Consider the following 65,189-nt stretch of genomic DNA (forward strand, 5'->3'; position numbering starts at 1 on the left):
TTCTTCTTGCAGTTTCTGCCAGAACTTTGAAGTGAATTGACTTCCTCGATCAGATACAATCTTCTTAGGTACCCCATGCAAACACATGATTCTTGAAAGATAAAGCTCTGCCAACCTTTTCCCAGTATAGGTAGTGTGTACTGGAATAAAATGAGCAACTTTCGTGAGTCGATCCACGACCACCCAGATTGAATCGTGCCCCGACGATGTCCTGGGCAAACCTGTTATGAAATCCATTCCGATTTCTTCCCATTTCCATTCCGGGATCTGAAGGGGTTGTAGCAATCCTGCGGGCCTCTGATGTTCTGCTTTGACTCGCTGACAAACATCGCAGAGTGCGACGAATTCGGCTATCTCTCTTCTCATGCTGACCCACCAGAATTTCTCTTTGAGGTCCTGGTACATTTTAGTACTGCCGGGATGAATTGAATACTGAGTTTGATGAGCTTCTGTGAGTATGAGATCCTTCAGTTCTTTGTCGTCAGGCACACACAATCTTTCTCCCAACCAGATTGTGCCATGCTCATCCTCATGGAAATCTCGGGCTTTTCCGACCCTCATATTCTTTTTCAGCTCAGCTATTTCAGGATCATTTACCTGAGCAGCTCTGACTTGATCCACGAGCGTAGGCCATGCCTCTAGGGCAGCTACGTGCCCGTGTTCTACGATGCCCAAATTTAGGTGCTCAAGATCTTGCTGCAATTTGTCACACATGCCTTCGGTACACACTGCATTGCAATAGCTCTTTCTGCTCAGAGCATCTGCTACCACATTTGCTTTGCCTGGATGATAGTGTATCCCCATGTCATAATCTTTAATTAACTCCAGCCATCTTCGCTGTCGGAGATTTAAGTCGGGCTGGGTGAAGATGTACTTCAGGCTCTTATGATCAGTGTAAACTTCACAGCGGTTGCCAATAAGATAGTGCCGCCAGATTTTCAGAGCATGAACCACTGCTGCCAACTCAAGGTCATGAGTGGGATAATTGGTCTCATGTGGACGCAACTGTCGCGAAGCATATGCGACCACTCTGCCTTCTTGCATCAACACACATCCCAATCCTTGGCGAGATGCATCACAGTAGACTTGGAAGTCTTTTGTCTGATCTGGCAAAATTAGAACTGGTGCAGAGACTAACCTCTTCTTGAGTTCTTCAAAACTTTGGTTGCACTCAGCTGACCACTTGAATTTTTCATCTTTCTTTAGCAACTGTGTCATGGGCCTGGCAATCTTGGAGAAATTTTCGATGAACCGACGGTAATAGCCCGCAAGTCCAAGAAAACTCCGGATCTGAGAAACTGTCTTTGGTGGGGTCCACTTTGTAACTGATTCCACATTTGATGGATCCACTGCCACGTCTTGAGCAGAAATGACGTGACCCAGAAATTTGACCTCCGATAACCAGAAGTCACACTTGCTAAACTTGGCATATAACTGGTGCTCCTTCAATTTCTCGAGTACCAGACGAAGATGTTGCTCATGTTGTTTTTCAGACTTTGAATAGATAAGTATGTCGTCAATGAACACCACGACAAACTTGTCAAGAAACTCCATAAACACTTTGTTCATCAAGTTCATGAAAAAAGCCGGTGCATTGGTGAGTCCAAATGACATAACCGTGCACTCAAACAACCCATACCGAGTGGTGAAGGCTGTCTTGGGAATATCCTCTTCCCGAATTCTCAACTGATGATAGCCTGATCGCAGGTCTATCTTGGAAAACACCTTAGCTCCTTTTAGCTGATCAAACAGGTCATCAATTCTTGGCAACGGATATTTGTTCTTGATTGTGACCTCATTAAGGGCGCGATAATCCACGCACATCCTCTTGGTCTTGTCTTTCTTCTCCACAAAGATAACCGGAGCACCCCAAGGTGAAGTACTCGGTCGGATGTACCCTTTCTGCAGCTGTTCGTCAACCTGCTTCTTGACCTCTGCTAGCTCATTAGCTACCATTCTGTACGGCCTCTTGTAAATTGGAGCAGTCCCGGGTGCCACATCGATCCGGAACTCGATTTCTCTCTTCGGTGGCATTGTAGTGAGGTCTTCTGGGAACACCTCAGGATACTCTTGTACTATAGGAATATCCTCCAACTTCCTGGGACTTTACTCCACTGTTTCTGTCTGACCCTCAATAGCAGCCTGATTCAGACTCGCTACGGACTTCTGCGACGCTGGGGAACGGAAGGTGATCTTCTCCCCTTTGTCGTTGTTTAGGGTGATGGTGCGGCTTGCGCAGTCAATCACTCCCTTGTTTCTGGTCAACCAATCCATTCCGAGAATGACATCTAGGTCTTTAGATTCGAGAAGGATGAGGTTGGATAGAAACGGTGATCTTTTGATCTCTATAGTCACCGAGGGGCAATAGTGTGATGTCCTCATGTCATTTCCAGGGGTATGAACCTGCATCGGTATTTTAAGTTCCACTACCGATAATCCATGTGTCCCAGCAAATCTTTTGGAAATGAAAGAATGCGAGGCACCTGAATCAAAGAGAACTGTTGCTGGATATGAGTTCACTGGAAACGTGCCCAACACGACCTCTGGTGCTGCCTGTGCTTCCTCTGCAGACACATGATTGGCGCGGGCCTGGATGAACCTGGGTCCAATGCGATTCAGCTTCGGACACTTGCCAGCAAAGTGGCCGTGCTTGCCACAGTTGAAGCAGTGTCCTGGCTTTCCTACAGCCCCCTTCTTGGGTTGTTCTGACTGAGCTGACACAGCTGGCGGATCTGACTGAGCTGGTGCCATTAGTGGGGGTGGAGTCGAGTTGTGGTTGTGCTGCTTACTGTTGTTGTGACTGCCACCGTTGTAATCGTTGTTGAAGTTACTAGGGTGATAGGGACGGTGCTGACAGACGATCAGGGTGGAAGGCCCACCTAGCTGTCCCGTCATGAAGCGAGGCTTCTGATTGTTCCCCTGAGGAAAGCTGATCTGAGCTGCCTTTCTTTTTCGGTCCATTTTGTTGCGTTGCTCTTCCTGACGAATAGCCTTGTCCACAAGCTTCTCAAAGTCCTCATAAACCCCGGAGATTAGCTGGTTGGTCAATTCATCGTCGAGCCCAAACAAAAACTTCTCCTGCTTCTCAGCATCGGTGCGCACGTCATCAGGAGCGTAGCGCGCAAGGCGGTTGAACTCGTGCAGGTACTCTGTAACCGTTCTGGTTCCTTGTTGCAATGCACGGAACTCTCTCTTCTGTTGTGCCATAATCCCTTCAGGAATCTGTGCCTTCCTAAAGCTTTGACAAAACTCTGCCCAAGTAACCTCCGTTGCATCTGGACGGGTCACCACGTAGTTATCCCACCAGGCAGAAGCAGGACCTTGCAATTGATGTGTAGCAAAAGCAACCTTCTCTCGGTCGTTGCATTGCAGAAGGTTCAACTTCTTCTCAATAGCACGGAGCCAGTCATTGGCCTCCATTGGGTTGGTGGTGCTTGAGAAAGTAGGTTGCTGGATGCGGAGAAAGTCTAACAGTTTGGACAGGTGTGATGGTGGAGGAGCAAACCGCTGGTTCTGTTGCGCCTGCTGCAACATCTGATGGTAATGTTGCTGCATCTATTGCATCATCATTGTCATCATCTGAGTGACTGTTGGGTTCTCGGGCGGCGGAGATGAACTGCTGCCAGGTGCACCACTGGTATGAGCTTCATCTGTCTGCTCTTCGCTGCCACTGGCGCCGTTGGAGTCACGGGGATCATTCCTTGTCTTCACCATCTGGAGGGGATAGGTAGAAATAAGAGAAAGGAAGAAAACAGACGGCTCGGAAACTAATCTTTCTTATAAAATTAAGTGCCATTATCTTAATCTTGATTAAAACACTGAAAAAGAGGCACACAATTCCTAATTAAGGCTGTCATACCACTCACACCTGATATCGACCGCCGACTAACCCACAAGCAACAAACCTAAACACAAAAACTAGCACGCAAACAGACTAAGAAGACGATAAAGCTAAGGGCGGCGACTCTGAAGCTCGGAGCGGCGCTTGCGATCGAAGAACATGTCTGACTTCTAAGGTAGACAAGGGATAGGAATCAATGCATGCTCAAATCCAAATTTAAACCAAGCAACAAATGGCCCAAACAACTAGCCAAGCATGATGATTTTTATGCATAGAACATTTTTCATGAACCCGGATAAAGACACTAATGCGACTGACTAAACTATAGCTTAATGCATAAACTAGATGCATGAAAAATGATGCGCGTAACATTGCCCCATCGAACATAGACACGACCTAATGCATATCACCCGATAAATTCCCAACTGACTGTCAAATAAACTCCAAATAAACTTTTACCAAACCCTAGACTGTCCCTAGTCGAGAAATCCAATTAAATAAGCGACCAAGATTTTTCCCACAAACTCAAAAGAACAAAACCCCAAAATTTTTCCCGAAACAAATCCAAGTGCAAAAAGCATATGCAGATGAAAAGGTTTCAGAGGGCTCTTAGGGTTTCCATTTGGCTTGTCCTACGGTCAAGGTCGGCTCTGATACCAACTTGTCACGCCCAGAAATTCACGAACCAGAATTTCTAAGCTGAATGTGTATTAAACCCCTGTCCAGGACCACCAAGGGTACACAAACGACAATTGTTGACATACAGATCCACGTCTTACAAAAATATAAAAGATTACAAATGCAGCGGAAAAAGAGAAAAGCGAGCTAAGCCTGAAGACTTGACTGCTGCAGCGGGCGACTCCATTCCACAGGCATCCTTGACGGCAGCGACGAAACCAACCTCTTCGAGACATCTTCAACTGAGAAGGACTTCAACTCTGGTGTGGGGGAAAAGAGAGCAAGACTGAGTACTACCCACTGTACTCAGCAAGTCATACCGGAAGAGGAGGTATGATGCAAGATATATCCAAGGGAGGCTAAAGGTTCTTTTGCATAAAGCCGGCATTTCAAAGCAGTAGTTGAAAGCAGTAAAACAGTTGTAGTAATTAATCCATATTAACCAATCACTGTCCAACGTTACACCCCGTTGCAACAGGCCCAAACCACCACCTGAACTAATCAGTTCATTAAGCTAAACTAGGGTGAAACTAATCACGGTGAATCTGGTCGACCGCCCATAACCGTGGGCACGGCTATTCGAATAGTTTTACTCTGATCAGAGGTGTACAACTGTACCCACAAGACACAGCCCCACGACACGTTCCCGTGCGCCGACATGCCACCACGACATACCGGAAAGAGGCCGTGACAGGACCCTTCGCATAACCCCCTCTAACCGATCGCACCACACCTTAGGGTTCGCCCCCGTCCCCAGCAGGCAACGGGCAGCCCCCCTTTCGTGCCGCGGTGAATCCGGAAGCCGATCAACCGGACACCCCGGCCGACCCAACTCCATCACGCCCACCCTCGCCTGGGTACGTCGGCTAGAGAAAAGCTACACTACAAGCCCAGCCGTTGCCCACGCTGGCTTGTGGTAAGTACGATAAATTCTTCCAGGGCATCCCGCGAACCGGTCCTTAATCGCCATGGGCACGTCTAGCAAAACCATGCACCCACAGCCCACCATGTAGTGTATTTTAATTAGCCAACACCATTGCGGTGGCACTAATCCAAAGCTATTGCCAATAATCAAGTCTATGCTTTAATGTGGTCCCCTTTTGTGCACTAGTTGAACTAAGCATGGCTAAGCATCTCCTAAACCAACATCTAGTCATTTTAATACCCAAGTTATCAATGGCATAAGGGAAACAACATATAGCTGAGTAATAGGACCCATCCCACATGATATTGTAAAACAATGCAATATTTAATAGAAATGCGGGACATTTGTAAATTAGGTACAATATGATCAATTGCAATGTATGACTTGCCTTGCTCTCGCACTGATGAGACCACAGCAACGTCTTCGAGCAACCACGAATCGACGAAACGGCCGAAATCTACGCGACAAACAAAGCACACAAGCAAAACATGCTATAAGACTACTGAAACAGGAAACAAAACCATTTTTAATGGATTCTACACATTTTTCTTGATTTACTGAGACTTGAATGGACTTAAACGGAGCTCGGATGAATTAGTTATGATTTTTAGAAGATTATCTGTGTTTTTACTAATAAAGAAAAACCCTTAATCAATTTATTGCGCAATAATTCATCCCAGGGCTGACGTCAGCAAGGGGTGGGGCGGCGCCGACATGCGGGCCCCACTGGTCAGCGGCACAAGGGGAGAGGGAGGGGTACTGGCAGGCGGGGCCCACCGGGCAGTGGCACAAGGCGGGAGGGGCGCGGCTGGTGGCTCGGCTCGGCTTCAAGCCGGCCGGCCGGTTATGGCGAGGGCGGCGGCGCGCGCGCACGGTTGCCAGCGACGGCAACCGGCGACGGGAGGCGGCGGCGGACGGCGCAAAGACGGCGGCGGCGGCCGAAGCGGCGGCGCGAGCGACCCTAGCGGCGGCGCTACACGGCGGGCGGCGCGGCAAAGGGAGAGAGAGGAAGAGAGGGAGACCGATTCTCACCGAGGGGCTCGGCCGGCGCGAGGGAGGAGCGACGGCGAACGGCAACGACGAGAGACGGGAGGATGACGGCGACGGGCTCCGGGAGGACCTAGAGAAAAGGTTGGGAGGGGTTAGAGAGAGGGAGGCGGTCCATGGCGCACGACATAACCGATCGAAGGCGGCGGCAATGGTGGAAGCTCACCGGAGTGCGAGGAGATGCGAGCTCCGGCGATGGAATTGGACGGGAGAACAGCGGACGAGGTGGACCTCGGGATGGCGGACGCGGCGGTGCCGATGGCGGGGTGCGGCGGCGACCCTAGCGACTGCTAGAGGCGGCCGGAGCGGTGGAGATGGTGGCGGCGGGTGGGTGCACGGTGCTAGGGCGATAGGGAGCTCGGGAGCGGACGGCGAAAGAGGGAAAAAGGTGGAGAGAGGCGCGGTGGTCGGTTATATAGAGGTGGGGAGGCCGGACGTGGCCGGGAGCGGCGGTTCCGCGGCGACGACGTGGAGAGGTGGAGGAGGAGAGAGAGGGGGAGAGGATTCAAATCGAATCCCGCCCTCTCGAGCGCGCGCACGGGCCGGGAGATGCGGGGAGAGGGCGGCGACGTGGGCGTGCGGTACGGGCGGAGTGGGCGCGGGAAACGGGGAAACCGGCGGCGTCGGTGGCGGTTTCGGCGGCGGCCGGCTTGGGGAGCGGCGGCGGGAGTTGGAAGAAGGGGCCGACAGGTGGGCCCCACCTGTCGGTGACCCGGAGGGGTTTGGGAGGAGGGAGGAACCAGCTTGGGCCGGCCCAGCTGAGGGAAGGCCGGCGCGGGAGGTGAATGGACTGGGCCGACGGCCCAAGAAAAAGGAAAAAGGAGGGAAAAGAAAAGATAAAAAGGAAAAAGGATTTTCCCAGGGATTTAATATTGCACTTTGCTTATTTTAATTGGTTAAAATTATTTCCAAGGCTCTGAAAATTCCACTAAAAATCCTGTTAGCATATTTTGACATGTAGAACTCAAGAAAAATTCCACATGCCAATTCCGATTATTATTTGCATTTATTAATTAGGGATTCAACTCTAGGTTAAATTAAACAATTTCTTCGGACGATTTATTTTATGAATTTAGAGCAAGGGAGGGGAACTTCAGGGCGTGACAACGAGCCAATGGGGAATGGATAACGAGAGGAGACGAGAGGATAAGATGTGGCCAGAGGTTGGTTCGGCTCGGCTCGTTTGGTAGGGTGTCGAATTTTTTTAAAAAACCGGCACAAAATATAATAGGTGCCGGTTTTTATTTAGAACCGACAACTATAGTTACTTAAAGGTGCCATTTTTTACGATTTCAACCCACGGAGGTGGGAAAATGTCTATTGGTGCCGGTTTTAGGACTACCGGCACCTGCAGTGACGACATCTTATTTGATGTTTTGTAGTAGTGGTAAATAATACTCGGCATAGCACTGAAGTATTGCACACGCGAAATGAGCGTAGTTCAACTGGTTAAATTTCTTGTGGTGTATCCACCCCACCCACCGGATTCAAATCAAAGAATTGACGTAGGTGCTTGTACTTACAGTTAATTATATTTTCAGTGGTAGGCGACGTACCCATTGATAGTGAGACGCCTGTAGTCACTCCGTCAATCTCAAGATATACCGACCTAGCATATGCCAGTCCAGTCTTCCGGATGTGCTTATATGGGTAGGGTGTACGTGCGTGCGTTTACAGGGAGTATACGCGTGTTATGACCGTCTACCTTAGTACTATGTTTCTAAAGAAAAAAAGTATTGCACAGAGTAATCCCATTTATCAAAGGGAACGACAACCCGAGGTGATATTTATAAAGAGAAAAGAAAACACAAGATCACTTTTTACTTTGTAAGCCTTCTTAAAATTTTTGCTTTGTACTGTACCAACAGATGCGCCTCAATCTCAATGAAGCACACCCAGTTGACCGCGTCAGAACACATTAAATTATTCCATGGCCCTATAAATATATTGTATCATAATATAAGGGGTTTTAACCTTTTGCTCGTACTATTTCACCACTCGTCTTATTCAAAAAAATTTTTGCAAATATAAAAAAAATGAAAAATTGTGCTTAAAGTACTTTAGATAATAAATTAAGTCACAAATAAAATAAATAATAATTCTAAAATTTTTTGAATAAGACAAATGATCAAACAGTATAAGCAAAAAGTCAAAATCCCTTGTATTATGGGACGGAGGAAGTATATGTTTCGGATCTGCTAAATGGTTCACAAGAGAAACGAGGGGGGGTGAAATCTTACACATTCTCAGCTGGTGGTGGTTTCAGATTCCAATCGATGACTCAACGCGGGAGTGGTTTGTTGATAGAATTTTATGAAACCATGGAACATTTAATATTTGGGATTGGGTCCCACCCATCTTGACTATGTTTGCCGTCTCGTGGTCTTAGGCTGTGTTTAGTTCAGCGCAAAGTTTGGATTTTGGTTGAAATTAAAGATGATGTGACTGAAAAATTGGGTGTGTATGACAGGCTGATGTGATGGAAAAAAACTGAAGTTTGGATCCAAACTTTGGATCTAAACACAGCCTTAGTACACACAGGAAAAGAAGACGCCGGGAGGAAGAAGCAGCAGCGTTGAAGCCAGCACAAAAACCACAGATCCAGAGCCCGGAGAGCAGGACAGCCTCAGCCTTCTCAGCTTCGGATCGCTATTTGCTAATCCATCGTTAACCATCTCGTAGGACGTAAGTTAATTATCCTGTGACCCTGTCCTTACCGCTCTCTCTGTGGTTGCTTCTTCGTATTGTAATTAACCTGCATCTCCGAAAAGAAACGTACATCTGCATGTGCACGACTGCATATATCTATCTGCTCTGTGTTGAGTGTTCACCGTATAAGTTTTGCTTGTCCTGTCCTGTATATATTTCATACTGATTCATACGAAATCATGTGCATTTCCTGCTTCCCCCAAATGTGGCTTTATGATTGGTAGCAAAAATATGTGTTTCCCTGTCTCATTAAGAACCAACATTTTGTTGCAATGAAAGAGACAGAGATGTCCGAGGAGGAGCACTACAACCGTCAACCGACGAGGAGTACAATAGGTCGTCGCAAGCGGTCGGATGTTTGGGATCATTTTGAGCAAAAGGCAGAGTGCAAGTGTTGCAAGGCGCTGCTCTGCGCCGACAAGAAGCACTACGAGGTTACCTGCCCCGTGAGGCATCCTAAGAGAAGGGTAATAATACAGCTAGCTGCTTACTTATAGTCTATCTATCAGCTCACTCATATAATGGTTAGCTCTTCACTATAAATATATGGTCCACATGTCTGTCTCACAGATTTTCTTGGTTCCTGTGCCTAAGCAGGCTGTAAACTTACAGCCCGCTTCTCATCTCTCTCCTCTTTTCTCTCATCCACCTCAGCATTCAGCCTTCTTATAGCCCACTATTATACTTGCTCTAACAAGGCTAGTAGGCGTGGACGAGGTAGAGAGCATCGTGGCTCGCCTGCAGCTCGATTGTCCATGGACATATGACACGGAATGGTATGCGTACTATTATGCGCTGGAAATCATTCATGATGAGTGCTCTTCTGCACCAGCAAAAATTGCAGCCTTAGCAGGAAATGTCATATTTCATGAGACACCGATTACTGACCTGCTACGCACTGCATTAGGAACATCATACAATGCCATGAGAACAATGTCAGCATGCATCAAGCTCTCCGACTTCAAACCTGTGGCTCATAGAAATGCTGAATCTGAGAAAACTGTTAGCTTCTGTATACGACTATGATTTAGGAAGGAATGAGCATACGGTTCTAAAGATGAATATGACCTAGGTGCTCTTCATTCTGCATCGAGGGAAGTGTACGAAATGTTGGAAAGTTCTTATTTGCATTGAGAGCTTTCTCATGTATGCTCCTCTCGGTGCAGATGCCATTTCTAAGGTAGGGGAAGTGTTTCGCCAGCTCTTCACGGAGTATACCAATCAGGTCATCACTGAGACAGAGAACACTAATCAAAGCAACGGTATGGAGCGAGCTAATCATGTCAACGAAATGGATGTGTCACAACAACTCGTGGAGCAGGATAATATGAACTCACAGAAAAGCTCGACAGAACTCAACGATTACCTGCAAGATGAGACGGTCCCGATGGATCAAAAGGATTTTGATATTCTTAAGTGGTGGAAGGACAACTGTCACCGGTATCCGACAGTAGCAAGAATGGCAAGGGTTTCCTGGCCATTCCAGCTTGCACTATTCCATCTCCTCAGTTGATGATCGAGATCACAAACCACCTTCGCCGTTATGTATGACACTTCTACGGTACGTATGGCTATGCATTTGCTATAGCTCAATTACCAGCTCTTATGTCACCTGAGTTTGGTTGTATCAACTCATATCATATTTTGTTTTATTTCTGAAAAGTCTACCTTTTTATGTGCTCTTTTAATTTCGTCGCATCTCATATTCTTGCATGGCTGATAATATGGATGTTAATCCCCTTATTATGTATGTTACATTCGCCTCATAAACTGCTATAGCACACGTATACTCTTCTCTCTTTATGTTGGAGACATTGCAAATATCAAAATTCACCAGTAATTTCCGAAGTAATTTATGCATACAATTCTCGTCCATGAATCAACCGAGCTACACAAATTAACAATTTAATATACGAGTATAAATCGGTGGTGAGCTTTTGGCGGAGGAGGTCCTCGGGTGGACGGTGGTGACGATGTTCGAGCGGCTTGGGACAGCAACGAAGCTTTCTCTTCTTGCAAACCCAATGGTGGCGACGACGACCTTCGGCTGCAATTGGAACGGCGGCGCGGCTCGATTGGAAGCGTAGTAGATTGGGTTCATGGTAACCGTGATAATCCGGTGGCTGCCAGGTTTTGTTTATTCGGTGCAGTCCCAATGGAGAAGATGGCGCTAAACGGCAATCCAGATTTGATGGAGGAAGGCTGTGGCTTTGGGCGGCATTGAGTGGAGCTGGGACTCCCGTCCGAGCTTGAAGTTGACACTAACATATGGGGTCCGGGCCGATATGTCAGCGGGAGGATAGAGGTGGCGCAAACAGCCTGGTGGGCTGATGGCTCGTGTCGGCTTGGGCTAGCGTGGAGGAGGGAAGCAAATTAGACTTTGTGAGAGAGGGAGAAGAGGCGGACTTACGAGCGGGACTGGGCAAGCTGGCCCAAGAGGGAGAGGAGGCAGACAAGAAAGAGAGGGAAAGGGAGATGGAAAAGGAGGAATGTGCCAAAATTGGCCGGAGCTTATGGAGGGCTTTTAATTACTTTTTCATTTAAATAATTGCTGAAATGATGATTGTATTTTTAAAATTAGCAATTGAGCTATGAAAATTCTGAACAAATTTCATGGAGTGTAATTAACCATGGAGAATTTAATAAGAATTAAATCTAGCCATGTTATACTTAGGAAATTTTATTTCCCACATTTAATTTTCTTGTAGATTAATTGAACATTAATATAAATTCTAGAAATAATTTATTAAATAATTTATAAATCCTTGAAACGAAATCAGCGTATGACAACTAGTCTATGAGTATACTGGGTAATATGATTGAAAAGCAAAGAAACTAGTGGAACCTATGTGTTTTCTTCTAGTCTAAATTAAAAATGTACATGTATCATATAGATACCTGTATGCAAACACAAAATAGTAACGAGAACTTTATCTTTTAACCTTTCCTTCAATCATAACTCCAAGATCATCAAGAAGTGTTCTTACCACATATAATCGTGGCAGCAACATTTATCAGGATGATAGAAGATATGTACTGTGCTAGATCTTGAAACTCTAGAATGATTTCTAACACTCCAAGAGATTTAGTTCGATCAGGACCGGCCCTGGGGCAGTGCGAAGTGCGACCGCACTGGGCCTCCAAAATATGTATACTATGGTACAAAGTCTGATAGACTACTTTGTGCATTGAGAAGAATACTGCTAGATGAGATTGTTATTGACACTATCATCACTGATTTTGCATCTAGAACTGTTAGAAGAAATTGTTTTAAATAATCTAGAGATATTTCTTTTTGGTATTTTAAACTTATTAGCGTGAAATTCGTCAACGACAATGAGTTTTTAAATATTATCTTGTATTTTTATGGTGAATGGGGGCCTTCATTTTTGTTTCGTACTGGGCCACCAAAAAGTCAGGGCCGGCCCTAAGTTCGATTGCAAAACCACCTATAGATCTTCCATCATCCTGACAACCTACTCAATCTGCATCAGTATAAAAGCACTTAATACTTTGTTATGGCCGGAACTTATGGTATATTATATCAGTCACCACTCACTGGAATAAGGTGAACTCAAGCAAGAAACGATCCCAACAATGGCGTGCAACCAATTCTGCCTCTTTTTTTTTTCATTGATTAATGCTTGGGAATTGCTAGTTTACTGCTTTGCACAGTGTTGGTGACCGTGGATTTCATTCACTTGGATTAAAAGAGTAACAAAAACTATGGTTAGAGTTATACTTTCATTATCTAAAAAGCTCATTCTGTGTACATATTGTAAATCGATCAGTGAAATTTGTACTCCATCTTTTGCTAGCGTCAAACCGTACTGTAATGCTTTTACCGTATAAAAAAGAGAAGGAAAAGAAAAACTTCAACAATGCAGGAAACATTACGTGTCGTGTTAAAATTCTAGGGATTCTAAAAACCATAGGTGGTTAACCTGTGCCATGAGCCAACTTGGTGTATTAGATAGTGTAATCCAAGTTTAAGCTATTGATATGTACCGGATTAAGGTGTCCTACTGCTATCTATAAAGCCCAAATAGTTTGATCAGTAATGAGAAATATAAATTGGAACCTCGTGACGGCCAGATAAAGAATATTCTGTGTTAACCAGGAAATTCTGTGTTAATAAATCTCTTTTTTTTTTGGACTCTGTTGATGCGGACATTAGTCGTGGCAACTGATAATGACACCTAAAATCCCCGGGGAAAAAAAAAGAAGATAATAACACCTAAAAGCATATTCTTGAGAATCCAAAGAGCATATTCCTGATGATCAAAAGAGCACATTAGATTATCCAAAGGGGTAATCTGCAATTAGCAAATTTCTCGATTGTCCTAATTTGCAAATCTGACCAGACGGATGCCACTTCGAGGCGTTAGGTGTGTTTCGGAACGCGCTCCTTATGCTAATTCACAAGCCAAGCATTTTGAATCCCCGCAAATTTCAGACAAGAAACAGATCAAACAACACAGCGGCCAAAACTGCTAGCCAAGCAAAACATCTTCAAAACACTTAATTTATGATTCAGACTGATACAGATCAACTTGTAAATACAGGTCTTCTATATACAAATGCTTGCTGAGGTTACAAACAGAAATACAAACTTCACGATTTGTGAATAGACTTTTCGAGCTCAGACAATACAAGTTAGAGGTGTCAGATGAAAATCGACATACGATTTTCGTCATCTTCTTCGCTCGGACTGCTCCCTCAAGAATGGATGCCTAAGCGCCTCTTGTGCTGTTAGGCGGCTAGCTGGATCATACCTTAACAGACCTTGCAAAAGGTCAATGAACTCGCCCCCAGAATGATCTACATTTTGCATCACCAGATTCTGCATGAAGAATAAAGCAATCAGATTCATGTATCAAACATAATAGACGATGAATGTATTAACTTGATATGGAAATCATACCTGAAGACGTGGCAGCTTCATAACAGCTTTCATGCTATCCCGTGACGCACAACCTTCAGGCCAGTTTAAACGGCCTTTTCTGACATATTTCTCGGAATGCCGGCTACATACAAGCAACAAATGAGCACACAATACCTACTAATCCCCAATGCTGTGAATGCTTACTGACAATGAGACGGATCAAGGACAGCAACATACTCTGCCCTTTTGAGCATGTGACATGGCAAAGGACCAAATACCCTCTCCATCATAGCAAGATGCTCCAAGTTTTCATGGGTCTGAAACAATGCTTCTCCCTGCGGTAGCTTTCGTAACTCAAAAATCCTGCTGTTGTTGTGATAGAATACAAACCAAATATTGCACCCAACAACATACCGTGCATAGCTCAACCAGTATACAACCAACACTCCATATATCACAGGGGTAACTCCATCCAAGTCCTGAACAGAACAACAGCCATTCCAATCGTAAACATAAACCATAATCACGCTGACAGGGAAGGCTTTGCACTAGGCAAGACAAATACCCAAGATAACTTCTGGAGCTCGATAATGCCTAGTAGACACCACATAGGTCTGATCCTGCTGGTCATATGTTGTGCTGCCAAAATCAATCACCTTAATAGCACTGGACTTGGGCAGCTGCTTGAAATAGGAACCTTCCTTTGGAGAACGGGATGAAACCTAGCAGAGATTGTAGAAGGATTAGAAAGATAACATAAAATTGTTGAATCATAATCAGCTAAACCGGGTAAAAAGAAGACGTTAAAAAGGCTAAAAGGTCAAATAGGTAGAAGAACAAAGTATACTTTGTAATCGGGCACTTTAATGTACTCTGGAGAAACAAGAAGAATGTTCTCAGGCTTTAAATCAGTGTGAATGAGGCGCAATTCATGCATAACTGCAACACACATTACAGAGAAGATAAATATATAAACAAACAAAGCAGGTTAGGTATTAGGTATTCCTAAAAGGATGAAGCAAAGAAAGCATCAGCTATCAACTGATGACAGCATGCAATTTATGGAAGAATAATCTAGATCTGCTAATTAGTGTGGTAATAAGAGTAACAGAAGGAACTGTGCACACACATGCTATACATTCCAACAGTTGTTTGGCAACCTCCCGAACTAGGGCAATTGGGAATGAGCGGTAACTGTTTTTCCGCAGAAAATCATATAAGCTTGGTCCAAGCTTCTCACAGACCTGCCCACCATCCATTCAAATTCACCAATGTTTAAGCTTCATGGGGTTATCTCTTTTGGTTAGTTCATAATTGCCATAATCTAATGATGTACTTACAATACAGATATGGTTACGATAGTCAAACCAGTTCCGAATTTGAACACAACTGCAAAATAGACCAGCTTATATATACAAGCAATATTGCGCAAGTAAAGCACACAGATAGATCAACAGTTACTTAAGGGAAACGGAAAAGTGAACCATAGGACTCACCTGGATCTACTTTTTTCATATTTACCAAGCTGCTCGAGCATGCCAATTTCTATCATTGCAGCATCCCTGTACTTCTTAATGCCTCTGATGATCTTAATGGCCACCATTTCTTTCCTTTCCCTATCCCAACATTCCAATACCTGACCAAAGGTACCTGATGTATATCCAAAAAGTTTCAGTTTCAATATACTCCGCTCTGTCAACAAATTCAGCATGCAAGAAACATCTCAAGTTAAGATGTTCAATTCTAACGGAGGCAGCTCTCCCAACTGACCTTCACCCATTTTTGCATTAATCCTGTCTGCAAACATTGAAAAAGTATATGTCAAAAAAGGTTCACAGCAATATTATAGGAAAAACTATACATGATACAGCTACATGTTTTAAGTTAAAATGTATTCAGTAATTACATCGTGGTGTGAGGTTGTCTCCAACAGCAAAGACAAAGTGTCCATCCTTGTCATCTTCTCTCAGAGGAGGGGAAGCAAAACGAGGGATTTCCTGGGACGAGAGACCCAGCGTCACAGCACTGATGACATTTGCAACTTCTTGCCCACATAACCCTATCTGAACCTACAAATAGTGCCCAAAATTTAATTAGATAAACTGCTGCAACTTATATTCTGCAACAAAATTCTGAATATTTGATTCACTGAACTTCTACATGTATGTATAGAAAAAAATATTGCATATAGATACAGATCCGCTAATCAACAAATAGTGCATACTATATACTATATATAATTAAACAACAAATAAATCTCAAAACAGAACATTCAATAAACAATAAGTACTAGATATAAAGAAAAGCAAGATTAACTCGCGTGACGATTTGACCTGAAACTCTAAAAATCTGTCCAATAACAGGCAGATAACATACAACAAATCGATCCATAAATCTGTGTTCATAATCAATCCAAGAGCCCATCATGCATGTATCCAAAAACCGATTAACCTCGCCCACGCCAAAACTAGCAGGAAACTAGTTCAAATAACCTCACAATCCTCCTAATCCTAGAACATAACACAGAAATCTGGTCAAACCAACCACCTAAGAGAGAGCAGGTGGCTAATTTCCACCAGATCTACTCTCGCCTCACCTACCGAGACGACCCAAATCGACATAATAACCAAGAAACACAACTCAAACCGCCGTAATAATAATAACCCGCACCAGATCAACAGATCCGCGAGGGGAAGATGGACACGAGGCGACCGGATCGGAGGCCAATACCTGGTGGATCTCGGGGCCGACGTCCCACCCCAGCCGCTGCCTCTTCCGCGGGCGGCGGTCGGCCAGCGGCGCGCGCGGCATCTCGGCCAAGCACTCCATCCCTCTCGATCTCTCTCTCTCGGCTCGGCCTCGGCGAATCGAACCAGCGGCGGCGGCGATCGGAGAATTTTTCTCTGGATTGGATGTGATTTGGGGGAGGGGGAGGGCGAACCCTAGCTGCGTTGCTTTATTGCGGGGAAGGGGGATGAGATTAGGTTTGTGGGGAATCGGAGACGGAGACACGGGCGCTGGAGTTAAGGCTGTTTGGTTACCCTGTGTCACCGACTGGTGGGCCCGAGGAGTTGTGGTGTGAACCGTGGCCCACGTGTCAGTGAGTGGGTAAGGGAAGGGTGGTGGGTGAATGTGGGGATCGGAGACGGAGAAACGGGGGCGGTGGCGTGTGGGCGGTTACGCCCTCCGTTACTGACGGTGGGACCCACGGGGTTGGGGTGGAAGCCGTGGCCCGCGTGTCAGTGAGTGGTACGGGAGGTGGTGGTAGGAGGTTTGGGTGAAGGTGGGTTGGCGTGTTCCTTTTTCTCGGGTCGTGGGCCGCTCGTTTTGTGGGGGTTGCTTTTTGGTGAGTTGATTCGAGAGAGAGCACGCGGTTTTCGCCATCGGGTTGTAGTTCTCCGATGCTCTGAGGTTTGGGCTTTGCTCGTGTTTATTTTTCATTTTGTAGTGTGTGATAGGAGTAGCAGTATAATAAATCTATAACAATCTATAAATAATATAACTACTATATGCTATATAGTTTGTATTTTATAAGAAAACAGCAATGTTAGACTAGTCAAATCAACGCTGCACAAAAGATATATTCCTCCTATTCAACTCATGCGTCCCTCTCATCTTTCATCATCGGTATCTTAGAGTATAAATTAGGGGTCCCATTAATTGTTTAAGATTTATTATTAACCATAATGGTTTATTAGTGATTACAAATTGATATGCGAGTAAAAATTTGTGTGTATATATGTTCTTCGCGACTTAATAAAACTATGTTAAAAAGGCATCAAAATCAAATTCAAAATCAAGTTTTAAAATTTAAATTTGGATTTGACTTATAAGCCATAAGGCAAACAATGAAACCCCAAAACATGATCAATTTGCTAAATTTTAAAACGTTTAAAAAAGGCGCATGGCACTAACGAAATCCATTTAAATCTCAAATATAACCACTTATACATTACATTTTAGGAAAAGGTCCAAATTACCCCCTCCCCTGCCTAAACTATTGTGACGGTACGAATTCAAAAACATCCTTCACCCTCAACATTTCGTACCAGACGAATTACCCCCGACTCACTTCAAAGTGGTTTTGGCGCACGAGGCAGTATAGTCAGCAACAAAAAACGAGTCTTACAAGGTGGATGGAGTAGTGGCTGAGGTAGAATCAACGCATCGACAGATTGGGCTCTGAGGTGGCGACAACGGCAGCGGCATCCACGACGAGGTTGATGTCATAATAAGTTGCTTGAGCTCGATGGAACCAGGAGATGGTGAAGAAAAAGAGAGAGATGATGGAACGGGAGCATGATGGAGCTAGCCAATGGCCATGGCTCCCTTCTTCTATGGGGGCGGTGATGGGGGTTCACATTGATCCAATAGTCGCGGATCCGCCACCACCAGCCTTGGGTGCGGTGGGCCTCGGCAGTGGCTACAACGACGACAGTGGCATGCTCGCATGACGACACTGAGCTCATGATGCACTCTCCTTCGCCTCCTCTCTCCCTCCACCTCTCTGTTCGCCTCCCCCTCTTCCATCTGGCACTGGATGAGCTTGATGGAACAAGGCTGAGGTTGACATGCGGTTTGAGTGAGCCGTTGACGGCAGATTGCAGTTCTTCTGAGGTGGACGAAATTTAGTCAATGGCCGGTGGATGGTGGGTGAGCAACAAGTAGAGATCGATGGTGATCGAGATGAGGTAGGGAAGAGAAGACCAAGAGAGGAAGAAGCAAAACTAACATGTGGGCTCCACCCCCACCGCTTTTTTAGTTCTTTATGCTGACTGAACTGCCACGTATGGGTCACGTAGGACCAAAACCACTCTAGAGTGATGTCATGGGGTAATCCGTCTGGTATGAAAAATCGAGTGGGTAATTCGAACTTTTTCCCAATTTTGAGTTTGATTATTCTTATCATGGGACATCTCCAAAAACTAAACTCAACTATAATATATAACTTGCTTGCAAATATCTTGCATACTCTTTATTCCACCCATGTCACTTTGTGCTCGTAAACATATAGCAATAGGAAGACATGTCATCTAAGGCTTTGTTTGATTCAGCTTAGGATTATTATAATTTGGATTATTAGGAGTAAGCTAAAACAAACAGATAGCTTATTATGATATATTATTATAATCTATAAACCAGATTACTATAATTTGGTAATCCACTCTAAAGGTGATTTTTTAGATTATTGGGTGGCTAACAACTAGCAAACAACTAATAATCCAGATAAACAAACATGTAACAACTTATTTTATGTCGGCTTATTATAATCCAGCTTATAGTAATCTAGCTCAATAATCTAGATTATAATAATGTTAAGCTGAAACAAACATGGCCTAAGTAATTGATGAATGAGAGATTACATAACAATATGACCCTTGTTCTTTTCTGTTGAGTCCTTGGGAATTTTATGAAAAGAAAAGGAAATGGTATAACTTTACACACTTCACATTGATGCTTTTATTCCTATCAAAAGCATATGTCAATCATATTGATAAACTTTGTACATATGCTGCTTATTATCATTTTGAATTTTGAATTTACTCCATACACTTATGGTTCTCCCTCCATTTATCCATGCAAAATGAGACATGAGCTAGAAAAAAAATGATGTTGAAAAAAATGCTCACAGAGGAAGGACAAAATATTCTCAAGCATGATGACAAAAACAAATTCTCTCCGTTTCTAAATATTTGACACCATTGACTTTTTAGCACATGTTTGACCGTTCGTCTTTTTTAAAAGCTTTTGTGAAATATATAAAACTATATGTCTACATAAAAATATATATAACAATGAATCAAATGATAGGAAAAAAATTAATAATTACTTAAATTTTTTGAATAAGACGAATGGTCAATCATGTTTAGAAAAGTCAACACATCAAATATTTAGAAACGGAGGGAGTAGATGAGATAGAAAGATATACATGTTCTCCAAATAAGTACTAGCTAGGCTTCATACCTCATGGTGCCACCAATTTTGGACCGTTAGGTCCCATCGAATGAACGAATGATATTTCGTATCACGAGATACCACCACTCCCTAGAAAACCTATGTTTGATGATTGCACAATTATGCAGTTGCTTTGCCTTTCAGGCTTTAAACAAAATGGTGGGCAGAGTAGTATAATTATTGTGGTGATAGAAGTGATGCAGAGATTGGCCACTTGTAGAGATGTGTCATACATACGTGTATGTACATATGTATGGTGTCCACAATCAAGTTGGGGGGAAGACTAGGCATATATTTGCTGAAAGCCTGAAAAAGCAGTTGAAAAGTGTAGTCTCCCCTGAAAAGAAAAATAAATGCAAAATGCAATTCTCAATGAAGAAGATAGATTATTTTAGTGCACATTTGGATGGATGTGGGCCGTTGAACACATAAGATCTAACGATAGAAATTTGTTGCTACTGCATCTAGTATCGGGGTGTAGTAGTGTAGGGTCGGTATTTGTTATGACTACAGAATAATATGCAAGCGCACAAATACCGTTGTAGCCATTACCTAAGAGTATTCCAGGGTATCGTATCCACAGGGAACGTGTCTGTACAATCTAAGAATGTGATTCATCCAAGAACAACACCTAAATGGTAGGCTGAGGATAGATAGGATTCCAATGGGTTAATTATCTTAATTAAGGTAAAACTCTATCAATTGCTTTAGGCACCGGCTTACCCCAGGTTTGCTAAGGAGCCTCCGGCGAACGTGGAGGATTACGAAGGACGGACATGACTGTCATCACTAGCCGCCTACCTCTGCGACCCGTGGAGCACACAACAAATAAAGGTAACCTATAGCCTAGACACCACATCAATGCTATTAATTACTACCCTAATCTCGGATCCACATAGAAGATTAAAGTACTCTACCTAAGCAGAGTGATGAACCGCAACGATGAGAATATATTTTACTCAAATAAGAAAAATAAATACCTAATGAGATTATGAATACTTATAAAAGAAGCATTCGTCAAGGTACAAGATCAGGGAGAGTGTCGGCATCTCCGGCACTCATATGAAACCCCAGAGAGAACTCCGACATTTGATGCACTCCTTTTGGAGCTTTCTCTCACTTTCTTCCAACCCTACTAGAGCAATGGCTAAGTGTATAAGTGAGTTGTACTCAACTTGTTGGTGTAAAATGGAAGAGAGTTGTACTCCACTTGCGTGGGGGAGTGGGTTTCCGAAATTTGGGAAATTTTGAACTGAAATTGTATTCACTTTCTTCGACAACCATGAAACCTGAGCCATTTGGTTCTTCGTAAAGATCAATGGAGAAGCGTGGACATACGCAATGGCAGGTGCAAAGCACCTCCTCAAGATGACCTCACATTTGTAATCGTTTTTCCTTTTCCCTAGGGCCTGTAATTTTTTCCCTCTGTATCAACCGAATGGGCATAGTTTGTACCGATTTATTAAAAGAAATAGAGAATTTCTTGTTGATTTACATGATATGTTTCATGAATCCTAACATGGACATAGCCAGCACCTGTCGTGGTGATGATCCTAGCTAGCTAGTTAGCTGGCTGGCAAGCCTGGCATGCATCACCTTGTACCACTAGAAAAAACTCCAAGAGGTGGCAAAGTGTGGACCCCCGTTTTCATAACAGGAATCAATCGTGTAAACAGTACCATTTCCCTGGATCAAGTAGTCTGGTACACACGAGTTCATAGCTGAAATACCAAATGCTCATACACAAGAGTCTAGTACGAATTATTACAACATAAGCCCGCAGACATTGTCTTAAATCATCGGACTGAGCGGTTCGGAATACAACCAAAAGCAGAATTAGATAAGGCAGCGGAATTTAGGCAGCGGCATGCCATTGCTACAGGCAACGACCGTACTAAGACCTATTGGGCACCATCGTCTTCATCTCCCTCCTGGTAGTAGGCATAGGGATCCTCCGAAGCTTCATCTCCCGCTTCTGATTAATTTTATATTTGCAAGGGTGAATACCAACCGTACTCAGCAAGCCACCACAGCAACAATGCATATGAAAGGGGTATTTCAAAGGATGGCTATGGTTCTTTTGCGCAAAGCCAATTTTGTAATTCTTTTCACAAGCCTAAGACCTATCATTGACTGATCAAATTTTAGTACCAGTGTTTGTATTTAAACAACGACGGTTCTGTCCACCATTCATTGTGATCCCAAGGATAGCTTCCCGCCATTGAGTCGTTATGATTTTCTGAGGACGTCCACTTTCCCCCATCTCAGGAAGTGGCTCCAACAGCATAAAAATTCATCATGCAACAACCCATCCCACACAAGTTAATAATTTAGAGGCTAGCCAAGTGTAATATATGTCCCGGTGCTCAATAACCGCGAGCACGGCTATTCGAATAGATTTGGTTTTGCTGACATTGCAGTGGATGTACACTTTACCCACACTCCGCGACTGCCCAACACATGAGCCTTGTCTCAACACATGAGACGCGTCACGGCAAAGCTTTTCGATAACCTCGCATTGGCAGTACCCGCTCCATGAACTTTTCATCCTCATGCACTCTAGGCGTACACGGTTTCTAGCAGTGAGAGGAGTTCTGGCGCACCCGGGAAGGGAAGACTCACACATGCATTAAGTTATAATTATGATTAAATTCTCACATGGCAGTCCTACCGATGGCGACACCACTGTAGACACCCGCCTCGCGGTTCTACCAATGGCTGCCCCACCGTAGAGCCCCTGCCTCACACATCAAGAAACCACTACGCATGGATACTGCCTCCGCTCAGCTATCTACTCCGCTAGGTCTATACCCATACGAGAAGTGCGGTTGTACGGGGGTCGTTTCATGCTTAACTTCATGGCTCGGTCCTTAACTGACCAGGGACGACACTAGCCTTTTCCGGACACCACCCAAATCCTCCGTCCGCCCCAGTCGAAAACAGTTGTTTAATTTTATTTCTCCTTTCACAAATCATGTCATCAACATCATGGCAATGTGGCGCTCATGTCTCCACATGCCGCATCTCAATTACCTTCCCAAAGGAAGGTAATTGCCTAAGCATATAGCATTTGATAAATATGAGTATGCATGATTCTAGAATAGCATTTCTAAGCAATTGTCATAATTGACTAGGGACTCATACGTAAACATGGTTACGAAGGCATAAGGGGTAAACAATAATCAAGGCATGGCATAATCACAAGTGGGATGTTCATCATTGCATGCAATCTTATTTGTAAACAAAAATTAATTTCGCAATTGGGATCAACGTGATCAAGGAATAGTGATGACTTGCCTTGCTCGAGGTCTTGCGGGTCTTGGCCTTCACCCGGATCCGCGGCTCCCTCGGGCTCTATAGTTTCGTGCGAAAATTGATTTGAATTCGGTTAGAATTCAAATAAAAATCCAAGTAAATCCAAATGGAAGTCGAATGCGAAAGTCGATTCTTTTATATTAACTTTACTATTCGCGAACTAGGGCAAACCCCATTTCGATTTAAGCTATTTTGCGGGTATAAATATTTTGTTGTCATAAGTTTTTAATTTAATCTACCCGATCAATATACCAATATAATAGGCTAGAAATTTCTATCGCGAGCTAAACATCGGACGAAATCCTAGAAATATTATACGACTTAATTTAGTCTATGATTAAATGACTAACTATAATACACGGCTAAAATCCCTAGTAATTAAATCCGAATTTTCTACCGTTAATCGATTACTTATAGAGATTACCCAAAAATAATCTATAATAATTTATGAGAATTCATATATTTGTTTAGTTATTAATGACATCTAAATTACTACCGTGAATTGATTTCTTATAGAGATTACCAAGAATAATCTATAATTAAATTTTGCAATTCTACGACTATAACTAATCTATAATCAAATTCTAATTATTTTAAATTTTCTAAACTTCCCTAATCTCCCTCTAATTTCCTATTTATTTCCTTTTTATTTTTCTTTTCTTCCCTTTCTTTTCTTTTTGTTTTTCTCTCCTCCTTCTTTTTCTTTTTTCTTTTTCTCTCCTCCCTCTTTTCTTTTTCTTTTTCTCTCCTCCCTCCCGGCTTCTTTCTCTCTTCCTCTCTTCTTCTCTCTCTCTCGGCTTCTTCCTCCCTCCCGGCAGCGACGGCGGTGGACGCAAGGGGAAAAAGGGCGGCGGCTTACCGACAGCGACGGTCGGCGGCGACGACGGTGACGGCGGCGCAAGGCGGCGACGCACGGCGCGGCGGCTCCGGGGCGACGGCGCGGCGGCTTCGAAGGCGGCGGCGCGGCGGCACGACGACGGCGGCGCAGCGGCACGACGACGGCGGCGCGTGGAGAAGGGGAAGAGGGAGAGGAGGAGGGAATGGATTGGGGTGGAGAAGAGGGAATGGGCCGGGGTTTTTATAGGGGAGAGGGGAAGAAAGAGAGGGGAAGGAGGGGAGAGGGTGAAACGACGGCGGCGCGGCGGCGCGGGGCGCGAGGCGGCGGGCGCGCGGCGCGAGGCGACGAGACGGCGCGTGGCGTGGCAGCGGCGATGGGACGCACGCGGCGACGGGACGCGGCGATGGGACGGGCGGCGCGGCGCGGTAGCAGCGGCGGCACGGGGCGCGGAGCAACGACGGCGACGGCTCGGCAGCGGCGATGCGACGGCGCAGCAGCGGCGATGGGACGGCGCGACGGGAAGGCGGCGAGCGACGCGCGACGGCACGGGCGCGGGGCGCGAGGCGGCAGCACGGGGCTCGGGATGACGCGACGGGCGGCAGCGGCGATGCGACGGCGGGCAGCACTAGGCGCGGGACGACGGCGACGCGCGGCGATGGCGACGGCGCGCGGCGTGACAGCGGCGACGCGATGGACGGGCGGCAGCGGCGGCGCGCGGCGCGAGGTGACGACGCGACGGCGTGCGGCGCGCGGCAGGCGGCATCGATGATGGCGACGGCGCGGCGCGGGGAGGGTTAGGCTAGGGGACCTCGTCGAACACGTGGCGGCTGATAAACAGTGATTTTTTTCTATTAAACCGATTTTAGTGTATTTCCCATATAAATTTGATTCCACAATTCCTAATTTTTGCATATATGCATTTTACTCAATATTTGTGTTATCTCAACTAATGAATTCACCCTAGATTAAAATTTACTCATATATTATTTTTATATAATTTATTTGAATTTTTAATTAGGGTTAATTCTTATTCCATCGTATTTAAATTTAATTGATCCAAATATGGTCGCGATAATATTTTATTTACTTCTATCCGCACCTAATCTTTATTTTAATTTATATTTATTTTACCAATTTATTTTTAAGGTTTATTCCTAATTAACTATTCTTTACTCACGATTAATAAACTTCGAGATCAAATCCAAATAAAATAGGCGAATAAGATCGGCATGATGCAAATAAATTTAAAAAGTTTTTGAAAATCCGTATTTTTAGAGTTTTGATTTTGTCGGTCGAATTTTCAGGGTGTTACACAAAGGATTTTACTCTCTCTGAGTCCATCTGGGAATTTTGAGGACTCAAGAGTGTAGAATCCTTTGCCACCTGAGTCTCTCTTGATGCCGAACCACCATCGCAGCATCAAAATTCAAGCTGCCATGCGCCCATGCTGACGCTTGCTGCTCATTCTCGTGCTGGCCCAAGCATCAGAGATGTACAATCTGTCACTCTAATTTATCGTATCATTTCCCCTGTATGGCCAACGCCGGTTATGACGATCTATCATTTCTTTGGCTCTCGATCTGGCAACCCCTCGTCGTGTATAGCATTGGTCTCTGGTGAATGGCCTCCATGAATGCCGACAACGGTTGGAGCAGGAGCCGTCCCCAAAAAACCCATGAGCAGCGCTGCGTTGTCCGTGTTGCCGTGCATTCTCCCTTTCCTAGCACCTCCTGGTCCTACGGGTACACAGGCTTACTAGCTCTCTCTTCTTGAGCCACTCGTCGTTCATATTTTGTTCACACTTCAGACAAATATTTCATTATATAGTACTCTACATTCATGATACTTAATTTACTTTTGTTTTTTTGTTTCTATCTATTTATTTTATGCTTCTGCTCTGTTGGAAGTTGGGACTATTGATGATAGATTTTAAGTGAGTTCAAGTCGCACGGTGTCACCATTATATATGACTGTACTCTTGAAGTTTGTTCAGTTAATTTAAGAAACACTACACGGTTCACTGGCTATATATACATCTATATATAAATTCGCTTCTCTCTTGGCTCAGCAAATCAACCTATCTTCTTGACCCAGAATCCTCTACACACAAATTTAGTAGTTATACACGGGTTTAACATAAGGAAATGATGAGGCGGTGAGAGTGGAATTGATACGTAGATTCATAGATATAAGCTCAAAACTGAGCAAATAATGTGAAGTTTTGAGAATGGAGGGCATTGGAAAAAAATGAATGATTCTATTTCACTAGTGGAGAAACCATCTTTGATCGGTCGACCAGATTTCACAATAGTCCCGGTTGTATTAAAAACCGGGAATAAAAACATCTTTAGTCCCGGTTTGAAAGCCCATGCTACTTTCCAATCTTTAGTCTCGGTTGGTGCCAACCGGGACTAAAGATCCATTTATAGTCCCGGTTGGTGTTACCAATCAGGAAAAAAGATCGCCATACGCTTTACTCCCGGTTGGTAACACCAACCGGGGACTAAAGATATCTTTAGTCCCCGGTTGGTGTTACCAACCGGGAAAAAAGATCGACGCGGAGATCGGAGAGGCATGCGCAACCGGGAAAAAAGATCGACGCAGAGATCGGAGAGGCATGCGCGATCGGATCGAGGTATTTCCTTCTCTCCTTTAACTCCTCTCCTCCTCTCCTCAACCTTATCTCTTCCTCTCCTCAACCTAATCTTCCTCTCCTTCTCCTCTCCTTCTCTCTAACAGACCAATGGCAGGTCGGGCGCGGAGGCCCGGCCGGCGCGGCGCGCGGTGAGGCGGCGGCCGGCGCGAGGGCGGCGTGACGCGGCGGGCCTGCCGGCCGGCGCGTCGCGCGGTGAGGCGGCGGGGGTCGGCCGCGCAGGCGGCGGGCGTGACGGGCCGGCCGGCCGGCACGGCGGCGGCCGGAGGCCGCGCGGCGGCGGGGCGCGGCGGGCGGGTGGCCGGCGCGTCGCGCGGTGAGGCGGCGGCCTGCGGCGGCGGCCGGCGAGGCGGCAGATTTTTTTTTTTTTAAGAATATGAGATTGTTGTGTGATGTATTTGATTGGATCTGATTGTTGTGTGATGTATTTGATTTGTGTGTGATGTGAATATTTGATAATTTTGTAGAAGTTGTGATGTAATTTTTTTTTTGAGATTTTGTGATGTATTTGAGTATTTGAGATGATCGATTGTGGATTTGGAAGCAATTTGAAATGATTGATTTGTGATTTTGGGGACAGGATTGATTTGTGATTTTGATTAAAAACAATGAAGAAAAGAAAATAATAAAGAGCAACCGGATCTAGTCTTTTTAGTCCCGGTTGGTGTGGGACTAAAAATTGATTTTTACTCTTGGTTTTTTCACCCGGGACTAAAGATAGCGATCTTTAGTCCCGGATTCGTAGTCCCGGTTAGAAAACTGGGACTACAGGGGGGTTACGAACCGGGAGTAAAAACCCTTTCTCCACCAGTGTTTGTCGAATCGTAATTTTGGCAATAATATTTATAGAGCTAACTTGGAGACCTGAACTGAACATTGATTATGACACAGAGACAATAGTATATATAGGTTTAGGCCTTCTAGACATGTGTTACAGTTTGTCTATGGTGAATCTGCAGAGTCCTCGACCATCTCCCGTACCAAATGTGGCATTTGCTAGATGAGGGAGAGATAAAGTCCATGTTTTAGAAGCCCATATAGAGTATATACATAACAAAAGCTAGTCCTACATAATACAGAGCAGGTTAGCAAATGCATACTATGATATCCTCTTGTAGTAGTACTACTGGTTCTTTGTATATAAAATAGCTGTTTGACTAGCATAGTACATGTAAAAAATAAGAGGAAGAGTTCCCTATATAGGAGTAAAAATGTTCCCTGTTTGTTTTTTTGGCCGGGTATGTTATTATTGGCTTAGCCTCAACTCTGAAAAGATCATAACATTTTCTTTAGGGATGTAAGGCATCAGAAGAATTTATCGCACAAAGGTAATTTATTCAACTAGTAATTGTCCAATTATGTGGATGCATATGTTTATCATCTAAAGTTACTTTTCCCTGCCTCGCAGAAATGCTTATGCAACAGTTCCTCCAATGCATGACGCACACTACTGCCACTTCAATCCGTGGCACGGTGGCAACACTTTTCTCATCACCTAGGGTCTTTGTGAGAAAAGTTGGTTATTTTCTCCATGTGATGAGAATGTCTTACTTTTTGAATATGGATTTGCCTTTTAGATGGTCACTCTGTCATCCAGGTGTTGGAGTCCAGTGGCTGAAAAAAAAAACTACTTCAGCACCCAAAGCCACTATTTTTTGAGAATATAAACGAAATGTTTTTATTTTGTGCTCCATAATATCTTTACGAAAACTCCTGATATTTGGAACCTGTAACTCTGAGAGCATTTTCGCTTATTGTAGATAGTGAATACACATGTTAGATGTGCTCTATATGCAACCTGGTATTTGGGACAACATACCGTCAAACAGCAGGACAGCATACAGTCAAACTGCAGAAGCCAAGAAAGTGGGCTGGATTGGGCCTGATATTTGGGCCGTAAACCATGAAAATTATAAGACATTTTGGCTATTTTATCCTTTGACTAGATTTACTAACGTCCATATGAATTTGGATACATATATGAAACACATACTTGGATGAATGTATTTAAAACCTTAAGCGTCTTGTAAAGTGAGACAGCAAAAGTAGTATATATAGACCTTCTCTTTTCTCTAGCTCAGAAGTCGATACATGTTCTTGACCCACAGAATCCTCAGTGTGCATTGGTTGAACACAACAATGGGAGTATTTATGGGATGGCGAGTTGGACTATTGTGCAAGCTGTCAAATGATGGAGAGGCCTATTAGAATGGAGGGCATTGGGAGAAATGTCAGTTCCTATTGATCGAGCATCAGGGAAACTATTGCTATGACACCTAGAACAGAACAAGAGTATACTATCAGGGAGCAAGGGCACATGGAAACCATGTTGAGTAACAGACCAGATTACGCACGAGGTGCAGCTTCTTTTTTCTCTGGACTGAACAAGGTGCAGCATCTGTGTTTCTCGGCTGAACAAGGTGCAGCATCTTGTTCCAAACTAACTGCACATCTGCATACAATGCTCCCTTGTTCGCTCCTTCTGGCACGTAATACAGCTCCAACCTTCGATTACCAGCATGACGACTGAATTAGCGGGTCTGCAGCCGCCGCCAAATCTCCCCCGAAAACACTTCCAAATTTTTTATCTCCTTTGTTTTTGGGGTCTTTGGAACTACCGTTATGATGTTGTACATGTTCCGTGGGATGCAACATGTTCGCTGAGGAGATTAGCGACGAAATGCTTAGAGGACGCCACCCTCTGAGCGGAACATCTTAATGTCGATGATAGAGTGGTTGTTTCCTCTTGGAAGGAAGCTTTTTCCTCCTCTCGAATATAATCTGTAATTTAATCCAAAACTATGTAATCCACCCTTCTAAACTGTTATATGAAATTCAGGTGGGGAATCCCCCCACACCCCCCCTTTCTTAAAAAGAAAGAACATCTTGTTCCGGGTTTTGGAAATTTACCACACTATCTATTATTTCCTGTTTAGAATCAGGGCAAATTAAGTTGTCGCACACTATTTAAGATTAGTTGATCACGCATATGTTTATCATCTGTTGTGTGCATGGATCTCGTGGTTAAGATTTGCATTTGGATTTTGGACCCACGATCCGGCATACATTACCATTTTGCAATCTCATGTAGTTTTTTTTAAAGAGACGGGCAAAATACAAAGATGGTTCTGGCCGAACTGACAATTTGGGTATACATTTGGTTCAGGTAGTGGTTCAAGCTGCAAAACTTAACAGAATTAGGCTTAAAATATGGAGGGTTTGCAAAAATTTTGTGCGTTGTAAAAAAAACCAATCAGAAATATAATGTAACGTGGCTCTGTTCGAAAGAACGGTTTGGTTTCTTTAACATGCGAAACGAGAATGTCATTCGTGATTAATTAATTATTTACTGTTACAAACTTAAATTTGAATAACGAATTTATTTGATTTTTTAAGAAACTTATTTATAAATTTTTTTTTAAATCACACCATTTAGTAGTTTTGAAAGCATGCTTATAGTAACCAAGCGAGTTGCGAAAGCTAAACGAGCTTTCAAACTGAGCTGCACGCATAACAGGTTGAGTTCGTTAGAGCTTTTTAGCTTAGCTAATTAACCGCATGCAAAAACGGGAGTATAATTAGCGCAAGTATTAATTAAGTACTATAATTTGAGAATTAGTGTTTGATTTTTAAAAAAGATTATATATTTTTTTATTACGAAACACATCTTAAGTTAAAAAAACAACGTGCTAACAGAAAATGAAATTGCAGCTTAGCTTTAGGGCATGCACAATCAGGGACACTCTATGGGTGCTCTCACTAACCGAGGGCACTTTATAGGAAACTCCCCTCACAATGGAGGACACCCTAGATGTTCTAGGGCTCCCCAAAATATGAGGTAACTGGATGAAGATACTCAAGCCCACAATGGGTGTCGCAACCAAAAAGACCACGGTGGTTATTTTCCTATACTACCCCCTCTCTCTCTCTTCTCTTGTTTCTTTCCCCCAAAAAAGCGTCGTCACCATCCCACCACGTGCTTGGTTTCTGCCACGCCCTTTGCCTCTCTCTCCCACCGCCGCTCGCCTCTCTCTTGTCTCTCTCGCCGCAGCCACCGTCCGTTCGTCGCGACCGCCTCGCGCCTCGCGCCGGTGCCGTTGGATCTGCCCCCCTCCCCTGCCGTCAGATCGGGAAGGAGACGGGGGCGGCACTGGCGGTTGCGGGCGTGGTGCCGGTGGAGGAGCCCAAGGAGGAGGTCGCGACAAACGCCCAACGGCGAGCACGGGTGCCTCAAGCAGTGGTGATGGTGGCGCCGCCGCAGCGCGGTTGCTGCTCCGCCGGATCCGGTCATCGTCGCCATCACCTCTCTCTTCTCTCTCTCGTCTCCACGCCGCTGGTGTCGTTGCGGCGGATCCGTCGTCGCCGTCGCCTCTCTCTTCTCTCTCTCTCGTTGTCACACCGCTGGTGAGGGGCAAGAAGGGGAAACAAAGGGGAGGAGATGGGGGATGGGGCACTGGGTCGCCACAACGCGTAGCCCCGATCGAGTGGCTCAGGAAAAGTGAGCTGGGGAGCCTGTCGGTGATATGGCCCCGGGGGTATGCGAAGTTAAGGAAAGTCTCCTTCCCATCTAGCCACGCGACCATGCAGCCTCGCCCTCCCCCCGCGCCTCGGACGACGCTGAGGCAGCTAGGGGGCCTCGGGGTGCCACATCACACCCCTCGGGCCCTCGAGGTGCCTCACCCTGAGACCCTCGCCCGGCCACCACGTGGCGGGGGGAGTGAGTGGGGCGAAGGGTGAGGCTGAGCGCCATTAATGCGCGACGCCTCAACCGTCCCTCGCTGCGTTCAATGCGATGAGGGCGGACGCGCGGCGCCGCCTGAATGACCCGCGTCAATCGGGCATGACCGGATTGTGACCGGCCTGTGACCGGTCACTTCCGATTGGATAGGCAACGGTGCCCCCACGTCCCACCCTATGCTCGACGGAGTGGGGGCAGGTATGCTCCGTCCCATCGATGCATCGTCAGGAGCTCCCTCCACGTGAGGTGAACCACCAAAAGTCCCCATTCATTTAAAGAGGAATGACAGGGGTGTCCCCCGTGTCAGGCGGGGGACGGCGCTGGGCCCCACTCAAGGACGGACGGCTGCTTAGCTTCCAGGCGAAGGCACGAATGGCAGTCCGTTCCAGGCGGTGTGGGTCCCCCCTTTTGTGAAGGAGTAGGTAGAGGCGGTGCATGTGGTATCCCCTTGAACTATAAAAGGAGGACCTTGCCCACCGAAAAAAGGGGACGACTCTCGACCACTTGAGCCTGAGGAAGAACAGCTAGGTTCTCCAAGGAGCTCAAGAAACTCTGTAAAGGCCAACTATAATCCCAAGCACAGGAGTAGGGTGTTACGCTTCTAAGCGGCTCGAACCTGTATAATCCCCAGTCTCACACGTAGACTCTAAGCACTCTAGGCGGATATACGCTCTTGATCAGCACTCCTTTTCCCCCGGCTGAACTCACAAAGGGGGGTCTCATGACCACCCGCTAGAGAGGGTCACTCCTCGACAGCTGGCGCGCCAGGTAGGCGTGATTCACGCGTTTGAGAAAGAAGTCGCTTCCTTCTACCCCAAGTTTCCCTCCGTCCTCAACGACCATGGTTGAGGTCCTGGAGGAAGAGGTGGTGACGCACACCCCCACTCCCTCTGGGAGTGAGGACGCCAGCGGGAGCCACGATCCCCTCCACCGCCGCCACAACTCTCCGACTCCTCCCCGCCGCAGCCCTCGACGGAGGGAGGATCCCACCCGGTCCGGTGGCTCGGCCCTCTCACCACCGCCAGGCGGGGGGAAGCCACGCCATGCCGGGGCACGACGCCGCCTGACATACGATGACGGCGGCTCGCCCCAAGGCGCTCCAGGTAGCGGGGGCCTTTTTACGGCATCCCCCGTCAACTCGGAGCCGGAGACTCCTGTCCAGCGATGGCTGGACGACGTGGCCAACCTGGTCACCACCACCCAGCAGCAGCTGGCTGCGGGTGGCCGGCCCGCCACTACTGGTACCTCGCGTACCCCCACCGCCCTCTCCTTGTCAGCAAGGAGGAGGGCCCGTCGGTCGGCACTGACATCGAGGCGGTCGACAGCCCCAACGTCGTCAAGGGCCTCGGGAAGCCGGAGGCGCCACGACGACGTCTACGGGGAGCAGGACGCTCGAATCAACATCGAGCGACGCAAGGACGAGCACCGTGCTGCCCGCATGGGGGAGGGCGCCTCCTTATCCGGAGTGCTGCGCTCCTCCACGTGAGGCAGCCCGCTCCCCGTGTCCATTCCCGGAGGGACCGGCTGCAGGGCCTTCGTGGCGAGTCTCCGGAATGTCCGGTGGCCCCCGAAGTTCCGCCCTAACCTCACGGAGAAATACGATGGTAGCGTCAACCCCTCCGAGTTCCTCCAGATCTACAGCACGATCATCGTGGCAGCGGGGGGTGATGACCGGGTCATGGCGAATTACTTCCCCATGGCCCTTAAGGGTCAGGCGCGCGGCTGGCTCATGACTTAGCCCCCCGACTTCATCCACTCCTGGGAGGACCTGTGCCAACAGTTCATCACGAACTTCCAGGGCACGTACCCCTGGCCAGGAGAGGAGGCGGACCTGCACGCCGTGCAGCGGAAGGATGACGAGTCCCTCCGCTCGTACATATAGCGTTTCTGCCAGGTCCGCAACACTATTCCCTGCATACCGGCCCACGCGGTCGTTTATGCGTTCCGGAACGGCGTGCGGCATAACCGCATGCTGGAGAAGATCGCCTCCAAGGAGCCCAAGACCAACGCCGAGCTCTTCGAGCTGGCGGACAAGGTGGCTCGGAAGGAGGAGGCATGGGCCTGGAACTCTCCCGGCACTGGCGCGGCGGCTGCGGCTACCCCCAAGCCCACTTCCCGCTCCAAGCGGTGGGATAGGAGAAGGAAGAGGAAGCCGGCCCACTCCGATGATGAGGTTCGACACGTTCCCAGGCGCGACAATGTACTCGCCGATGAGCTGTCGCGCATCGCGTTAGCACGAGCCCCACTCCCTCCAGGGGCCTTTGAAGAAAGGCTCATGCAGCAGTCGGCACGGTTGGACCCCCGAGGACGCCCGACCTCACGGCCTCCACCCCGACGCTTGGCGAACCGCAGGCCTCGGGGCCCGAGGGGGTCGACCCCGACCCCCCTCGTCAAGTTGCCTGGATGGCCGGCATCCGGGTGTACCTCGACAATCACACCCTTCCTGAGGATCACGCGGAAGCGGAAAACTCGCATGCGTTTCCAAGCGGTACGTGCTAGTAGAAGGGACCCTCTACCGGCCCGCTGCCAATGGAATCCTCTTGAAGTGTATCTCTCGAGAGCAAGGCGTCGAGCTCATCGCCGACGCCCACCAGGGAGAGTGCGGGGCCCACTCGGCCTCGCGCACCTTGGTCGGTAAAGCCTTTCGTCAAGGTTTTTACTGGCCGACCGCGTTGCAGGACGCCCAGGACTGGGTCAAGCGTTGCAAGGCGTGCCAATTTCATGCCAAGCAAACTCATCAGTAGGCCCAGGCCCTGCAAGTCATTCCTTTGCGGTCTGGAGTTTGGACATCCTGGGGCCCTTTAAAGCGGCCCGCGGCGGGTACCAGCATCTCTGCGTCGCCATCGACAAGTTCACCAAGTAGCCCGAAGCTTACCCGGTCATTAAGATCGACAAGCATTCAGCCCTGAAATTCATCAAAAGAATCACATCCCGATTCGGGGTGCCGAACCGTATCATTACGGACAACGGCACCTAGTTTACCAGTGAGCTTTTCGGCGACTACTGCGACAACATGGGCATCAAGCTTTGCTTTGCCTCACCCGCCCACCTTAAGAGCAACGGCCAAGTCGAGTGTGCCAACGCTGAAATCCTCAAAGGCCTGAAAACCAAGACCTACAACGTCCTCAAGAAGCACGGGGACTCTTGGCTTGAGGAACTGCCCGCCGTGCTGTGGGCCAATCGGACCACCCCGAGCTGCGCAACGGGAGAAACGCCTTTCTTCCTGGTGTACGGCGCCAAGGCGGTTCTACCCTCTAAGCTCTCTTTGGGTTCGCCTTGTGTTGCCCTGTACAACGAGGCGAACCAGGATGAGTTCCGGCGGGACGATCTCGACTACCTAGAAGAGTGAAGAAGGCGCGCGGCCCTCCGGGCGGCGCGCTATCAGCAGAGCCTACGGCGCTACCATCAGCGCCATGCCCAGGCCCGATCACTACAAGTTGGCGACCTCGTCCTACGTCGCGTACAGTCACGCCTGGGGTTGAGCAAGCTCTTGCCAATGTGGGAAGGGCCATACAAAGTGATCGGCGTTCCCCGGCCGGGCTCAGTTCGGTTAGCCACGGAGGACGGCACAGAGTTGCCTAACCCCTAGTGAAGGTGCACTTAAACTCCCTAGTGGGTTTTGGTGATTAATGACAAGGTGGTTAAAGGGGACTAACGTGTTTATCAAGTTTATTCACAGGAGTTTAGTCCCAAAGCAAGTTGTGATGGCTAAGAATGCAAGGAGACCCCCCAATTTGAATGTTCCTAAGTGCGAAAAACACCGAAGGTGATTAGACTAGGTTTTTCACTTTCGAAATTGAGTTTAGGAAAAACCGTACTATTAAGAGGGGTTTCAAGTGTGGTTCTGGGGTATACAAAGTGCTCTTAGTCATATCCGTGAGTCAAAATATTTTTGGAATCATTTTTGAAAAATGATTTTCTCCCCGGGACAGAGAGGGCTACCCGGAGGTTCTGGCCGGAACATCCGGGCGCCATTTCAAAGCAAATTTTTCCTAAGTGCTGCCCGGAAGTTCCTAGCACTTTTGCCCGGAACCTCCTGGCAGGTTTCCAGTTCAAACTTGTGAGTAACGGCTAGATGACGTCACCTAGCCGTTATATATATGGATTTCGTCCCCAGGTCACCCTTTGGCCATTCCACTTAAGTTCTTTGATGTTCTAGGGTTTTCTAGCCACTCCCAAGATTCCTTTGCTTCCTCCACTCAAATCTAGAGCCTATATTGTGAGATTGAGAGATTAGATGAGAGTGAGGAGTGTTTTGGAGATGGCTTGAAGATTAGGTTTGATTGAGCACTTTGGATACCTTGTGGGCTGTCACTTGGGCTTATTACTCTTGGAGATCTTCTCCTAGACTGTTAGGTGTCACCTGTGAGCTTCCAAACATCTTGTGGATGTCCCGGGAAAGTTTGTGAAGGTTTTCCTCACCTCCGCAAGGAAACGAGGTAAGTAAGTAAAGATTCTTGTGCTGAGTTTTCAGAGGTTGTCCTAGGTAGAGCAACTTGCACTTGTGGTCTTTTCTAGAAGGAATTGTGAGTTGGATCTTGGTGGTCACTCAATTCTAGAAAACGACCTAGAAGTGTTGAGTTGAAGGCTGTGGACCTCTTCTGGGATCTTTGCATAAGTGAGGCAAGGGGTTAATCGAGACCCGGCTCTTTGGAGCACCTCAACGGAGAGTAGGATCCGTGTGATCCGAACTTCGGGAAAAAATCGCCTTTGTCTCTCTTGTGCATGATCTGTGTTTGAATCTGCTGGTATATTGTGATTTTCATCTTGTGCAACCCTGTGCCTGATCTTCCCTAGCTAGGACCTATTTTACTTCTCATATTTTGTATTTCTCTATTGCCCGGAAGTTCCTGGCTCAAGAACTCCGGAAGTTCCGGGCTGCTGATCACTGCTAGGAAGTTCCAGTGTTCATCACAAGGAGGTTCCGGGCCGTGTCAATTTAACCGCTGCGTTTGTTGAGAAAATTTCAGGAAAGCCTATTCACCTCTCCTCTAGGCTACATCTTTGCACGTTCAACTGGTATCAGAGCCTGGTGCTCTTGATTCAAGCTTCACTGCTTTGAGTGATCCACGATGTCGGACTTAGGGGGAAAGGACGGGGAAATTGGTAATGAAGATGGAGCGAGCAGTAAGGGAACTCCATCACCCAAGGGAGCTACTATACCTTTTGATTACAGCAAACTTACCATTCCCTCTCACAACTTCGTCTCCGTGCCTTCCGAACGTGCTCCTCAATTTGATGGGACACATTATGCCGCTTGGAAGCACAAGATGAAGTTGCATCTAATCTCTTTGCATCCAAGTATTTGGAAAGTTGTTTGTACAGGTATTGACGTACCTCATGAAGACATGGAGCTCACTTCGGTGGGAGTGAGGACATGACAAATCACTTTGTTGTCAAGAGACTTCTCCGTGCTTTTGGTCCAAGAAATCCCACTCTTGTATCAATGATACGGGAAAGGAAAGACTTCAAGAGGCTCACCCCAAGTGACATTCTTGGAAGAATTGTGTCTCATGAGATGTAAGAAGAGGAAGCTCGTGAAGTGAGGCAAATGGTGAAGAATGCCGCCATGATCAAAAATCAAGAAGTAGCTTTGAAGGCAAAACAAGAAGAAGAGTCAAGTTGTGAAGAAAGTGAAGATGAAGAGATGGCTTTTATTGTCAAAAGATTCAAGCACTTCCTTCGCAAGAGTGGCTATGGCAAAGGGAGGAAGGATGATGACAAGGGAAAGAGGCAATAAAGAGAGCTTGCTTCAATTGTGGTGAATATGGCCACTTCATTGCCGATTGTCCCAAGTCAAATGAAGCCAAGGCTAAGGGTGGCAAGAAGAATCTGGAGCGTGCTCATGTGGCGGAGGCACACATGGCGGAAGTGTGGTACTCCGAAGATGAAGAAGCCTCCGAAGTCAAACCCAAGCCCAAGGCAAAAGTGTCACGTCCTGATAAATTCATCCCGAAATAAAAATCATTTTCTAAAAGGAATAATAGAATTAATTAAAATTCGAAAAGAAATTGGCAAACACTAAAATACGTACAAGAAAAATTCAAATGTGGCCCGGAGAATTTTTGTTAAATTCTCCTTGGTCTAAAAGGAGCCCTCAAATTTTAGTGGAATTTTCAGAGCACAAATAATAATTGAGAAGAAATAAACAAAGTTAAAAAGGTTTTATAAAAAGAAAATCCCTAAAAGTCTTCTTTCCCCCCTTTCCCTCTTGGGCCGGCTCGGCCCAACTCCCTCCCTCTCTCTCCTCTCCCCCGCGGCCCATCGGCCCCTCCCCCGCGCGCGCGCCGCTGACAGGCGGGCCCGCCCGCCACCCTCGCTGACGGGTGGGGCCCACCTGTCATCGCCTACCTTCCGCCGCTCCCGCCGCCCGCCCGTGCCCTAGCGCCGCCGCCGCCGCCGAATCCGCCGCATCCCGCCGTCCCCGCGCGCAATAAAGAGGGGGGAATTATTCCCCGCGATTCCCTCTCTCTTTTCCCCCGTTTTTCCCTCTCTCTCTCCCTCGGATTCGTCCGGATTCAATCCCGCAAACCTCGCCGGCGCAATCAATGGCGGCCGGATCCTCCGCGCCGGTTTCCATCTCCTCCGGCCGCCTTCCCTCACTCCAACCCTATTTAAGCCACCCCCGTGCTCTCCTCCTCCGTTTCCGCCACTCGCCGCTCACTCTCCCCGTCGGAATCGTGCCCGCACCGTCGCACCTTCTCTCCGCCGTCGCCGCCGAGCTCCGGTTCGCCACCGTCGTCGCTCCGGACCTCCTCCCGACTCGGCGTCACCTCCATCGGCTTCGCCGCGTCGTCGTCGACCTTGTCCGCCCCTCCGCTTCGCTCGCCGACCGCCGGAGCACCGTCGTCCTCGCCGTCCCGAGCCGCGCCGCCGTCTTCCTCCGCTCCGGTCGTCATTTCCGCCGCCCTCGTCGACCCGGGGTGAGCCGTGGACCGCTCCGTTCGCTTCCCCCTTCCCTCCTCTCTCTCGGGTGCCGCTCCGCCGCGCCGTTGGTCGCCGGCGGCGACCATCGGGGCGCGGGTGCGCCGCCTCCCGTCGGCCGGGCCGGCGAGGCCGCCTTCGGGCGCGCCCCGCGGCTGCCAAGTGGGGCCCGGCCGTCAGCCGCCCGCGCCCGCGGGTGCGGCTGACGCGTGGGACCCACGGCGCCGGCCGCCGCCAGCCGCGTGCTCCCGGTCCACCGTGGACCGAGAGGCTGACGCGTGGGCCCCACTCCCGTGGACCCGGTCCGCGCGCCCTCTCTCCCGGCTGACGCAATAAATGAGTTTTTAATTAAAATTTAAATGAAGAAATTCGCAAATATCCATTTAAAGAGTATATAAACTTCAAATGGCCATAACTTGGCCATTTGAACTCGGAATTGGACCGTTCAAGTCTCTAATTTTTCCTTAAGAAGTCAAGAACCCATTTTTGTGCTTTGTTTCTGCTTGTTATATGGAGTTTATTAGAGTAAAGGCCTTTTCTTTTCCGTTGGTCGTGTAGACGCTGCAGCTTCGGAAGATCCGCTCTTCGTGGAAGTTGAAGCCGGCGTTTGGGGAAGTGAGCAAGGCAAGTCACATCATCCTTGAGCATATTGAATCCCAGTTTATAAAATTATTTTGATTTAAATTAATGCATTATCGCTTTATTTAAATTCCCGCGTTATCACTGTTTTATTTAGCCATGCCTATTTACCTTTGTTAAGACATTATTATTGCTATTGTTATTATTACCTTGTTCACCCTAGAATAAACAAAACCCCAACTAGTGGACACTCTATTCATGGTTCCACTAGTATGAATTTAGGTAGATGCTTCGCTGATTAATTAGGCAATATTAGGTGGTTTTATAACTTTAGACTTTGGGAATTCTCATATCTTTTGGACACCATGGAATGGTTGGCTTATGGTGGAATTGGACATACACCTCTCTTCCTCTTTCAAAACCCCTAAAACCTGTTTTCGGTGGGGTTTGGGTGCATGCCAGTTGTGGGAAGTAGCACCCCGGCCACTATAAGGATTAAGCTCGGGCCTCTGTTGCAAAGCACTACCGTACTTCCACATGTCTAGTGGGTAAGGCTTAGTTTGTGGCTCAGTCTGGTTATAAACAAAAGTACACGGATGGAGATGGACGAAGTCGGGGGTCGATGGACATCTGTAGGACAAATGAAGGCTACACGGGCTGCGGCCCGGTAGTCGAGATGTCATGGCACAGGGCTGGTGTCCTGCTGCTAGGGGCTCAATTCTGCCTGCCTGTCCGGGGGTTCCGGCCGTAGGTGGGTTGGGTCGGTACTCTTGTCTATGGCTAGGATGGGTTGGAAACTATGTCGCGTCTTCCGTCCGTATGCCGTGGTGGTATGTGGCACGTGGTTACACGTGAGGAAGACGTGTCTTGTGGGTAAAGATGTACACCTCTGATCAGAGTATAATCTATTCGAATAGCCGCGCCCTCGGTTATGGGCAAGCCGAGCAATGTACCCAAGTCAGTGTTTTAATTCTTAAAATTTGCTTAACAACTAAAATGTGGAATGGTTGGCCTGGGTTGGCTTGGGACGAGCTGGGACCCAGGGTCGGGTTGCCAGTTCGGTCTGAATCATCGTAGGCCTTGGGTTAAGGCAGGTTCGTGAGGGTTCACGGCCTTGATTAATAATACTGTGTAGCTCTAGGATCGTCTTTATAAAATGGCTTTGGGCAACTAAGTGACTTTTAAATGCTGTTTACTGCAAAACTTAACCCCTATATTATTATCCCCTTGTACTCCCTTGCATTAATTATGCATCTCCGGTGTGGCTTGCTGAGTACTGTGGTTGTACTCATTCTTGCTCAATCTTTTCCCCCTTCAGTAAGAGAAGCTTTGGAGAAGAAGTCTTAGGTGGAGTCCTGGCTTATACCCCAGTTGAGCGCCTGTGAAGGTGGAGCCGTAGGCCCGCTAGTCCGCTGCTGTTTATTTTTGTTTGTCAGGCCTGAAGTGCCTTTGTAATAATGTAAATATTATCGATATAATAAAGATGTGCCTTTTGTATCATGTTTGTGTGGTGTACCCCGGCTTTTCCTGGGACGGGGATTAATACACTAGCGTTCGGGATAAGGCAATTTTCCCGGTCGCGACAAAAAGACAAGGTTGAAGGAGAGAGTGGTGTTGCTACCGTCGCCTTCAAGTCATCTTCTTCAAGCAAGGAGCGTCTCTTCAACAACTTGAGTGATGACAACGACGACTCCTACCACTACTCTTGCTTCATGGCCCAAGGCCGCAAGGTGATGACTCAAAAGCCCTCTCACGCTTCTTTTGATAGTGACTCTAGTGATGAAGAAAATGATAATGAATTAGATGATGTGCTTAAGAGCTTTAGCAAACCCACTATGCAACACTTGGCTAAGTTAATGAGAGCTTTGGATAGTAAAGAACAATCACTCGAAAGGCAAGAAGAAATGCTTATTCTTAATAAGAAAAGAAACCTTGCCTTAGAGGAGAGCTTAGCTAAAGAATGTGCTAAAAATGAACAACTAGCTAATGAGCTTAATTGTCACGTCCTGATAAATTCATCCCAAAATAAAAATCATTTTCTAAAAGGAATAATAGAATTAATTAAAATTCGAAAAGAAATTGGCAAACACTAAAATACGTACAAGAAAAATTCGAATGTGGCCCGGAGAATTTTTGTTAAATTCTCCTTGGTCTAAAAGGAGCCCTCAAATTTTACTTGAATTTTCAGAGCACCGGAAATAATTATTAAGCAACAAAAACAATTATCAAAGTTTATTAAAAAGAAAAACCTAAAAATAACCCTCTCCTTCCCTTTGGGCCAAGTCTGGCCCAAGGTTTCTCCCCTCTCCCTCTCGGCCCGCGGCCGAAGTCCCTCTCTCCTCCCTCTCTTTCTCTCCCTCTCCTTCTCCCCCTCCTCCCTTTGGGCCCCAAAGCCTCCCTCCCTTCCTCTCAGCCCGGCCGAAAGTCTGTTTTACCTCCCCCGCGCTACAGTGCTCCTTCTTCCTGCTCAGGCAGAGCCCGAGCTCTCCAGCCGTACCATGCACAGTGCCACCGCCTCCTCCTTCCAAATCTCGCCTCCCCGGTGCTCCTTTTTCCAAATTAGTTGCGGGAATGGAATCCTCTCAATCTCCTCTTCCTTTCCCCCAACTTTCCCCCTTTAATCCCGCCCCCAATCACCGGGATTTAATCCCTCTTCTTTGACCACCATTGATGCCGCCGGCCACCTCCTCCGGCGCCGTTTTCGGCCTCTCCCGTGACCGGCACTTCGTCCTTGCCCTATAAAACGAAGCCCTCCTCCTTCCTTTGGTCCATTTTGCTCTCTCCCGAGCCCCTAGCCACCTCCCCATCACCTTCCCCTCTGTCCTGTGCCGACGGCCATCTCCGGCCGCCCCTGCCGCAGCGCCTGTGTGCCGGCCGGCCGTGCCGTCGCCATCCGCGACGTCGCAGCTACTTCCTCTTCCCCGGCTTCGCCTCCGTTTCGCGGGGAAATCACCGGAGACGCGTCCTCGCCGGCAAAACAGTGGTGTTGCCGCCACTGTACCGCCTTCAGTCGCCCCGGTCGCCGCGCTAGAGTGTCGGCCGACGTCGCCGTCTCCATCGTCGACGTCGCGGCGTCGCCCTCCACCCCGGCCTGCCCTCGGTTTCGCCGGAACACCGTCGCCCGCGCCGCCTCTCCCTCGGTCTCGTCGGCACCCACTCCGGCAGCCCCTTCCGCCGTGCCAGTGCGCCGGCCGACGTCGCCATCTCCACCTCCGGCATCGCAGCGGCAAGGTCGTCCTCGGCATCGCTTCCCTTCCATCCAAACCCCTCCGCGGTCCATCGTCGTTGCCTCCGTTCGTTCTCGTCGTCGACGTCCCGTCGGTCGCCCGGCTCGTCGTCTCGCGGCGCCGCCTCCGTCATCGTCATCGCTGCGGCGTGTTCCACGCCGTCCTCGCATCCGTGCAGCCGCTGCCGGCTGCCCTCGTTGCCTCCTCTCCGGCCCCGGTCGTCGTCGTCGTCGTCCTCTCGTCGTTCCCGGTCGTCGTGGCGTTCGTCCCTCCGTCGAGCCGTTCTCGTCCGTCGTCCGCGTTTGTCAAGCGAGCCGCTGCAGCCCCGTTGTCGTCTTCGTCCTCGGCTCCGCATCGTCAAGCGTTGCGCCGGCCGCGTCTCGCCTTCGTCCAAGGATCGCCGCCGAAGTCGTCCCCTCGCCGTTCGTCTCCGTCGTTCCCGGCCGCCTCCGCCGCGCCCGTTTGTCGTTGTCGTTCCCTCACCTCGTCGCGTGGTGGTAAGGGTCCCTCCTCTCGCTGCCCCGTCCTCGTCCTTTCGGTGTCGCCCGTGCCCATTGTGCGGTTGTCGGCCCCGGTACCCGTGTACCGGTGTCGGTAGTCATTCGCTTATGCGTGTGGTGACCGTGTTAGTGTGTCCGCTCGGTAGCCGCGTGGTTTCCACGTGTGCAGCCCGTGTGGTGTCTAGTGGAGTCCGTTTGTCGGCCACTCGCCTCGGTTGACACACGGGATCCGCTTCCGTCGACCCGTGGACCGCCTCTGTATACCCGGTCTGCCGTGGTCCCTTAGGTTGACATGTGGGATCCGCATGTCAACAGCGCAGCCTTCCTGTCTTTTCCAGGCTAGCGCTTCCACATGTTTTATAGTTGCAAAGCCTAATTATAATAATCCGTAAATCTCCATGTAACAGCATTAAAGTTCGGATGATCATATCTTGGTCATACGAATCCCGAATCGACCCGTTCAAGTCTCCTAATGTTTGTTAAAACCTAAAGAACCGTGTGCTTTCTTTTTATGTATTGTTATTGCTTCTTTATAGGCTTGTAGCTTTGCTTGTGTGCTTCGCGTAGCTTCTGTCGTTCCGGAGGTTCTCGAAGCGTGGTTTGCGGTAGTCGCCGAGGGTTTGGAAGGCCGTTCTCTCTGAGCAAGGCAAGTCACATCATCCTTGAGCATATTGAATCCCAGTTTATAAAATTATTTTGATTTAAATTAATGCATTATCGCTTTATTTAAATTCCCGCGTTATCACTGTTTTATTTAGCCATGCCTATTTACCTTTGTTATGACATTATTATTGCTATTGTTATTATTACCTTGTTCACCCTAGAATAAACAAAACCCTAACTAGTGGGCACTCTATTCATGGTTCCACTAGTATGAATTTAGGTAGATGCTTCGCTGATTAATTAGGCAACATTAGGTGGTTTTATAACTCTAGACTTTAGGAATATTCATATCACTTGGACACTATGGAATGGTTGGATTATTGTAGAATTGGATGCACACCTCCCCCTCTATTCAAAACCCTCAAAATGGTTTTAGGCTGGGCTCGGGGTGCATGGTTTTGATAGTAGCACCTCGGCCACATAAGGACCGGTCTTCGGGCCTCTGTTGCAAAGCACTACCGTACTTCCACATGTCTAGTGGGTAAGGCTTAGTTTGTGGCTCAGTCTGGTTATAAACAAAAGTACACGGATGGAGATGGACGAAGTCGGGGGTCGATGGACATCTCTAGGACAAATGAAGGCTACACGGGCTGCGGCCCGGTAGTCGAGATGTCATGGCACAGGGCTGGTGTCCTGCTGCTAGGGGCTCAATTCTGCCTGCCTGTCCGGGGGTTCCGGCCGTAGGTGGGTTGGGTCGGTACTCTTGTCTATGGTTAGGATGGGTTGGAAACTATGTCATGTCTTCCGTCCATATGCCGTGGTGGTATGTGGCACGTGGTTACACGTGAGGAAGACGTGTCTTGTGGGTAAAGATGTACACCTCTGATCAGAGTAAAACCTATTCGAATAGCCGCGCCCTCGGTTATGGGCAAGCCTAGCAATGTACCCAAGTTAGTGTTTTAAATTCTTAAAACCTGCTTAATAACTAAAATGTGGAATGGTTGGCCTGGGTTGGCTTGGGACGAGCTGGGACCCAGGGTCGGGTTGCCAGTTCGGTCTGAATCATCGTAGGCCTTGGGTTAAGGCAGGTTCGTGTGGGTTCACGGCCTTGATTAATAATACTGTGTAGCTCTAGGATCGTCTTTTTAAAATAGCTTTGAGCAACTAAGTGACTTTTAAATGCTGTTTACCGCAAAACTTAACCCCTATTATTATCCCCTTGTACCCCCTTGCATTAATCATGCATCTGCCGGTGTGGCTTGCTGAGTACTGTGGTTGTACTCATTCTTGCTCAATCTTTTCCCCCTTTAGTAAGAGAAGCTATGGAGAAGAAGTCTTAGGTGGAGTCCTGGCTTATACCCCAGTTGAGCGCCTGTGAAGATGGAGCCGTAGGCCCGCTAGCCCGCTGCTGTTTATTTTTGATTGTCAGGCCTGAAGTGCCTTTGTAATAATGTAAATATTATCGTTATAATAAAGATGTGCCTTTTGTATCATGTTTGTGTGGTGTACCCCGGCTTTTCCTGGGACGGGGATTAATACACTAGTGTTCGGGAAAAGGCAATTTTCTCGGTTGCGACATTAATTTGGCTAATGGTTTTTTAGCTAGCCTTAGAGATGTCAATGAAACTCTTCAAGAGAAATTTGCTAGTTTAGACAAAAGTCATAAAGATCTTGAAGTTCAATTTGATACTCTTTGGAATAGCACCTCTCAACCAAATGTGGTTTCTAATTCTTCTAACCCTTCTACTAGCAATGGTTGTGCTAGGTGTTACAATATTGATTTGAACTCTTATGCTACTAATGTTGATGCTATGCAAGCTCTTAAGAAAGAGAATGAAAGGTTGGGCACTTTGTTGAAATATGGATGCATGAAGACATTCCATTTAAAAGATGCCCTTTACAAGACCATCACCGCTCATCCTAACAAGGATGGACACGGGCTCGGGTTTTCGGGTGGAAGTCCTGTGTCTAAGAGTGTGATGGTAAATGGGAAAGAATGCTTGATGTTTGTGAGAGAAGGTAAAGCTCCACAAGCAAGTGAGGTGACTAGTCTTGTGAGCAGCCAGGGACCCGGAACATCCGGACAAACCGGGCGAAACCTCCGGGTGGGAGTCTCTGTCTCAAAAATTCCCACCAAGAAGTTCCGGCCGGTTTGCCAGGAAGTTCCGGGCCAATGGCCGTGCACAAGACATGACCGGAAGTTCCGGGCATAATGCCAGGAGGTTCCGGCCAGATGGTCTTTACTATGATTCATATGTAATTTCCAAAAATTCAGAGGGCAAAGTGGTTGCTTATTTTAATGGGAATTACAATGATGAGTACCGCACTTGTGTGTGGGTGCCAAAGGCTTTGGTAACTAACATCAAGGGACCCAAACTTAGACAAGTTTGGGTTCCTAAATCCCAAGCTTGATTTCTTTTGTAGGCATACTCCTCCGGTGGTTTAAGTTGGGTTGTGGACAGTGGTTGCACCAATCATATGACTGGAGAGAGGAGTATGTTTACAAGTCTTGATGAGGAGAACGGAACTCGTGAGAATATTGTGTTTGGAGATGATGGTAAAGGAAAGGTAATTGGTCTATGTCGCGACCGGGAAAATTGCCTTTTCCCGAACGCTAGTGTATTAATCCCCGTCCCAGGAAAAGCCGGGGTACACCACACAAACATGATATAAAAGACACATCTTTATTATATCGATAATATTTACATTATTACAAAGGCGCTTCAGGCCTGACAATCAAAAATAAACAGCAGCGGACTAGCGGGCCTACGGCTCCATCTTCACAGGCGCTCAACTGGGGTATAAGCCAGGACTCCACCTAAGACATCTTCTCCAAGGCTTCTCTTACTGAAGGGGGGAGAAAAATAGAGCAAGAATGAGTACAACCACAGTACTCAGCAAGCCACACCGGAGATGTCACGTCCTGATAAATTCATCCCGAAATAAAAATCATTTTCTAAAAGGAATAATAGAATTAATTAAAATTCGAAAAGAAATTGGCAAACACTAAAATACGTACAAGAAAAATTCAAATGTGGCCCGGAGAATTTTTGTTAAATTCTCCTTGGTCTAAAAGGAGCCCTCAAATTTTAGTGGAATTTTCAGAGCACAAATAATAATTGAGAAGAAATAAACAAAGTTAAAAAGGTTTTATAAAAAGAAAAACCCTAAAAGTCTTCTTTTCCCCCCCTTCCCTTCTTGGGCCGGCTCGGCCCACTTCCCTCCCTCTCTCTCTCCTCTCCCCCGCGGCCCATCGGCCCCCTCCCCGCGCGCGCGCCGCTGACGGGCGGGCCCGCCCGCCACCCTCGCTGACGGGTGGGGCCCACCTGTCATCGCCTACCTCGCGCCGCGTCCGCCGCCCGCCCGTGCCCTAGCGCCGCCGCCGCCGCCGAATCCGCCGCATCCCGCCGTCCCCGCGCGCATTAAAGAGGGGGAAATCACTCCCCGCAATTCCCTCTCCCGTTTCCCCCGCTTTCCCCTCTCTCTCTCCCTCGGATTCGTCCGATTTTACTCCCGCAATCCTCGCCGGCGTTATTGATGGAGCCGAGATCTCCGCGGCCGATTCCTCCCTCTCCGGCCGCCCTCTCTCCCTCCCGACGTTATATAATCGCTCCTCGTGCTTCGCTCCTCCGTTTCCGCCGCTCGCCGCTCGCTCTTTCCGTCGGATTCGTGCTCGCGCCGTTGTACACTCTCTCCGCCGTCGCCGCCGAGCTCCGGCTCGCCGCCGTCGTCGCTCCGGACCTCCTCCCGTCTCGGCGTCACCTCCATCGGCTTCGCCGCGTCCTTGTCGACCTCGTCCGCGCCTCCGTTTCGTCCCCCGACCGTCGGAGCGCCGTCGTCCTCGTCGTCCCGAACCGCGCCGCCGCCTTCCTCCGTTTCGGCCGCCGTTCCCGTCGTCGCCGTCGACCCGGGGTGAGCCGTGGACCGCCCCTTTCGCTTCCCTCTCCTCTCCGCTCTCTCGGGCGCCGCTCCGCCGCGCCGTTGGTCGCCGGTGGCGACCATCGGGGCGTGGGTGCGCCGCCTCCCGTCGGCCGTGCCGGCGAGGCCGCCTTCGGGCGCGCCCCGCGGCTGCCAGGTGGGGCCCGGCCGTCAGCCGCCCGCGCCCGCGGGTGCGGCTGACGCGTGGGACCCACGGCGCCGGCCGCCGCCAGCCGCGTGCTCCCGGTCCACCGTGGACCGAGAGGCTGACGCGTGGGCCCCACTCCCGTGGACCTGGTCCGCGCGCCCTCTCTCCCGGCTGACGCAATAAATGGATTTTTAATTAAAATTTAAATGAAGAAATTCGCAAATATCCATTTAAAGAACATATAAACTTCAAATGGCCATATCTTGGCCATTTGAACTCGGAATTGGACCGTTCAAGTCTCTAATTTTTCCTTAAGAAGTCAAGAACCCATTTTTGTGCTTTGTTCCTGCTGTTATGTGGAGTTTATTAGAGTAAAAGCCCTTTTCTTTTCCGTCGGTCGTGTAGACGCTGCAGCTTCGGAAGATCCGCTCTTCGTGGAAGTTGAAGCCGGTGTTTGGGAAAGCGAGCAAGGCAAGTCACATCATCCTTGAGCATATTGAATCCCAGTTTACAAAATTATTTTTAATTTAAATTAATGCATTATCGCTTTATTTAAATTCCCGCGTTATCACTGTTTTATTTAGCCATGCCTATTTACCTTTGTTATGACCTTATTATTGTTATTGTTATTATTATTCCTTGTTCACCCTAGATTAAACAAAACCTCAACTAGTGGATACTCTACTCATGGCACCACTAGTTTAATTTTAGGTAGATGCTTCGCAATTTAATTAGGTAACATTAGGTGGTTTTACAACTCTAGACTTTGGGAATATTCATATCATTTGGACACTATGGAATGGTTAGCTTATGTTGGAATTGGACACACACCTCCCCCTCTATTCAAAACCCCCAAAATGGTTTTAGGCTGGGCTCGAGGTGCGTGGTTGGGTTTTGTTAGTCGTACCTCGGGTACTATAAGGATTAAGCTCGGGCCTCTGTTGCAAAGCACTACCGTACTTCCACATGTCTAGTGGGTAAGGCTTAGTTTGTGGCTCAGTCTGGTTATAAACAAAAGTACACGGATTGGAGATGGATGAAGTCGGGGGTCGATGGACATTCTCCAGGGCAAATGAAGGCTACACGAGCTGCGGCCCGGTAGTCGAGATGTCATGGCAGAGGGTTGGTGCCCTGCTGCTAGGGGCTCAGTCCTGCCTGCCTGTCCCGGAGGTTCCGGCCGTAGGTGGGATTGGGTTGGTACTCTTGTCTATGGCTAGGATGGGTTGGAAACTATGTCACGTCTTCCGTCCGTATACCGTGGTGGTATGTGGCACGTGGTTACACGTGAGGAAGATGTGTCTTGTGGGTAAAGATGTACACCTCTGATCAGAGTATAATCTATTCGAATAGCCGCGCCCTCGGTTATGGGCAAGCCGAGCAATGTACCCAAGTCAGTGTTATAATTCTTAAAATTTGCTCAACAACTAAAATGTGGAATGGTTGGCCTGGGTTGGCTTGGGACGAGCTGGGACCCAGGGTCGGGTTGCCAGTTCGGTCTGAATCATCGTAGGCCTTGGGTTAAGGCAGGTTCGTGAGGGTTCACGGCCTTGATTAATAATTTTGTGTAGCTCTAGGATCGTCTTTATAAAATGGCTTTGGGCAACTAAGTGGCTTTTAAATGCTGTTTACTGCAAAACTTAACCCCTATATTATTATCCCCTTGTACTCCCTTGCATTAATTATGCATCTCCGGTGTGGCTTGCTGAGTACTGTGGTTGTACTCATTTTTGCTCTATTTTTCTCCCCCCTTCAGTAAGAGAAGCCTTGGAGAAGATGTCTTAGGTGGAGTCCTGGCTTATACCCCAGTTGAGCGCCTGTGAAGATGGAGCCGTAGGCCCGCTAGTCCGCTGCTGTTTATTTTTGATTGTCAGGCCTGAAGCGCCTTTGTAATAATGTAAATATTATCGATATAATAAAGATGTGCCTTTTATATCATGTTTGTGTGGTGTACCCCGGCTTTTCCTGGGACGGGGATTAATACACTAGCGTTCGGGAAAAGGCTATTTTCTCGGTCGCGACAGGAGATGCATAATTAATGCAAGGGGGTACAAGGGGATAATAATATAGGGGTTAAGTTTTGCAGTAAACAGCATTTAAAAGCCACTTAGTTGCCCAAAGCCATTTTATAAAGACGATCCTAGAGCTACACAAAATTATTAATCAAGGCCGTGAACCCTCACGAACCTGCCTTAACCCAAGGCCTACGATGATTCAGACCGAACTGGCAACCCGACCCTGGGTCCCAGCTCGTCCCAAGCCAACCCAGGCCAACCATTCCACATTTTATTTGTTAAGCAAATTTTAAGAATTAGAACACTGACTTGGGTACATTGCTCGGCTTGCCCATAACCGAGGGCGCGGCTATTCGAATAGATTATACTCTGATCAGAGGTGTACATCTTTACCCACAAGACACATCTTCCTCACGTGTAACCACGTGCCACATACCACCACGGTATACGGACGGAAGACGTGACATAGTTTCCAACCCATCCTAGCCATAGACAAGAGTACCGACCCAATCCCACCTACGGCCGGAACCTCCGGGACAGGCAGGCAGGACTGAGCCCCTAGCAGCAGGGCACCAACCCTGTGCCATGACATCTCGACTACCGGGCCGCAGCTCGTGTAGCCTTCATTTGCCCTGGAGAATGTCCATCGACCCCCGACTTCATCCACCTCCATCCGTGTACTTTTGTTTATAACCAGACTGAGCCACAAACTAAGCCTTACCCACTAGACATGTGGAAGTACGGTAGTGCTTTGCAACAGAGGCCCGAGCTTAATCCTTATAGTGGCCGGGGTGCTACTTCCCACAACTGGCATGCACCCAAACCCCACCGAAAACAGGTTTTAGGGGTTTTGAAAGAGGAAGAGAGGTGTATGTCCAATTCCACCATAAACCAACAATTCCATAGTGTCCGAATGATATGAGACTTTCCAAAGTCTAAAGTTATAAAACCACCTAATGTTGCCTAATTAACCAGCGAAGCATCTACCTAAGTTCATACTAGTGGAACCATAAATAGAGTACCCACTAGTTGGGGTTTTGTTTATTCTAGGGTGAACAAGGAAATAATAACAACAACAATAATAAGGTCATAACAAAGGTAAATAGGCATGGCTAGATAAAACAGTAATAACGCGGGAATTTAAATAAAGCGATAATGCAATAATTTAAAGCAACATAATTTTATAAACTGGGATTCAATATGTTCAAGGATGACGTGACTTGCCTTGCTCAGAGAGAACGGCCTTCCGAACCTTCGGCGACGACCGCGAACCACGCTTCGGGAACCTCCGGAACGACAGAAGCTACGCGAAGCACACAAGCAAAGCTACAAGCCTATAAAGAAGCAATAACAATACATAAAAAGAAAGCACAGGGTTCTTTAGGTTATAACAAACATTAGGAGACTTGAACGGGTCGATTCAGAGTTCGTATGACCAAGATATGATCATCCGAGGTTTAATGCTGTTATATGGAGATTTGCGGATTATTATAATTAAGCTTTGCAATTATAAAACATGTGTAAGCGCTAGCCTGGAAGAGACAGGAAGGCTGCGCTGTTGACATGCGGACCCCACATGTCAACCTAAAGGACCACGGTAGACCGAGTACACAGAGACGGTCCACGGGTCGACGGAGGCGGACCCCGTGTGTCAACCGAGGCGAGTGGCCGACAAACGGACTCCACTAGACACCACACTGGCTGCACACGTGAAACCACGCGGCCACCGAGCGGGCACACTAACACGGACACTACACGGTCACCACCCGCACGCGTGAACGACTACCGACACCGGTACACGGGTACCGGTGTCGACGACCGCACAACGGGTACGGGGCGACACCGAAAGGACGAGGACGAGGCAGCGAGAGGAGGAAACCTTACCACCACGCGACGAGGCGTGGGAACGACAACGACGAACGGGCGCGGCGGAGACGGACGGCGAGGGAACGACTTCGGCGGCGATCCTTGAACGAAGGCGAGACACGGCCGGCACGAGGCTTGACGACGCGGAGCCGAGGACGAAGACGAGGACGGGGCTGCAGCGGCTCGCTTGACGAACGCGGACGGCGGACGAGAACGGCTCGACGGAGGGACGAACGCCACGACGACCGGGAATGACGAGAGGACGACGACGACGACGACGACCGGGACCGGCGAGGAGGCGATGAGGACAGCCGGCAGCGGCTGCACGGGGACGTGGACGGCGTGGAACACGCCGCAGCGATGACGATGACGGAGGCGGCGCCGCGAGATGACGAGCCGGGCGACCGACGGGACGTCGACGACGAGAACGATCGGAGACGACGATGATGGACCGCGGAGGGGTTTGGATGGAGGGGAAACGATGCTGAGGACGACCTTGCCGCTGCGATGCCGGAGGTGGTAATGGTGCAGCAAGCCGACGAGCCGGGGAGGAGGAAGGGGCGGCCGAAAGATGGAGGCCGGCACGGGCGACGGCGTTCCGGCGAAACCGAGGAGCAGCCGGGGTGGAGGGCGGCGTCGCGGAGCCGAGGGAGGTGGTGGCGACGTCGGCCGGCGCACGGGAAACGCGACAGTGGCGGCCGGAGGTGGAACAGTGGCGGCAACGCCACTGTTTTGCCGGCGAGGACGCGTCTCCGGTGCTTTCCCCGCAAAACGGAGGGCTGACCGAGGGAGAGGAGGTGGCTGCGAGGCCGAGGGAGAAGACGGCGCGGCCGGGCGGCGCTCGGGCGAGGAGGGAGAGGCGGCTGGAGGCGGCTGGCGCGAAGGAAAGAGAAGGGCGACGGCGGGAACGTAGCTCCGGGGGTCACCGCGCGAAACGAAGGGTAGGCCGTGGGAGAGGAGGCGGCTGCGATGCTGTAGGAGGCGACGGCGCGACCGGACGGCGCTCGGGCGAGGCGGGAGAGGCGGCTGGAGGCGGCCGGCGGCAAGGGAGAGAGAGGAGGACGGCGGGGAGAGGTGCTGCGGCCGTGGGGGAGCTCGGGAAGGGGCTAAAATGAGAGAACGCACGGAGGGGGTTGCATTTTATAGGATGGGGGAGGGAGCCGGCCACGGGAGGAGCGGGAACGGCGGCGGGAACCACGGCCGGCGGCAATGGAAGGCGGCCGAGGAAGACGCGGGCGTTCCCGGCGATTGAAGGCACGAATCAAGGGGGAAATTGGGGGGAATTGAAGAGGATTCAATGGGGTTTAATTTCCCCTATTTAATTTTGGAATCCCATGAGCGAATCACACGGATTTGAGGGAGGAAAGGAGTAGGGTTTTCACGGGAGAGAGAGAGGGCCGGGCGGCGGCTGGAGGAAGAAGGCGACGGCGGCCTGGCGCGTGGGCCCCACCGGGCACGCGCTCAGCGCGCGTGCAACGCACGTGCGCGGGAGGGAGGGGCGGCTCGGGCAGGGGGGGCTCGGCTGGGCCGGGACACGGCCCAGGAGGAGAGGAGGGGGGGGAGGCGGCCTGGGCCGGGCAGGCCGGGAGGGGGGGGGAGGAGAGGCAGCCCGGGAGAGCGAGGGAGGAGGGAGCTGGGCCGAGGGGAAGGGGGCCCAAGAGGAGGGAGAGAAGGAGAGGGAGAGAAAGAGAGGGAGGAGAGGGAGACTTTGGGCTGGGCTTGGCCCAAAGGAGGAAGAGGATTTATTTTTTTAGGTTTTCCTTTTTAGTAAACTTTGATAATTGTTTTTGTTGCTTAATAATTATTTCCGGTGCTCTGAAAATTCAAGTAAAATTTGAGGGCTCCTTTTAGACCAAGGAGAATTTAACAAAAAATTCTCCGAGCCACATTTGAATTTTTCTTGTACGTATTTTTGTGTTTGCCAATTTCTTTTCGAATTTTAATTAATTCTATTATTCCTTTTAGAAGATGAATTTTATTTTGGGATGAATTTATCAGGACGTGACAGTCTAGGTAAAATTGCCATCTCCAATAATCAATTTCTCTCTAATGTCCTTCTTGTCAATTCATTAAGCTACAATTTATTATCCATTTCTCAATTATGTAAGTTGGGTTACAATTACTTATTTACCGATGAGGATGTGACCGTCTTTAGAAGGGATGACTCCTCCGTAGCATTCAAAGGCAAGTTAAAGGGTGATCTCTATCTTGTCGATTTCGATGTGGATAGAGTGAATCCGGAAGCTTGTTTGATTGCTAAATCCTCCATGGGTTGGATATGGCATCGTAGACTAGACCATGTTGGAATGCGGAATTTGGCAACTCTTCTAAAGGGGGAACACATCCTCGGGCTCACTAATGTCACATTTGAGAAAGATCGTGTGTGTAGTGCTTGCCAAGCCGGGAAACAAGTTGGGAATCCACATCCTATCAAGAACATCATGACTACAACACGCCATCTTGAGCTTCTAGATATGGATTTATTTGGGCCCGTGGCTTACATAAGTATTGGAGAGTGAGGCTCAAGATGTCTTCAAGCGCTTCGCAAAGCAAGCCCAAAACCTCTATGATCTCACCATCAAGAGGGTGCGAAGTGACATGGAGGAGAATTCAAGAACATTCAAGTGGAGGAATTCCTTGATGAAGAGGGAATCAAGCATGAGTTCTCCGCCCCCTATGATCCTCCTCAAAATGGCATCGTTGAGAGGAAGAACCGAACTCTTATTGAAACCGCAAGAGCAATGCTTGATGAGTACAAGACTTCGGATATCTTTTGGGCGGAGGCCGTGAGTACCGCATGTCATGCCATCAACCGCTTGTATCTCCACAAGATCCTAAAGAAAACCTCATATGAGCTCTTGAGTGGTAAGAAACCTAATGTTTCATATTTTCGTGTCTTTGGGAGCAAATGCTTTATTTTAAGTAAGAGGCCTCGCTCATCTAAGTTCTCACCTAAGGTGGTTGAGGGATTCTTACTTGGCTATGAATCAAATGCACATGCCTATCGTGTCTTCAATAAAACCTCCGGTATTGTTGAAGTCACTAGGGATGTGACATTTGATGAATCTAATGGCTCCCAAGGAGAGCAAGTTGTTGTACATGTTGTAGGTGATGTGGATCCAAGTTAAGCTATAGGTACTAAGGCTATTGGAGACATACGACCAGTCGAGACGCAGGATGACCAAGAAGATAGGGATCAACCTTCATCATCGACATCCAATAGCCCTACATCGAGTCGAGATACAGTTGACCCGGAAGTTTCGGGACCAGATGATCGCAACCTCCGGACCTCTCTAGGCCAGGAAGTTCCGGGCAGAGGACAGTCAAGGCGTGCCTACGGCACTAGTGGATGGGATTGATGCCGAGGGCACTATAGAGCATCCTGATCAGGCTCAGGTCCCCCCAGTGCACCATCCAAGAATACATCACACTGTCCAAAGAGATCATCCCGTCGACAACATACTTGGTGACATAAGAAGGGGGTAACTACTCGTTCTCGTGTCGCTAGCTTTTGTCAACACTATTCGTTTGTCTCTTCTTTGGAACCAACCAGGGTTGAAGATGCACTTGGTGATCCGGATTGGGTGATAGCTATGCAAGAGGAGTTGAATAACTTCACTCGCAACCAAGTATGGACGTTGGTGGAGAGACCCGACCAAAATGTCATCGGCACCAAGTGGATCTTCCGCAACAATCAAAATGAACATGGAGTGGTTGTACGGAACAAAGCCCGGTTAGTTGCGCAAGGGTTCACCCAAGTCGAGGGTCTCGATTTTGGTGAAACCTTCGCACCCGTTGCTCGCCTTGAGTCAATCCGAATCCTTTTAGCCTTGCCGCTCACCATGATTTTAGGTTATTCCAAATGGATGTCAAGAGTGCCTTTCTCAATAGGCCTATCTCGGAGTTGGTCTTTGTGGAGCAACCACCGGGGTTCGAGGATCCAAAGTTGCCAAACCATGCGTACAAGCTCCAAAAGGCGCTGTACGGGCTCAAACAAGCCCCTAGAGCTTGGTTTGAATGTCTCCGAGATTTTCTTTTGAAAAATGGTTTTGAAATTGGAAAGGCGGATACTACTCTCTTCACTAAAAAATTTAAGAGTGATTTATTCATATGCCAAATTTATGTCGATGACATAATATTTGGTTCTACTAATGCCTCTTTTTGTGAAGAATTTAGTAGTATCATGACTAAAAGGTTCGAGATGTCTATGATGGGCGAGTTGACCTTCTTCCTCGGGCTACAAGTGAAGCAAGCACAAGAGGGCACTTTCATCTCTCAAACCAAGTACGTGAAGGACATTCTCAAGAAGTTTGGGATGGAAGATGCCAAACTCATCAAGACTCCTATGCCTACTAATGGCCACCTAGACCTCGACGACAATGGTAAATGTGTGGACCAAAAGGTATACCGCTCCATGATAGGATCCTTGCTTTACTTATGTGCATCTCGTCCCGACATCATGCTTAGTGTTTGCATGTGTGCCCGTTTTTAAGCGGAGCCTAAAGAGTGCCATTTGATTGCCGTCAAGAGAATTCTAAGATATCTAGTTCATACTCCTAATCTTGGCTTGTGGTATCCTAAGGGTTGTGACTTTGAGCTTTTGGGCTATTCTGATTCGGATTATGTCGGGTGTAAGGTTGATAGAAAAAGCTCAACCGGGACTTCCCAATTTCTTGGGCGGTCCCTTGTTTCTTGGTCCTCCAAGAAGCAAAATTCCATTGCATAATCCACCGCCGAAGCCGAATATGTCGCCGCCGGTTCTTGTTGTGCCCAACTCCTTTGGATGAAACAAACTCTAAAAGACTTTGGCTACAACTTCACCAAGATCCCACTCCTATGTGACAATGAGAGTGCCATCAAAATAGCCAACAACCCTGTCCAACACTCAAGAACGAAGCATATAGACATTCGCCATCACTTCTTGAGAGATTATGAGACTAAAGGAGACATGTGCCTTACCCATGTGAGAACCGAGACCCAATTAGCCGACATTTTCACCAAGCCTTTACATGAGAAAAGATTTTGCGAGCTTAGGAGTGAGCTCAATATCTTAGATTCTCGCAACATTAGGTGATGGGTGGTTGGCTAATTTATAGCCAAACATATGTCACTAAAATGTAAATTAAAAAAAAAATTGAGCTTTTGTGTCTTGAGATCACTTCTTGTGCAGAAGATGGTCTTGATACCAGGAATAAAGCTCAAACATTCCCTCTTTTATTCAAAAAACCTTTTTGAAAATCTTTGCGAAATTCCTTTGTATGCCTTTTATTGCTAAAATTTGGTTTTTATCTTCTCTTTGTGATGTATATCGACCATAGTTTTGTATTGGTTGCTTGCTGGCTGGTTATATACATCACAAGTCTCTGCATGTCCTTAGTCCTCTATTCCTCCTTTTGATTCCTTGTCTCTACCTTGATTTTGGGCCTGACTGCCCTTTTTTTGTTAGGCCGGAAGTTCCGGGCCTCCCTGTCCGGAACCTCCGGGTGTCGGGGAGTATATATATACTCAGGGGGAGTTAGAAACCCTAGTCTCTCTCCTCATTTCTTCTCCCTCCCCGACGCCAGCCCTAGCCGCCGCTACAGTACCCCTAGTGGCATTTTTCACTTCCATCCGTGGAAATTTGATTCCTCTCCGTGGAATCAACCACATTGGTGGCTAGGACGTTCTTCCCGCGATCGATCTGCGCTTTCCTCTCTCAAGGTAGCACTTTTGATCTTCTCTTTTGGTTCATCATGTTTTGCCCCGATCTCTAAATCTGTGAACCTAGGGAGAAAACCACTTGGATAGTCTTGTTTCTGCTACCTTGTAGATCACCGATCTATAGGATTTGTTCACGTGCACTGGCTATTTTTGAAACCCCTGTTCTTCTTTTTGCCGGCTGGAAGTTCCGGTGTTGTTGCACCCGGAACCTCCGAGCGCTGTCCAGCCAGCCTGCCATTCTTGCTTCTCTCTAATTTTGCCTAACTACTGCACTCCAATTTGTTGATTCCTGTTGCAGTAAGCACTATGCCTCGTGAGAAAAGACAGAAAGCCTCCCAGGATGTGTCCAGTGATGAGAGTCCTCCTATTCGGTTTCCCCGTGGTCGTTTGGGTAAAGAGAAAGTGGTTGAGGGCGGCGGTGGCAGTGGCACTCGTACTTCTCCCAGGTTTACAAGGCAATCCAGCAACCGTCCTGTTCAGATTAGGGATGTTGACAGTGGTCAAGGAAGTGATGCTCCTAGTACAAGAGGTCGTGGGAGAGGTGGTGGTCGCAGTTCTGGGGCTGGAAGGGCCTCTCATGATTTCCCTGTTAGATCTCGTGAGAATCCCATTCGGCTCTACAAGTCTCTTGGATTTGACACCACTCCTATGCACCACATTGGAAGACCCAAGTCCAACTACCTTCATCAGCTTGCCAAGTGCAGAAGGGACCGTTTGATTGACCCATAGACACAGCCTGAGGAGTCACAGGATCCTCGTTTCAGGACTTTCACTCAATTGGATTGGTATAACTCAGTGATTATGGCTAGAGAAAATCCAGTGGTTGAGATGAAGTGGATTGATTGGGCTTACATGAGGAAGAAGAACGATGAAGTGTTCAATCAAGCAATGCAAGTGTGCCACAACAAGAATCTTGGAGATATTCTTGCCTTGGAGTATGATTGGAATGAGGAGGTCATTGCACAGTTCTATGCGACAGCATTCTTTGGTACTACTAGGAAGGGAACTCCTTATGTGAAGTGGTTGACTGATGGTGTTTGGCACAAGATTTCTATGGCACAGTTTGCTGAGATTTTGGGCTTAGAGGATGAGGATCTCAATAGGCCTAATATTCATAGTGAAGCATCCCTCCCCATGATCAAGACCAAGTTCATGTATGCTAAGGATGCTCCTAGGACTTGTATGGGAACTACTCATGGTTTGCATCCAAACTACAAGGTGTTGTACTTCATCTTTCGTTGGTCTTTGCTTCCAAAGGTTGGAGATGCCACTGCTTTGCCTTCCAAACATACCCATCTTCTCAGTCGCATGCGCTACAATCACCTTCCCTTCAGTGTGATGAAGTTGATTTGGTATGAGATCGCCAACACCATTCTTGAGCCTAAGCGGGGTTGCATCTATGCTCCTTTCATTATGAAGATGATTGAGACAGTCACCGGGGTGTTCTACATCAAAGATGGGCGCCACAATCCTTTTTGTCCTCGTGTTCCACCTTCCTCTTCTCCAATGGTACCTAGATCCATTCCTTCTACCTCAGCTGGTCCTTCTTCTAGTGCCCCACCGAGATCCTCGAGTTCTTCTCCCATCAAGAAGGTACTTCAGGCAATCTTTTGTATGTGTGCTAAAACTGCTAAGAAAGTGAAGAAGATTGAAAGGCGTCAGAAGGAAGATAGAAGAGAGGCTGGGAAAGAAGTGTCAGATGATTCTGAGGATGAGGTTTATGTTGATCCATTTGAGGCTTATGAGGCAGCCCGCAACGTTGCCGGTGAAGGTCCATCCACCTACTTCAATGAAGAGTCTTCCCAATCAGATGACGATGATGATGAGGATGACATCGAGGCAGCTGCTGAGGATGCTCCTACTGATGTTGATGAGGGCGACACCGCTGCACAGTCCGATGAGTCTCATCTCTCCGGTGATACCAAGATTGTTCCCTCCGATGGAGATGGAGATGAGTGATCCTCTTCTTCTCTTCATGGTTTCTTGCTTTTTGGTGCCTTGATGCCAAAGGAGGAGAAATTGTGAATTGAAGGGGGTCATTTAAATCTTTTTGCTGCCTTGACTGTTGTCTGGTCATTTGGCCGGAAATTCCGGGTCATGTGATCCGGAGGTTCTGGCCAGGCAGATTTCCTCTCTATTATCTCTCTCCATGGACATGTAATCGTATTCTATTATGGTTGGATGTAATGACTGTTAGATGCTTTATTATCCTTTATGTCAGTAAGTTAGACCATATGAATGTTACATTTTGATGTGATGTAGTGTTCTTTTTATCTTTTTGAGTGATTGCCATGTCATCTAGTCTTTCTTCTTGCATATCACTCATCATTCAAGCACTCACATCTGCATCTTATTTGATTGAGGGTAGTGTGAAGTTTCTTTTGAGCTTTCCTTCGTTTTTATGCATATTGTATTCATCTCATTATATGCATATCTTTAGGGGGAGCTTTACACTTCTCTCATCATTCCAAATTTAAATTCTATTATCTTTTTGTGTGCTTTAACCATGTTGTCATCAATCACCAAAAAGGGGGAGATTGAAGGTGCACTTAAACTCCCTAGTGGGTTTTGGTGATTAATGACAAGGTGGTTAAAGGGGATTAATGTGTTTATCAAGTTTATTCACAGGAGTTTAGTCCCAAAGCAAGTTGTGATGGCTAAGAATGCAAGGAGACCCCCCAATTTGAATGTTCCTAAGTGCGAAAAACACCGAAGGTGATTAGACTAGGTTTTTCACTTTCGAAATTGAGTTTAGGAAAAACCGTACTATTAAGAGATGTTTCAAGTGTGGTTCTAGGGTATACAAAGTGCTTTTAGTCATATCCGTGAGTCAAAATATTTTTGGAATCATTTTTGAAAAATGATTTTCTCCCCGGGACAGAGAGGGCTACCCGGAGGTTCTGGCCGGAACATCCGGGCACCATTTCAAAGCAAATTTTTCCTAAGTGCTGCCCGGAAGTTCCTGGCACTTTTGCCTGGAACCTCCTGGCAGGTTTCCAGTTCAAACTTGTGAGTAACGGCTAGATGACGTCACCTAGCCATTATATATATGGATTTCGTCCCCAGGTCACCCTTTGGCCATTCCACTTCAGTTATTTCATGTTCTAGGGCTTTCTAGCCACTCCCAAGCTTCCTTTGCTTCCTCCACTCAAATCTAGAGCCTATATTGTGAGATTGAGAGATTAGATGAGAGTGAGGAGTGCTTTGGAGATGGCTTGAAGATTAGGTCTGATTGAGCACTTTGGATACCTTGTGGGCTGTCACTTGGGCTTATTACTCTTGGAGATCTTCTCCTAGATGGTTAGGTGTCACCCGTGAGCTTCCAAACATCTTGTGGATGTCTCGGGAAAGTTTGTGAAGGTTTTCCTCACCTCCGCAAGGAAATGAGGTAAGTGAGTAAAGATTCTTGTGCTGAGTTTTCAGAGGTTGTCCTAGGTAGAGCAACTTGCACGTGTGGTCTTTTCTAGAAGGAATTGTGAGTTGGATCTTGGTGGTCACTCAATTCTAGAAAACGACCTAGAAGTGTTGAGTTGAAGGCTGTGGACCTCTTCTGGGATCTTTGCATAAGTGAGGCAAGGGGTTAATCGAGACCCGGCTCTTTGGAGCACCTCAACGGAGAGTAGGATCCGTGTGATCCGAACTTCGGGAAAAAATCTTCTTTGTCTCTCTCGTGCATGATCTGTGTTTGAATCTGCTGGTATCTTGTAATTTTCATCTTGTGCAACCCTGTGCCTGATCATCCCTAGCTAGGACCTGTTTTACTTCTCATATTTCGTTTTTCTCTGTTGCCCGGAAGTTCCTGGCTCAAGAACTCCGGAAGTTCCGGGCTGCTGATCTCTGCCAGGAAGTTCCGGTGTTCATCACCAGGAGGTTCCGGGTCCTGTCAATTTAACCGCTGTGTTTGTTGAGAAAATTTCAGGAAAGCCTATTCACCCCCCTCTAGGCTACATCTCTGCACGTTCACCTAGAACATCGAACATCTTCGCCGTTTGTACCCATGATGTTGAGTTTGCTTTTCGCTTTTTGTGGCTTGGGCCAACCCCCGCACACCCCTCGGGCTGTGCGGGCTTGGCCGGGTGCTACCACTGTCAATATGATTGTATCTACCTTTTCCACTCGGCAATAAATCCTTCTACTTAATCAAAGTTGTTGCGCACCCCTCTTTGTTCCCTTCCTTTGGCTCGTTCTGGCTCAGGAACGAACGGCGCTCGCTCCGAGCCCTAGGTGGCGTCGGGTAGCCTGAAAACCACCGAAGGGGAGCCCGAACGAGGGCCATGCCCCAGGCTGCGGCGAACCCCGGGGGCTCGGAAGGGCCTGCACACGGTCATCCCCGACTCCTGGTCGCCGTAGCCCTGGCCTGGCCAGCCCCGCTGGGCGGCTCCCCCGGCGTGACGGCCCTGCCCCTCACCATCTAGGCGCTAGGAGCTAGTTGTCGGCTCTCTTCCTTACCCGAACGAGCCCGAGGGGTGGCAAGGGGGGATAGAAACGGCAATCTAATCGTAAAGGAGTCAACTAAATGCGTTCGCCTTCGTTTTTCCCTTGCTGCAGGCATTCAGAAGAGAAAGCAAGAATGTAAAAGTGCAAGGAGAAAGCTTTATTTACAACCAACCTGGGTGGCACAATGGCCTAGAGTTTCAAGCGTTCGCCACAATCACATAACAAAATAAAGGAGAAGGGGCGTGGGCCGTCCCGGAGTGCCCGGGCCTCCAAGTCCGGCGCCGCTGACCACCTCGTCCGAATCCTCGTCGCCGTCGTCGCCACCGCCGTCGTCGCTCTCGCTCTCCTCATCTGAGGGAAGCGTGAGGTTGAACCGAGGGGCCGTCCCCTCGAAGCTTGAGACGATCGCGTGAGCCGCGTCCCGAACCTGCTCCCGAGACCTCGCCTCAGTTCCCGGGAGGAAGTCCTCGAGCGCGCGCCAAGGAAGGAAGTCGAGTTCACGGGCTTGGTGACTTGCGAGGACAAGCTCCACCGCAGCCCGCGCCAAGGAAGCCGACGACGACTTCACAGCCTCGCCAACCTCCTCCTCAAGCGTCTCCAGGTCCGCCGCCATCTCGTCCAGCCGAAGTGCGAGCGCCGGCCTTGTGGACGGGAGCTTCTTGTCCCGGCGCATGGAGATGCCTACCCGGCGTCCCGCGCGCTCCAGCCTTTCGATGGTGTCGTAGTGTTGGCCCGGCCCGATGTCGTTGGTAAGGCGGAGGGCCGCGATCTCCCTATCCTAGTCCTGTACCAGGCGCCCTAGATCGGCGAGAGTATCTTGGACCGTGGTGAGCTGGCAGACCAACTCGGTGTGAAGCAAAAGAAACCTTCTCTTGATCTGTGCACTGAAGCAGGTCCAACTTCTTCTCTATAGCGTGCAGCCAATCACCAGCTTCAACAGGATTGGTGGTGCTAGAGAAAGTAGGCGGCCTCACGCGAAGAAATTCTGCTAGCTTATTCTGGGGAGGTGCATAGTTGTTTCCCTGGTTCTGCTGGTTCTGGAGTTGCTGCATCATCAGATTCATAAGCTGTGTCTGTTGAGCCAGGACTTGGGCAAGCATGGGGTTCTCTCCATTGTTGTTGTTGTTATTGGGTTGGGGCCATTCCCATTGCAGCGAGTAAGCACCATCTGGCATTAGACAAGAGCACAAGAAGAGAAACAGAGGAAAAACTACTTAGGATAGGGAATTAATTTTACTGAGTTTCATTATTATAAAACTGAAGACTCTCACACCACTTAACTCACCAACTACCTAACACTCGAAAGCAAACAAAGGCATGCATTTACATCCCACCAACGATGTAAACCACATGCAAGACCCACACACACAACCAAACTTAAACAGGCAAACTAACACAATGATCTAAGGCAACAGCTTGACAAGGCGTTCTAGGTTTTCCGGGCATCTGAGTTGATTGAAGGCTCGTTTGGCTCGTCCCCATCATCTTGAGTAGCTCCCCACTCGACCTTTGAATGGGTGCGCTTCGATTCTTCTTCATCATCATCACTTACGTTGACGACCGGAGGGTCCGCTGGGGCTGGGGTAGCTTCTTTTTCCACCACACGAACCTTTGGCGCCAACTGGTAGCGAGGAACAAATAGAGCTCTCTTCCTTGCGGTAAGACGAACCCTGGCCTTCTGCGGTGGTGCTTCTCCCTTCAATGCGGCTAACTCCTTCTCCAAACAATCCACCTTGTCCTCCAGCTTGCAAATCTTTTCGCGATTTCGGTCTTCGCGATCTTGAGCTGCTGTCACAATCTCAGCGCGGGTCTCATCCATGGCCCACAGCATCTCAACCAAATGCCTCGTGGAAGCATCATTCTCAATCCCTGCAGGTTTAAGGTAGCTGCCACGGTCACTTCCCTGGGGTTGACGAGGATGGTAGCGATACTCGGTGTCGGCCAACCGATCATTGTAGCTTTCGCGGAGCTCCCCTATGGCGATCCTTGCCACCTCCTGACAAGCATGAATGTAGCTTCCCCCTCCAGCCTCGAACATCACTGATGGGATATCTTCACAATTACTGTTCAAGGTGACTTTGACCCGGCACTTCTCTTCATCACGATCATGAGGAATCTGGGCATACAAAGGGGCAGTCCCAAATCCTATGAGGAAAGACATCGTACGCAACTCTTGGACAAATCCTTCAGTACCAAACAAGTACTCAGGCTTGTAGCACAGCATCTAAAGACAAGTGAAAGGAGGGAGTTAAGTCATTTATCCAGTTAATAGCACAAGTTTTGGATCAATTTGAATAAAGTTAGAAAATCAAAGTAAAAGGTAAATAAATAAAGTAAACCAAGCTTGCAAGATAAGTTGAAACAGTTAGAAACGGGATCACAAATTTTGCACTTTTGAATAACAGGTTTCAAAAGAAATAAAATAAAAGGGAATTATAAAATCAACATGCTAAACTTATTTCATTGCAGCAAGATTAAATAAAACATTGTTATAAAACTTTTACTAGTAAATGGGCCATTAGTACAGTAATAGATGTACAGTACTAACAACACAGGAATAATAAATAAATTTTGAATGAGAACAATTAAAGAGATCATGAACTGCATGTGCCATTAGTTTGGTGTAATTAAAAGAGAAAGGGAGGAGAACAGTTCTACTTTTCCAATATTTTTAGAGGGCTTTTATAGGTAACCATTTGGCATAACCTAGGGTCAAGGAGGCTCTGATACCAACTTGTCATGCCCGGAATTTCTATCCAAAATTCCAAACGCTTACATGTGTGTAAACCCTCGTCCTGGAATCAGCCGAGGCACACAATAACAAATTGATAATAGAGTACAATTATTACTCTAATTAATAAGCGAATAAAATGTCATTACAGAGGTAGATAGTTCCTCTCAATCAATAAAGTTCTAAGCAGCGGAAAATAAAAGAAACAACGCAGACGACTGCTCTCCACAGGCAGCTTGACCAGGGCTAGGCCTAATCCTCCACACCATCAGCATCACTGTAGAACTCCTCCTCTGATGAATGATTGCAAGGTGAGTATATGACATACTCAGCAAGCCATGCAGCAAATATGCAAGTGCACAGGATAACAAAGGATGGCATAGTATAGTCTCATTTGCATAAATAGCATTTAATAAATATTTCAGAATTTAATAAAACAGTTAAGTAATAAGTAAACAATATTAATCCAACGCTATACAACATACCCTATTGCATAGGCCCAACCATTCTGAACAACCAATCCCGGCTGCACAGTTCTATCTCCAAACCAGGAATTAACCATTCCAAACCATGTGCTAAACAAGTTATTACCAATTACAGCATCATTTATTACAGTGAGAGGTGTGAAATTAATCACGAAAGACATTGTTAGACCCGCCCATAACCGCGGGCACGGCTATATGAATAGTTTAAACTCTGGCCAGAGGTGTACCACTGTACCCACAAGACACAACCTCAACATCATGTCAACCATGCGTCGCGATACTTAACAAGTACCCGAATAGAGATTGTGACAATACCCTCTATATAATACAATTCAAAGCAGTGCACCGTTCCCGGATCATAATCACCTCCTTATAAACAAGGTATGGACTCCCCAGCGAGCCCCGTGGGCTTATCTCCACCACTTCACAGTCTGGTGCTCTACAATGAACCATACTATACAGAAAGTAAAGTCGT

The 65,189-nt window shown here is 47.9% G+C and overlaps 3 protein-coding genes across 4 annotated transcripts; all 3 read right to left on the bottom strand.

Moving 5' to 3' along the window:
* Nucleotides 1-2,106: 2,106 nt before the first annotated feature.
* On the bottom strand, nucleotides 2,107-3,555 carry LOC136354561 (uncharacterized). Its single transcript, XM_066306064.1, has one exon. It carries the CDS (start codon nucleotides 3,553-3,555, stop codon nucleotides 2,107-2,109), a length of 1,449 nt encoding a protein of 482 aa, XP_066162161.1.
* A 10,139-nt stretch (nucleotides 3,556-13,694) lies between these two features.
* Nucleotides 13,695-17,013, bottom strand: LOC4352182 (serine/threonine-protein kinase AFC2). 2 transcript variants are annotated; one of them, XM_015764664.3, is made up of 12 exons: nucleotides 16,816-17,013; nucleotides 15,992-16,154; nucleotides 15,856-15,882; nucleotides 15,582-15,735; nucleotides 15,426-15,474; nucleotides 15,215-15,329; nucleotides 14,933-15,024; nucleotides 14,651-14,807; nucleotides 14,500-14,564; nucleotides 14,323-14,420; nucleotides 14,125-14,227; nucleotides 13,695-14,043 (listed from the first exon to the last, which is right to left on the bottom strand). In XM_015764664.3, the coding sequence occupies exons 1-12, from the start codon at nucleotides 16,912-16,914 to the stop codon at nucleotides 13,894-13,896; spliced, it is 1,272 nt and encodes a 423-aa protein (XP_015620150.1). In that variant the 5' UTR covers nucleotides 16,915-17,013; the 3' UTR covers nucleotides 13,695-13,893. The 2 variants fall into 2 exon arrangements, with proteins under 2 accessions (XP_015620150.1, XP_025877768.1); XM_026021983.2 differs by lacking the exons at nucleotides 15,215-15,329; nucleotides 15,426-15,474.
* A 33,655-nt stretch (nucleotides 17,014-50,668) lies between these two features.
* On the bottom strand, nucleotides 50,669-54,021 carry LOC136354562 (uncharacterized). Its single transcript, XM_066306065.1, has 3 exons — nucleotides 53,938-54,021; nucleotides 51,380-52,467; nucleotides 50,669-50,829 (listed from the first exon to the last, which is right to left on the bottom strand). Exons 1-3 carry the CDS (start codon nucleotides 54,019-54,021, stop codon nucleotides 50,799-50,801), a joined length of 1,203 nt encoding a protein of 400 aa, XP_066162162.1. The 3' UTR covers nucleotides 50,669-50,798.
* Nucleotides 54,022-65,189: the final 11,168 nt, after the last annotated feature.

The sequence above is a fragment of the Oryza sativa genome, chromosome 12 (genome assembly GCF_034140825.1).
Source record: "Oryza sativa Japonica Group chromosome 12, ASM3414082v1".
Classification (NCBI taxonomy): Eukaryota; Viridiplantae; Streptophyta; class Magnoliopsida; order Poales; family Poaceae; genus Oryza; species Oryza sativa.

Bases quoted from the DNA above. Each gene is read 5' to 3' on its own strand.
- LOC136354561 (XM_066306064.1), bottom strand. From the start codon at position 3,555: ATGCAGCAACATTACCATCAGATGTTGCAGCAGGCGCAACAGAACCAG.
- LOC4352182 (XM_015764664.3), bottom strand. From the start codon at position 16,914: ATGGAGTGCTTGGCCGAGATGCCGCGCGCGCCGCTGGCCGACCGCCGC. The intron at 15,736-15,855 runs GTCAGTTGGGAG...GATATACATCAG, and splicing joins TAATGCAAAAATGGGTGAAG to GTACCTTTGGTCAGGTATTG. The intron at 15,330-15,425 runs GTAAGTACATCA...GATGGTGGGCAG, and splicing joins ATCGTAACCATATCTGTATT to GTCTGTGAGAAGCTTGGACC.
- LOC136354562 (XM_066306065.1), bottom strand. From the start codon at position 54,021: ATGCTTGATTCCCTCTTCATCAAGGAATTCCTCCACTTGAATGTTCTT. The intron at 52,468-53,937 runs GTGAGATCATAG...CTCTCATTTTAG, and splicing joins CACTTCGCACCCTCTTGATG to CCCCTTCCCGAGCTCCCCCA. The intron at 50,830-51,379 runs GTAAGGTTTCCT...GCTTCTTTATAG, and splicing joins CCACGCCTCGTCGCGTGGTG to GCTTGTAGCTTTGCTTGTGT.